Below are 71,901 nucleotides of genomic sequence, written 5' to 3' on the forward strand. Positions count from 1 at the left end.
ATTAAAGCTATATGCACGTCATTAACAAAATAAATAGAATAGTAAATATGAACAAGCAAAATAAATAGATTAATAAATCTGTACAAACATATTCAAGTGCTGTGCGAAGGGGAAGGAGGTAGGGAGGGGGGATGAGGAGGAGGAGAGGAAAAAGGGGGCTCAGTCTGGGAAGGCCTCCTGGAGGAGATGAGCTCTCAGTAGGGCTTTCAATGGAAGAAAAGAGCTAGGTTAGTGGATGTGTGGAGGGAGAGCATTCCAGGCCCAGGGAAGGACATGGGCCAGGGGTCAACGACGGGACAGGAAAAAATGAGACACAGTGCAGTGGTTAGCGTCAGAGAAGTAGAGGGTGCGGGCTGGGCTGTAGAAGAAGAGAAGGGAGGTGAGGTAGGAGGGGGCGAGGTGATCGAGAGCCTTGAAGCCGAGAGTGAGGAGTTTTTGCTTTATGTGTAGGCTGACAGGCAGCCACTGGAGATTTTTGAGGAGGGGAGCAACATGTCCAGAGCGTTTCAATACAAAGATAATCCGGGCAGCAGAGTGCAGTACAGACTAATGTGGGGAGAGACAGGAGGATGGGAGATCAGACAGGAGGTTGATGCAGTAATCCAGTCAGGATAGGATGAGGGATTCAACCAACAAGGTAGCAGTTTGGATGGAGAGGAAAGGGCAGATCTTTGTTGCGATGTTGTGGAGGTGAGACTGGCAGGTTTTGGTGACGGATTGAATGTGTGGGGTGAACAAGAGAGCGGCGTCGAGGATGACACCAGGGTTGCAAGCTTGTGAGACGGGAAGGATGGCAATGCCATCTATAGTGACGGGAAAGTCAGGGGTAGGGCCGGGTTTGGGAAGGAAGATAAGAAGTTCAGTTATACTGTATAGCTATACTCAGTTATACTGTACTCTCCCAAGTGCCTAGTACAGTGCTCTGTATGTGGAAAGTGCTCAATAAATACCATTGATTGAGTGACCGATTGATTAATGTCTCTATCCCCCTCTAGCCTGTAAGCTCAATGTGGACAGAAAATCTACCAGCTCTGTATTACTTTAAAGTTCCAGGATCTTAATACAGTGTTCTGCACACAGTAATCGCTCAATAATGACCATGGATTGATTGACTGATCATTTGATGAGCTGGGTGAGTGGGGACAGAGAAGGGGGTATAGAAGCGGGTACCAATACCCAAGAGACACAGTTGCCTTTTCCCCAATTCCTGGAAGTATGACCCAAGCAATTCACAACAGTTCAACTGTATCAGATGAACAGTCACTCTTCATCCCGATGTATGCTCTTACAGTCCCAATTCTTACCTATACATACATTACCAATTGTAGATTCGGTTAGTAATGGATCGACTTCATTCTGGCATTGGTACCCCTCCCTGTAAAATCCTTACATTCTCTGATGAGAATCACTGGTGTCTACTCTTTTCACTATTTTGTGATCTCCCTGAGGATATAATGTGCATGTCTTCCCTTTTTTGGAATTTGTTAAATGGTTAGTATGTGCCAGACGTAGTACTAAGTGCTAGAGTAGATACAAGTTAATCACTCACTCAATTGGTCAGTTGTGTTTATTGAGTGTTTATTGTGTGAAGAACACTGTACTAGGTGCTTAGGGGAGTACAATAATACAAAATAAAAGATGCATTCCCAGTCCACAACGAGTTTACAGGGTAGCGGGGAAGACAGACGTTAATGTAAATAATAATGGATATGCATATAAGTGCTATGGGGCTGGATGAAAGAAGGGAGCAAATCAGGATGACACAGAAGGGAGCGGGAGAAAAGGAAATCAGGGCTTATTCAGGGAATGCGTTTTGGAGGAGCTGTGCCTTAAATGAGGCTTTGAAGGTGGGGAGAGTGATCATCCATCAGATATGAAGACGGAAGGCACCCCAGCTCAGAGAAAGGATGTAGGTGACGGGTCGAAAGTGAGATAGACTAAATCGCCGTACAGTGAGTAGGTTAGCACTAGAATAGTGCGGTGTGCCGGCTGGGTTGCAACAGTGAGGTGAAGTAGGAAGGGGCAAGATGATTGAGTGCTTTAAAATCAATGATAAGGAGTTCTGCTTGATGCGGAAGTGGATCGGAAACCACTGGAGGTTCCTGAGAAGTGGGAAAACATGGGCTGAACGTTTTTATAGTAAAGTGATCCGGGCAACAGAGTGAAGTATGTACTGGAATGGATAGAGACAGGATACAGGGAGTTCAGCACGGAGGGTGATTCAGTCACCAAGATAGGACAGGATAAATGATTGGATTAATGTGGTAGCAGTTTGGATGGCAAGGAAAGGAAATTGTTTTATGTACTTCAATATTTAAGTACTAAGTCAATCGAATTTAAGTACAATCAATCAATCAATCAATCAATCGTATTAATTGAGCGCTTACTGTGTGCAGAGCACTGTACAAAGCGCTTGGGAAGTACAAGTTGGCAACATATAGTTGCCAACTATATGCCAACTATAGTTGCCACCTATAAGTACAACATAAAGACAAGATATATTCTTTGCAAATAAGGAGGTCACACTTAACCAAAGTTTTACAGGTGCTTGTGAACGCCTGAGTTCTAAAATGACAGATGGGAAAACGAAATTTAATTCGAAAATACTCCTTGATGAGGTGGGCTTCCAAGAGGGCTTGAAAATGGGGAGAAATGAGGCTTGGCAGGTTTGAAGAAGGAAGGGCGCACCCGAAGGAGGAAGATACAATCCAAGGGTTGTAGGCAGGGAAGTTCAGAACGAGACACGGTAAGAAAGTCTAGGGGGATTGGAAACTGTGAGCTGGGGTGTAGTGGGAGAAAAGTGGGAGCTGGGGTGTAGGGGGAGTAGGTAAAAGAGAGAGTGCTGATTTAGTATGGTCCACGGTCATGACCTTATATATCGCCAATCTCCAGAGTTGAAACAGGGATCAATTATTAATCACGAAAACGGAATGATGATAAGTCCATTGTTGTTATTCTAGGAAGGAGTCCCAGAGTGGGAACCACGTGGGACTGGGCAATTATTTATGTTGTAAGGCCTGAGACCACAGGGAGCCTTCTGAGATTCCCGGACAGTAAACTGCCTCAGCTGAACTCCGGGCCCGTCCTCCCATGGGGAATCCCCCAGGAAATAACCCGGCTGTCGTCTGAGGGGACAGCACAGACATCCGGAGAGCCGAGAGGGGGCAGAACATTGTACTAAGCATTTGTGAGAGTACAATACAACACAGTTGGGAGTTATGGTCCTTGCCCTCAAGGGGTTTACAGCCTAGAGGGGAAGGCAGACATTAAAATAAATTGTGGAAATATATCCATAAGTGTATATGACAATGAGGGTGTATAGCAAGTTTTTAAATGATACAGAGCTAGGTTCATAGGCAATCCAAAAGGGAAAATAGGATAAATGAGGACGTAATCGAAAAGGCCTCTTAGAGATAATAATAATAATAATGTTGGCATTTGTTAAGCGCTTACTATGTGCAAAGCACTGTTCTAAGCACTGGGGGGGCTACAGAGAGATAAGGTTGTCCCCCGTGGGACTCACAGTCTTGATCCCCGTTTTACAGATGAGGGAACTGAGGCTCAGAGAAGTTAAGTGACTTGCCCAAGGTCACACAGCAGACAATTGGCAGAGCCGGAATTCGAACCCATGACCTCTGAATCCAACGCCCGGGCTCTTTCCACTGAGCCACGCTGCTTCTCTACATTGAGGGTGGGGAGAGAGTGTGTGTGTGGGGGGGGACTATCTGTCAGATATGAAGGAGGAGGGAATTTCAGATGGAGGGAAGAAGGACATAAGCAAGGGGTCAGTGGAAAGATGGATGAGATCGAGATACAGTGAGTAGGTTGGCATCAGAGGAGCGAAGTGTATTAGGCTGGGATTTGTAGTAGGTCAGTGCCGAAACGTAGGAGGGGGAGAGCTTGTTGAGTGCTTTAAAGATAATGGTATGGAGCTTCTGTTAGAAGCAGAGGTGGCTGGGCAACCACTGGAGGTTCTTGAGGAGTGGGGAGACATGGACTGAACGGTTGGAACTGGCGTCTATTGCTTTACTCCTGAGTTAGGCTGCCTTCCTAGAGCACTGGCTGCTGCAGCTCCACACCTCAGGAGACCCCTGTCGCGGGTGCACACCATAGACAGAGTGTTTCTCTAGTGAGGCTGGGCCATAAAGTTTTCTGGGGAGTAGTCACAAGCCCCAGTACTGGGAAGTGCCAAACAGCGATTTGAGGTTGGTCCAGCTTTCACTCTGCCCCTTGATGTCCTCCGACCTTTCAGCACTTACCTTACCTGCTCACCCCGTGGCTTCTTCCTCTAGACCCCTAGATGAGTCAATAACCAGCCTTCTTCCATTCCTCAGTGCAGTGGAAGCCTGAGGGGGCTGGAGTGGAGGAGGAGAATGGCTGGCTCAGTTTAGTTCTGGATCCCTAGGCTGTCTGGGCAGGACAGAGTAAGAGCCCCTGGATCCCTCTGGGGAGCCAGGCCAAGCCAGGCCAGGCCAGGCAGAGGCCCAGGATACTCCTCTAGTAGATAAGACAAGGGGGCATTAACTGTGATAAAGAAAGGCCTCCCTGACCTGAGTTTAGAAGGGGCCAGTAATTCAGGAATCTTGTGGGAAGGGAAAATATCTACCAATTGTTTTATTGCACCCTCCCAAGAATTTGGTATGTTGCTCTGCACACAGTAAACACCATTGATTGATTGACTGATTGAATGTCACAGAACGCGGTTGTCAGCAGGGGCGGCGGGGGAGGATCGGATGGAAAATAGTGTGTGTCCAGCAGAAAGAGGCCCTCGCTGAAGAACAGCAGCTCACACTGCTAGAGGAGGGGCTCTCACAGCTGGGATTAGCACCACCTTCAGGAACAGTCACTACCATCACTGTAGGTGGCTGCTGCGACCATCGGGTTCAGAACTTTCAGCAGGCACAGAGCAGCTCTTTATTTCTGACCAGATTTGGTGGGGAACTGGAGACTCCATTACCCTCGATGGATATATGCTGTGAGGTCTTTATCTGGGAGGCTGGGGAGGAACGACTTGGCAGCCCTATTAATACAGCTCCCTTCATCTCTCGCTGCAGTGAGCATGTCTGTTGGGGTCTCCCTTGTACCAAACAGGGTCCAGGCTTGGGTGCGGTGCTGGAACTGGAGCTGTGTGCTGGAAGTACACTAAGGGAAAGGACTCAGCTCAGCCATCACAGTGGGGCTGTCATGAGGGTCCTGCTGACTGACAGAGCTCCAGGGATAGTCATAATCCAGGTCAGACAGGACCAGTGTGTTTTCCTTCTGAGACCAGCAATCCAGCAATTTGAGGCTCAGCTGGAGGAGCTAATATCCAGAGGCATTTTAAGGAGCCCAGAGAGGGGTTCAATGAGGAATCTGTTCCGGATGGGCGGCTGAAGCCTCAAATCCTGGGATTATTGAACAATCCCAGGCCCCAAAGTATGAAAAACCGTAATGGCGAGGGCAGGCGCTCTGATCTGGCAAGGAAACAGGACTAGGAATGTCATCGATGCTCTCACCCCAAGGCCCAGTCTGTCCCAGAATATTCTCCCAGCCAGTGAGCTGTGGGGGTATATTGATCATGTCTGTAAAATGGGCAGGGACATCAGTTCTTCTGCCACACAGAAAACTCTGCAGACAACCCCACACCCATCCTGGTATTTCTGCTGGGAAAGAGAGTTGGAGGTCCATGTAAATCCCAGGGGAGGAGAGCCAGGCTGGATAAGGGGTGTGGGGGGTGTTCCTCTACAGGGTGAGTCACTCCTAAGGCGGGGGGCCAAAGCCTGGGCCTTCAACCTCTTGCATGGTCTCCACCAGCCCCCAGAGCACCTGGGACATGGGATCAGGTCATCACAGCTTCCGCAGACATTCCCATCTGCATTTGATGTTTACTGCATGTAACCAACGTTGTTGAGAGGCTGGGAGTAATGCCCTGGCGTAGTGAAACAGGTACGTGAGAGCTACAGAATGCTTGAGGGGATGCCCAAATATCATTTCTTAGAGACAAAAAAAAAGCAGAGCCAGACTACATAGAAAACATGATATTTGTTAATCCCATGGACAGCTGGCCATGGGGAAGAGTTAGCACAGACAAGGGAATAAATGATCAGAAGAAATAAGTGTGTGTTTTGGGGGGAGTGGCCGCGGCAGGAGGGGTGTTGCCAGGAAACAAGAAAAAAGGTCTAAATGGTAAGGAGATAGTGGAAATCTTAGGAGCGCAGAAGGAATGTCTGAGTTCCCCCAAGTCCTTGGGCCACAGACCTAAGAAGGGGTTGAAGATCTTTGAAGGGAAGTAAAGGATGGGCCTTTTTGGCTTAGGAGGAGAGGGGACGTTGCCGCCTAGCTCAGGGATCACTTACAGGATGACTCAACTGCTGTATTTGACCTTGCCTGTTTAGGTAGGAAATGTCACCTCATTAAATGTTTGTGTTCAATTAAACCCTCTTTTATCTAGTTATCTTGCAGTGTCTTTTATGCGGGGGAGGGAGGAGGAAGATGATCTAGGGAAATTTGTGTTCTCAGAAAGGGAGAATCCCCTATCAGTCATCTCTCCCCTCCACCCCTCACCCCCCAACACTCCTGGATCAGGTGCTGTGTGGAACAGGGGTGGCTGTGACTGGAGGAGTGAAAAGATAACTTGGAGGTTTCTATGGGAGGTGCCCTTCAGGTAGCCTCATCTCAAAAACGGAAAATCCATGGAGGATCTGAAACCCTGGGCTTGCCATGGCTCCCAAACATTAACAGGGACCACATGTGCTCACAACTGGGGCCTCTGGCCCGTGGCTTAGTGGATAGAGCACAGGCCTGGCAGTCTGATTACTTGGGTTTTAATCCCGGCTCCGTCATTTTCTTCCTGTGGCTTTGGGCAAGTCACTTCACTCCACTATTCTTCAGATCCCTCATCTGTACGATGGGGATTAAAACTGTGAGCCCCATGTGGTACAGGGACTGTGTCCAGCCTGGTTAACTTGTATCTACCCCAGTGCTTAGAACAGTGTTTGGCTTGTGGTAAGCACTTAAAAAAGCACTTAACAAATGCCATCATTAGGGGCGGTAAGGGAGGGAGGAGGCTCCGGTTGAGATCAGACTCTGAAGCTGGTGGCGGCCACGAGGTGCAGAGCCCAGCCACTGGGAGAGGCTCCGCGGAGTTTCCACCTCGCTTTTGAGGACTTGGGTGGATCCTTAGGAGACGAAGTTCAGGGGCTCCTGGCATGCTGCACGTCTCATGGCTGGAGCAGCAGCGTGGCTCAATAGAAAGAGCTGGGCTTTGGAGTCAGAGGTCATGGGTTCCAATCCCAGCTCTGCCAACTATCAGATGGGGGACCTTGTTCAAGTCACTTAGCTTCTCTGTGCCTTCGTTACCTCATCTGTAAAATGGGGCTTGAGACTGTGAGCCCCGCTTGGGACACTCTGATCACCTCGTATCCCTCCCCAGCGCTTAGAACAGTGCTTCGCACATAGTAAGCACATAACAAATGTCATTATTATTATTATTATTATCTATCCTCCTCGTGCCTCGCAAATCCCCAGGACCACCGATAATGGAGAGAATCTACTAAAACAAATGAAGTTACAAATAAGCACAAGGAAGCCACTATGCAAAAATGAGATGGTCACCTCCACCTCTTCATTTGGGTCTTCTTAGAAGTAAGTTCAGTTTTCGGGAGTTACCGTCCAATGTGCACAGCTGACCCTGCTGACCCTTGGGCAGGCTGAACCTGCCAACAGGAATCCATGTCTGGTTCTCCCACTGATGTAGCTTCTTTCAGCCGTCCAAGGTCCCTCACCGCAGCACCTGGTTCAAAACACTGTTCTGTCTTAGAGCCTGAAGCCTGGAAACATCCTCACTGATCACTGATGCCTCCATACCGGTGTCTTGAGTGGCTTGGTCCCCTTCCCCATCAGGCAGAGTGCACAGAAGGCTGTCGTTTACATAGGTTGGGAAGTAGTACCTGGAACACAAGCATACAGGGGCTGGGCTTGGCCGCCAGGTGTCCCAAGTGCTTCAGACCTGTGTGATAAGCTAAGCCCTGGTCCGCAGAATCTGCAGAATCTTGCATCAGTCAATCAATGGTGTTTATGGAGCATTTACTTTCTGCAGAGCACTGTACTAAGGACTTGGGAGAGTACAACAGAATTAGCAGAAACATTTTCTGCCAATAACGAGTTTACAGTCTAAAGAGGGAGACGGGCATCAATATAAATAATACATAATTTAAGATATGTACACGAGTGTTACGGGGTTGGGGTGGGGCAAATATCAAATGCCCAAATCCAAGTGCATAAACGATGCCGAAGAGAGAGCAAGCCAGATAAAAGAGGGCTAAGTCGGAAAAGGCCACTTGGTGGAGATGTGACTTTTCTAAGGAGATGATTCAGTCTGCCTCATCCCTGATGCTTTTTCCTCCTCAATTTCCCAGATCTGCCCATCTTCTTTCCCTTAATGGCCACCACCTGGTTCAAGCTCTCAGCGCTTTCTGACTACTGTCTCAGCTACTTCCTGATCTCCCTGTCCCCGACCTCCCCTATTCAGTTGATCCTGTCGTCTGTTGCCCAGATCATCTTCCTAAAATCTATTTAGAATCCACTATTCATCCTCAAAATCCTGAAATTGTTACCCATCTCCCTTCACATCAAACAGAAACTTCTTACAGTTGCTTTCAAAGCTCTCCACCAGTGTTCTCCATCTTACATATCTGATTTCTTCACTTACTACACCCCAGACCCCACTCTTTGCTCCTCTCGATGTGACCACCTAGCTGTATGTCGCTCTTGACTCTCTCATCTCTGACTTCTTGCTCATGCCTTTCTCCTAACCCAGAACATCTTCCCCTTAAAAACCGTAATTTTACTGGTTTATTTTACTGTCTGTCTCCCCCTCTAGACTGTAAGCTTGTTGTGGACACGGAATGTGTCTTTTATATTTTTATATTGTACTCTCCCAAGCGATTAGTACAGTCTCTGCACGCGGTAGGCACTCAATAAATATAATTGACTGACTGACTAACTGCTGGGGTTTTCAACTGCCTGAAGGGCTAAAGGGAGGGCTGAGAATCAATTTCTCTGCCTTGGTCCCCGGCACAAAGTATCATACTGTCTCTGAGAAAAGGGTGCTGGGGACTGAGACAGAGCTGCCCCAGCCAATGGAGATTAGACTGTGAGCCCACTGTTGGGTAGGGACCGTATCTATATGTTGCCAACTTGTACTTTCCTTGCGCTTAGTACAGTGCTCTGTACACAGTAAGCGCTCAATAAATACGATTGATTGATTGGAGGAACTAATGACCAGTCAATTGAGGAGTCCAGTGAAGGGTCTAGTGAAGGGCTCAGAGAGGAACCCAGTGAGGTGTCCAACGGGTTACCCAGCAAGGAGCCCGGTCCAGAAGGGTGGTTGTAACCTCAAACTCTGGGACTACTGAACTCTCCCAGCCCAGAAAGTATGAAAAAACTTGGTGGCAAGGGTGAGTCCTCCTATCTGGCAGGGAAACAGGACCAGAATACTGCACAGGTTTGGTGCTGGGAGGGGATGGTTCAAAGGGCAGAATCCTGCTCTGTAAATCCCGTCTGGATCCTGAAGCCCTGCTCAGGCTCTCCCGAGACATTCAGGCCTCCCAAAATGTGGTGGAGGCAGAGTCTCCAGGATGGCTGGTTTACTGGGGAGCCTAACCCAACCGGGCCCAGTCTGTAACCCTGAACTGGGTTAGCTCCTGGGTCAGACCAGACTGGGCCCCCTAAAATCTAGGTGGGTGTGGAGCCCATGTTAGTCCCATGAGTCTCCTGTGTAGCTCTCGGATGGTGGCACAACTGGAGGGAAAGGCCTTGCTCCCCTCAGACTCCTCCTAGTGCTACACGGTACCTGGAATGATTAGAAACAGAGGTGGAGTGGGGTCTCCCAGGGCAGGAAAGCATAAATGGGAGAACAAGCACTCACTGAGGCTGATCCCAGGTGTGCTGCTCTGACAGCGACAACAGGTGTCCGGCCTCCTCCATGTGGCCCCTCAGGTTGGACTTGGAGCCGAAACTCTTCTGGCAGCTGTAGCATCGCCCCTGGTGTGCCGCCCGCCGGATAAAGTTGACCGTCTTCACTTGTTCGTAGATGGGTTTTTTATGGCATTTATTAAGCGCTTACTATGTGCAAATCACTGTTCTAAACGCTGGGGAGGTTACAAGGTGATCAGGTTGTCCCACGGGGGGCTCACAGTCTTCATTCCCATTTTACAGATGAGATAATTGAGGCCCAGAGAAGTTAAGTGCTTGTCCAAAGTCACACAGCTGACAATTGCCGGAGCAGGGATTTGAACCCATGACCTCTGACTCCAAAGCCCGGGCTCTTTCCACTGAGCCACGCTGCTTCTCTAGGATGTTTAGACCTATGACCTAGTGGCAGAGGACAGAGTGGACAGGTGGCCACGGGGCTATCAGCAATGTCCAGGTGCTTAGCAGGAATGTTTGTCTGACCTGACTCACCTGTGTTGGAAGGCTCTGCTTGAGCCCTCCTGGGCTCACCCCATCTTCACCCCATCCCTCCCTGCAGCACTACTGGGGTCATGTTGTCAGGTCAGGGTTGCTGCCCATTGCCTCCGATTACATACCTGATGGCTTGAGCAGTGCAGGTGCTGGGCACCTTCCTGTCCAGTGTCTCTGTCCCACCAAGTGGAATGCCCTGTCCTCATCCTGCCTAGGCTATGAGCGGATAGTCTCTGGGTGGCTATGAGGCCTGGGGGACCGCGTTGGGAGGCCCGATGGCTCCTTCCAACACACCCAGGCCCAGCACGAAGCTGGAAGGTCTGGGTGGATGCCCCCTCACCGCCCCCCACCCCGCCACCCCGAGCACAGAGCTGTGCTTCCAGCCCCTTTCACACTTGACGTAGCTGTGGGACATGGAGCTGGTGACTGCTGGTCACGCCTGAGGTTCAGGGCCTGTCACCCCCTGGTCCTGGCAGCTGTCACCAAACCCCGCTGGTCTCAGCTCAGCCACATTACCAAGATCCACCCTTTTCTCTCCATCCAAACCGCTACCCTGCTCGTTCAAGCTCTCGTGGTATCCCGTCTGGACTACTGCATCAGCCTTCTCTCTGATCTCCCATCCTCATGTCTCTCCCCACTTCAATCCATACTTCATGCTGCTGCTCAGATTGTCTTTGTCCAGTAACGCTCTGGGCATGTTACTCCCCTTCTCAAAAATCTCCAGTGGCTACCAATCAATCTGCGCATCAGGCAGAAACTCCTCACCCTCGGCTTCAAGGCTCTCCATCACCTCTCCCCCTCCGACCTCACCTCCCTTCTCTCCCTCTACAGCCCATCCAGCACCCTCCGCTCCTCTGCCGCTAATATCCTCACAGTGCCTCGTTCTCACCTGTCCCGCCATCGACCCCCGGCCCACGTCATACCCGGACCTGGAATGCCCTCCCTCTGTCCATCCGCCAAGATAGCTCTCTTCCTCCCTTAAAGGCCCTACTGAGAGCTCACCTCCTCCATAAGGCCTTCCCAGACTGAGCCCCTTCCTTCCTCTCCCCCTCGTCCCCCTCTCCATCCCCCCATCTTACCTCCTTCCCTTCCACACAGCACCTGTATATATGTATATATGTTTGTACATATTTGTTTCTCCATTTATTTATTTATCTTACTTGTACATACCTATTCTATTTATTTTATTTTGTTAGCATGTTTGGTTTTGTTCTCTGTCTCCCCCTTCTAGACTGTGAGCCCACTGTTGGGTAGGGACTGTCTCTATATGTTGCCAACTTGTACTTCCCAAGCGCTTAGTACAGTGCTCTGCACACAGTAAGCGCTCAATAAATGCGATTGATTGATTGATACTTATAAACAGCCAAACCGTCCTCTGAGCCCTCTCAGAAAGAGCTCCAGAAGATCCCAAAAGCCAGCCTTCTGGCACTCTGTGAGACAGGCAGTCCCTCCATGAGCATTGTCCCCGAGGATGAACTCACCAAGCTTAGACTTGATTTTTTGGAGGTCGAATGTATGGATATCCTGCAAAATAACACTTCAGGATCAGGAGGACCATCTCCTTCCTCTGGCAGAAATTGAGGAGTGGATTCTGACCAGGCAGCTGAAGTCTGTGGAAACTCAGCTTTATTTTCCCCTTTTCCTTTACTCAGTTCCTGCACCTCTTGGATCAGGTTGGCTGTTTGACTGAAGCAGTTCCTGTTAACCAGCACACATTCTCACTTGTCAGCCCCTTGCCTGCATTTCTGTGAGCCAGCCAAAGGGATCCATAGTCACTAACTGGAGTCCCCAGTTCTGTCCTAAGAAGTCTTCACAGGCAAGTCTCCATCTTATGGTTTAGTTTTCTCTCAAACAAGTCTAACAGGGACCACCTAGCCCTCAGCCCCCAACAGCAACCCTGAATGAAACCTTCCTTTTGCTGCCGTTTCTGTTCCATGCATGCCCAGCTGATCAGTTGATGTGAAAACTCTTCACGCCTATTCTTTGGGGCCATGCATCCCACCTTATTCCTCATGAAACCCTTACTGTCTAATGACTCTCTAGAATCTCCCCCAACCCTAGCACCCTCACTAACACCCAAGCACATGCTTACATATGCACAAATGCATTTACACACACACACGCACACATGCACACACACCTGCCACCACCAGCAGACAGCTTTATTATCCAACAACTTCAAATTAACATTATTCTGGGATTTAAGTTGAGAATTGTTCCCCAGACTCAATCCTTCCCAGATCAGCTTCCACACAAAGAGCCGATCCAAGAAACCAGTAAAAACTGTTTGGATGGCTTCTCTTCCTTTTAGTGAGTACCACAAGGCTGAGATTGACAGATGGTCACTACCCAAACGTATCCACAGCTCTCCATTGGCGGGTCTTCCCTCTTGTGCAGGGAATGGAGAGAGTGTTGTGTTGTGTCAGTTTGAAAAGAACTGACAGAAGCAACACCCGAAGCCCCTAGCTGCAGGCCAGGTTACAGGCTCGCCTGCTTTGAAGAAGGAAGGGGATTCTGGTGAATGTGACAGACAGGTACTGAGGGTCGTCTAGGCCCAAACAGCTCCAGAGAGTTCACTGGTTTAGAAGAAGTGGAATGGGTCACCACAACTCTGGAATGTAGTGGCCCGCCTTACCTATGTCAGCACTGATGTCAACTCCGAGGACCCTCTGCTCCAGTCAATCCACCAGCATCTAATTTGGGAACTGCTGACCTAGACCATCGAGACCCTAAACCCAACCACATGTGCAAAGGTACTTCACAAACACACATGATGATGAAGGAAGAGACCATGGCAGGTCAACTGTTGGACCTTGGCCAAGTAATGTAACTTCTCTGTGCCTCAGTTTCATAACCTGTTAAATAGGGAGAAAATACCTGTTTTTCCTCCCTCTTAGGGAATTCCTAGACCAAGAGCCTCACATGGAACGGCACTGTGGCTGATCCGATTATCCTACATCTGTTCCAGTGCTTAGCATAAGACTTTGCACCTCATAGACACTCAGAAAATATCATTATTATTATTTTTGCCATTATCATTATTATTATAACTGTTATTAACTCAGGAAGCGCTACTTCTCTGGAAATGTTAGGGAATAATAGGGCAGGCGGCACAGACAGGCAACATCCTGGGCAGAGAAGCCAGGAGAATAGGCTCTAGCCGGGCAGACATCATCCCCTTTCCCTGCCCACATGCTTGCTCATAGGGGTGGACACCCGAAATGCCCTGTTGGGGGAAGGGATTACACTGAATTGGCCCTGATGAGGGAGGTTCCCCCTTTCTAGGGCCACAGCTCCCCAGGATACTAGCAGTAAAGTGGAATGTGCTTAAAGCATTAAGAAGACCTTGAAATAATGCAGAGAGGAACATGTTGTGTCAACTGGGCATTGACTAGGAGCCCAGAGAGATATGGGCATGGCTGGCCACTGGGAACTGTCCTGAGGATTCTCTGAAAGTGACCTTAAATGTGCAGTGGCAAAACGGAAGGGTTTTACATAGGGAGAGTCTTATTCTCCTCACTCTCGACTTCAAGGCTTTTCATCACCTCGCCCCCTCCTACCTCACCTCCTTTCTCTCCTTCTACAGCCCAGCCTGCACCCTCCACTCCTCTGCCTCTAACGTCTTCACTGTGCTTCGTTCTCGCCAGTCTGGCCATCGACCCCCGGCCCACGTACTTCCCCTGGCCTGGAAAGCCTTCCCTCCACACATCTGCCAAGGTAGCTCTCTTTCTCCCATCAAAGCCCTACTGAGAGCTCACTTCCTCCAGGAGGCAATTCCCAGACTGAGCCCCCTTTTTCCTCTCCTCCTCCCAATGCCCCCCCGCCCTACCTCCTTCCCCTCCCCACATCACTTGTATATATTTGTACAGATTTATTACTCTAGTTTACTTATACATATTTACTATTCTATTTATTTTGTTAATGAAGTCCATACAGCTTTAATTCAATTTTTCTGCCGATTTTGACACCTGTCTACATGTTTTCTTTTGTTGTCTGTCTCCCCCTTCTAGACTCTGAGCCCATTGTTGGGTAGGGACCATCTCTACATGTTGCCGACTTGTACTTCCTAAGTGCTTGGTACAGTGCTGTACACACAGTGAGTGCTCAATAAATACGATTGAATGAATTCGAGTAATTATGCCACACATATGGAACATGCAAATGTTTACTAAACCTGTGTGAATGACGGTGTGAGTGGAGAAGGAAATGACCAACAACGCTCTGCCCTCTGAGTGGTGCTCATGCGAATCTCGGGGGATAAAAATTAGTCCTGGCAAACCCCCCTACCACGGGTTTTCTACAAAGATTTTTTTTGCAGCATCATTTTTCGGGTCATTCTGCTGGGGGCGGACAAGGGTCCTCTTTGCACCAAGGCAATAATCTCAGCTCTATTCTCCTAAAGGGCTTGATTGCTGTTGGATACCTTAGAGCTGCCCTGGGACAGTAGCCGAACACTACTGGTGTTGCCTGAAGTTGCGGGTTGGGGAGGAGTCTTTTGGGGTCCTAGCTAGCACGCCCCTACCCCGGGGCAGTTCTCTTGTGGGGAGGGGAAATGGGGGAAAAAGAGAAGTGTTCTTGGCCACTCTTGTGAACAGGTGCCAAATTCATCCTTGGTTGATCCAGGCTGTCCTTCCTGTCTCATGGTCACATAGGACCCACAGCGGGCTGGGGCTTAGGGCATAGAAGGATTCAGAGGGGGCATGTTTCACTTGCCTCTGGCCGTGTAGCTTTTCAGCGGTGTCGGCTTCCTCCTGACAGAACAGACAAATAACATAAACAGAACGCTCCTCCCAGTCAGACCAGTCCTTGTGGGAGAGACGGTGGAGGGCATGGTCAGCCACCTCCAGGGAAAGACTGGGCTGAGGTCATGGTCAGCACCAGGTCTGGAGCATCTCCTCCTAGGAACACCCATCCGCCCTCACCAGGTGCAGAGACGATTTTGTAATAACTCGTTGTGAACCGGAGAAGTTCTACTGTATTACGGGCAGGGCTAGGGCAGTGAGTGGAGCTGAGTCTCTATTTGCGGCTGGTAACGATTTCTGTCTTAGCTGCAGGAAAGTTCTTCCACTGCAGGACACCCAGAACAGAGGGTTCTAGAAGGAAACTTTCACTTTTTACTCTTCCTGCTGTTACAGCAGCTCCCGATCATCTTCTGACTGCACTTCTTCCCAGGAGTTCCCAGGTTCCTGAGAAAAGTGGACATTAGAGGCAGAAGGTGATGTTAGGAGGCCAGAGAAGCCTACACAAACAAAGTGCCAAGATGGCGGAAGCGGAGAGGGAAGGGGAGGCCAGGAGGTAGCAGCAAGAGAGCCCCTCATTATCCCAGCAATCACTAATAGGGTTTGGGTATTGTGGGGTCTAGCCCAGAGGTCTGGTCAGCTAAGCAAATCAGTGTCCGTTCTCACACCATCCATTCAAAGTGGCTGCAATAATAATAATGGTGGCTTTAATTAAACACTCTACTAAGCATTGGGACAATCAATCAATCAATCATATTTATTGAGCCCCTACTGCGTGCAGGGCACTGTACTACGTGCTTGGGAGAGAACAACACAACAATATAATGGACACAATGCCAGCCTACAACAATCTTATAGTCTAAAAGGGGGGCAGACATTAATATAAATAAATGAAATTACAGATATGTGCAGAGGTTCTGTGGGGGTGGGAGAGGGAATGGTGAATGAATAAGTCAGGGAGATGCAGAAGGGAGTGGGAAAAGAGGAAATGAGGGCTCTGTCAGGGAAGGCCTCTTGGAGAAGATGGAAATGAAAAGGGAGTGCATTCCAGACCAGAGGCAGGACGAGGGATAGAGGTCAGTGACACGTTAGAGGATATCAAGGTACAGTGAAAAAGTTAGCTTTTGGGGGCAGAGTGTGCAGGCTGGGTTGTGGTAGAAGAGCAACAAGGTGAGGTAGGAGGGGCAAGGTGATTGAATGCTTTAAAGCCGATTGTAAGGAGTTTCTGCTTGATGCCGAGGTAGATGGGCAACCACTGGCGTGCCAGAGGAGTGTGAAAAAGTGTCCTGAACATTTCTGTAGAAATATGATCCAGGCAGCAGGGTAAATATTAGACTGGAAAGGGGAGATGCAGGAAGCAGGGAGGTCAGCAAGGAGACTGATACAGTAATCAAGATGGGATAGAATAAGTTCTTGGATTAATGTGGTTAGCAGTTTGGATGGTAAGTAACAGGCTGATTTTAGTGATGTTGTGAAGTTAGAACCGACAGGATTTAGTGATGGATTGAATATGTGGGTTGAATGAGAAAGCGAAGTGACGGATAACACCAAGACTATGGGCTTATGAGACAGGAAGGATGTTGCCCTCTACAGTGTTGGAAAAGTCATGGGAAGGACACGGTTTGGTGGGAAGATAGGGAGTTCTGTTTTGGACGTATTAAGCTTGAGGTGACGGTGGGACGTCCAAGTACATACATCCTGAAGGCAACCACGTCCTCTGATTCCTAAATCCATGCTTTTGCCACTAAGCCATGCCGCTTCTCTAAGATAAACAAATAGTTGCAAGACTGCAAAATAAACAAAGCAGCATGGTCTAATGGGTAGGGTACGGGCCTAGAAGTCAAAAGGACCTGGGTTCTAATCCCAGCTCTGCCACGTGTTTGCTGTGGGATCTCGGGCAAGTCTCATAGCTTCTCTGTGCCTCATTTTCCTCATCTGTAAAATGGGTATCAATACTTTGAACCCCATGTGGTACAGGGACTGTGTCCAACCTGATTAGCTTGTATCTATCCCAGCTCTTAGTACAGCGCCTGGCACATAGTAAGCGCTTAAAAACACCATTAAAAAAACTCAGACACAGACGCTGACCTATACGGGCTCACAGTTTAAGTGGAAGAGGGTAGAACAGGTATTGAATACTCATTTTACAGATGAGGAAACAGGGGTACAGAAGAATTGACCTGCTGAGATCACAGAGCAGACAAGTGGCAGAACCACATAGAACCCAGGTCCTCTGATCTGCAGACTCAGTCTATTTCCACTAAGCCGTGCTGTTTCTCATCCAGTACTCACGGAATACGGATGAAAAAATGAATAAAAAGGATGAGCAATGCTAATCCATCTGTGGAATGTAGAAGAGGCTACTTGGAGTAAGGAGAGGCAGGGAAAGCAAGAACCAAATTAGGCAAGTTGCCTTTCTGTATGTGACACAGGGAATAGGGGCTGCACTCTCTTTCCCAGAGGGAGCAGTTCTGCCACTCAAAAATCCCTGAGGACCCCAGGCACAGCCTAGGACCAGCAGCTCCGGGTTGGGTTTACAGAACGTAACTGATCTTTCATGAGAGAGGATGGGGGGATAGGAAAAGTCTGTGCCTCAGTTTCCTCCTCAGTAAAATAAAAATAACATCAGCTTCCTACCTCATAGAGATTTCATGAAAATAAAACAAGATCAATCAATCAGTAAATCGTATTTATTGAGCGCTTACTTTGTGCAGAGCACTGTACTAAGCACTTGGTAAGTACAAGTCGGCAACACATAGAGACAGTCCCTACCCAACAGCGGGCTCACAGTCTAGAAGGGGGAGACAGAGTAGAAAACCAAACATACTAACAAAATAAAATAAATAGAATAGATATGTACAAGTAAGATAAATAAATAAATAAATAAATAGAGTAATAAATATGTACAAACATATATACATATATTCAGGTGATGTGGGGAAGGGAAGGAGGTAAAATGGGGGGATGGAGAGGAGGACGAGGGGGAGAGGAAGGAAGGGGCTCAGTCTGGGAAGGCCTCCTGGAGGAGGTGAGCTCTCAGTAGGGCCTTGAAGGGAGGAAGAGAGCTAGCTTGGCGGATGGGCAGAGGGAGGGCATTCCAGGCGCAGGGGATGACGTGGGCCGGGGGTCGATGGCGGGACAAGAGAGAACGAGGCACGGTGAGGAGATTAGCGGCAGAGGAGCGGAGGGTGCGGGGTGGGCTGTAGAAGGAGAGAAGGGAGGTGAGGTAGGAGGGGGCGAGGTGATGGAGAGCCTTGAAGCCGAGGATGAGGAGTTTCTGCCTGATGCGCAGATTGATTGGTAGCCACTGGAGATTTTTGAGGAGGGGATTAACATGCCCAGAGCGTTTCTGGACAAAGACAATCCAGGCAGCAGCATGAAGTATGGATTGAAGTGGGGAGAGACACGAGAATGGGAGATCAGAGAGAAGGCTGATGCAGTAGTCCAGACGGGATAGGATGAGAGCTTGAACAAGCAGGGTAGCGATTTGGATGGAGAGGAAAGGGCGGATCTTGGCAATGTGGCAAGATCTTGGCAAGATCTAGCTGTGGAAATGCTTTGGGAAGAAACGAAAACAAAAACCTTTATTAATTTGAGGTCTTATCACTAATTACTGTGTCTCTATTGCTGAACTGTACTTTCCAAGCACTTAGTACAGTGCTTTGCACACAGTAAGCGCTCAATAAATACAATTGAAAGAATGAACCCTTCCTCACCTCTTCAGAGTGGGTTATTTTCCTGACACATTGGAGGTACCGGGAACGTTGTGGGCAGGCAAGGGGAATATCCTCTGAAACTAGGGAATACTCTACGCTGGGTGACGATCTGCTTTACCTGAATTCAATAATGAACGCAAATATCTGCTTTGAAACCACTAGTACTGCCAAAGATCTAATCCCGGCTAGGTCCTTGACTCAGGTTTGGGTGGAGGGAGGGCCTGGTATGTAGAACCAGAGATGGATAGGCTGAGATTTCAATCAATCAATGGTATTTATTGAGTGTTTACTGGGTTCAGAGACCTGGTTTAGTGCTTGAGAAAGTACAAGAGATAAAGAGTTGGTAGGCATATTTCCTGTCCACGAGGAGCTTACAGTCTAGGAGGGGAACGGATATGCAAATAGATTACAGATGGATATGTGTACAAAAGTGCTGTGGGGCTTGATTTTGGGGGATGGTGAATATCAAAATGCTTAAGGGGAACAGAAGATCCATTTTCAGAGCTCTTTGATCAGTCCCCCACGTTGGGAGAGCAAGTCTTACCAAATAATTGATAACATAAAATCGGGCATAGTCCCTGTTCTTCACGTTTATCTGGCGGGGAGGCTCTTTCGCATGTGATCTTTCAGGGTATTTTTGTCTCAGGGATTTTTTATGGTATTTCTTAAACACTTAGCATGAGCCAGGCACTGTAATAAGCGCTGGGTAGATAAAAGCTAATCAGGTTGGACAACGTCCATATCCCAGTGGAGCTCATAATCACCATTTTACAAATGATCTACCTGAAGCACAGAGAACTCTGTTACTTGCTCAAGGTCACACAACAGATTGGCCGATCTGGGTAGGACACAGTTCCTTCTGACACCCAGGTCCGAACTCTACTAACTCTGCCTTACTCTCATGAAAGGTCGGAGTCGTGTTCTGCATCAATCAAGTGCAGATTCTATGGCTTGATTTGTTGACTATTTAAGAGTAGGTTCTAAATTAGTGATATTGATTAATTGATTTAATGTTTGGCTTATGAGTGTACCGACGGAACATTGAGATCTATTACCTACAGAACGGCAGCTGGAGGAAAGGGAAAATCTTTTTCGTCAAACAAAGACCACACAATCTTCCCACTCTCTCTGATGGCTCTCTAGGGACTCTGACTCGGCATGCAGATATAGAAGAAAATTTTGTGTTTCCATCTAGTTCCACCTCTTGGACACACGGTAGCAGCCTCTACCTCACCCAAGTAAAATTTCAGTGTGGTGGTGGTCGGGGTGGGGAAAATCCCTCCCAGGCACTTCCAGGGGAGAACTCTCCCTGGATTTTTCCAGAACTCATCCATGACCCTCGGAATCTCTTCCGGCTGTTGCTTTCGGGGCCATATCCCCGCTGTCGTGATCATCCGAGTGGACCGTGGTTTGTCCAGATGAAAGAGCCCTACTCACTGAGCAGGGAATCGAGAGATTCTGAAGGCCCAGAGTTAGACTGCCTTTATCTGCTCTGTTCGCGATGGGCTCTGGGGAAACGGAGGCCAGGAGCCACAGCTGAGCTGTGGCAAGCCGTGCTCAGGAGTACTAATGAATCTACACTGTTAACCACAATGGAAGGCGACAGAGACTGGAGCCCTTGGGAAACAAAGAACGGTGAGCAGAAACAGGTGCTCAGAGCATAGAGGAGAGGCGAGGGCTGCTGGGACTCAGCCTGGAGATCCGTGGCTAGGTTGTTCCCCTGGGAGAGGCAGAGACACAGGGTTTAACCTGGGGTAGGGGGCGGGGAGGGGAGTGTTTCCAAGAGCTCAAGTTAGCCCCAGAAATTTTTCCAGGAAAATGTGCATGTTTTCTCTCCTTTCCCTTCCCTTCAATTTTCTCCTAAGTTAATCAGTGATAGGAAGCTCCAAAGTAACAGTCTGATTTGGGTCAGAATTTTAGGCTACACCTAGCACTTCCCTTCCGTGATACTATCTAGAGTATCACGAGAACGTCGTCATGTCGCTACCTAGAATAATACCAGAGTATTTCTGTCCCTCTGATTCCACAGTATCCAGTACTGGATCCAGAATCAGGGGGAGTGGGAATGTTCCAAAGTGCAGAGATATCTGGCCTGAGAGTCAGAAGACACAGATGTCCACCTCTATCGAATAATCATTTCTATTGAGCACTTACAGTGAGCAGAGTACTGTACTAAGGGCTTGGAAGAGTACAACACAACACTATAACAAACACATTTCTTGCCCACAACGATCTTACAGTCTATAGGGGGAGATGGACATTAATATAGATAAATTCCAGGTACATACATAGTGCTGTGCTGTGATACTTGATGGGCCATGATAAATCAAAGGAGCAAATCGTAGTTGGGGCGGGGGGGGGGCGTGGTAAATAAAAGGAGCAAGTCATGGTAACGCAGAAGGTAGGGGGAAAAGAGGAAATGAGGGTTTAGACAGGGAAGGCCCCTTTGAGGATATGTGTCTTCAATAAGGCTTTGAAGGTGGGGAGAATAATTTTCTGTCGATTATGAAAAGGGTGGGCGTTCCAGGCCAGAGGCAGGATGTAGACGAGAGGTCAGCGGCGGGATAGGGGAGATCGAAGCACAGTGAGTACTTTGGCATTAAAGGAGCAAACTGTGTGGGCTGCGTTGTGGTAATAGAGTTATGAAGTGAGACACACGTTCATAAATACATACAGAGACATATATTCTTTTATTTCCCTTCCTCACTCCCTACTGCTTTTTCCATGGTCTCTTGAGTGACTAGAGATTCCTTGCTGCCACGGATCATTCATTACAATGCATCAGCTCTGATCATTCCCGGCAGCCCTCAAGTTTGAAGACAGAAAGGAGAAATTTAAATCATATACAGTAATTGCACTGGGTTTTTTTCAAAGTTAAGTTCACTTTTCCTGTGAAGAGCAGTGATATCATCATTCTCTTCGCAGAACATTTACTCTTTCCTGTTACAGAAACGAAGAAGGCAATACTGTTCCACCAAGGCAGAATCGCGAATTTTGGGAACATCATCTGCGATCATCACTAGGCAATGACCAGGATTAACCTCTTCTCTGCAATTTAGACTGTGAGTACAATGTGGGACAGGGACCTGATAGACTTGTATCTGCCCCAGTGTTTAAACAGTGCTTTTTAAATTTATTGGATGACTCTCTCCCCCTCCAGACTGTAAGCTTATAGTGGCCAGGGAATGTGTCTGTTTTCTTGTTGTATTGTACTCTCCCAAGCGCTTATACACTGCTCTGCACACAGTAAGTGTTCAATAAATTCGATTAATTGACTGACTGACTACTTCACTCGTAGTAAGTGCTTATCAAATGCCATAAGAAAAGAAGTAGATTACACTCCGAGGGCCCTAGAGGTTCCTTAACCCGTTTTATCTTTATCTGGGTCCATCATGATGCAGGTGGGGATTGAAAAATTATTTGGAGGAAAAGGAGTTATCTTGGCTGACATGGATGGAGAAGATGGTCGATTATCCAGGTTTATTTTTTCCCAGCTCTGTCACAGGTCTTTTGATCATCTCGAGCAAGTCATTCAAATACGAATCACGGTCGCACTCACAAAATTTACAAGTACACGACTAAAAGAGAAGAAATACATAAGGTAGTGAAAGTGGCTAATGGAACATCCCAACTAGGAAGGGAGCTATCAATCAAGGAAGGCTTCCTGGAGGAAGTAGCTTTTCACCCTGAAGGAGGGTTCTGATGTTTTCTGGCTGAGGGAAGAGAGCAGGGTGTTTCCTGGAGCGGAAAGGAAGTAGGATATGGAATAATGCAGGATTGTCAGCGAGGTACATTTGCAAGGTATGCTTGGGAAGAGGAAAGGCCACAGTCTGAGTAGGAGGCTTGGGAGAAGAGATTCGATTGGTATCGGGAATCAGTATGACAACCCTAAAACCAACAGAGAGGAGTTCTCATTTGATGTGAGAAATGTTTTGGTGAGAAAAATGTAACACATTCTCAGCCCACGAGGAGATTCCACTCGAATGGGAAAGAAAGAAATATAAAGATTTATTAATGGAGTGATCCGAACAAGTTATTCAGTGTTCATTGAGATTCCCCGCTCCACCACTTGCCTGCTGTGTGACCTTGGGCAAGGCACTTCACTGCTCGGTGCCTCGGTTTCCCCATCTGTAAAAGGGGATTAGAACTATGAGCCCTATGTAGGACAGGGACTGTGTCCAACCCGACTATCTTGTATCTACCCCAGCTCTTAGAACTATGCCTGGCACACAGTAAGCACCTAAGAAATACCATAATATAATTCATTAATAATCATTCATTCATTCATTCTACTACTTCTGGAATTACTTCTGATGTTACCCAGCGCTTAGGACAGTGCTTCACAGAGTAAGTGCTTAACAAATGCCATCACGATTACTATTATTACTACATCATTATTACTTATCTACTATGACTACTTCTATTAGTGTTACTACTTCTGCTACTACTACTGCTGCTTTTCTGCAACTATCAATCAATCACTCATTTATTGAACACTTGCTATGTTCTAGGCACTGAACAGTACGTTTGGGAGAATACAATATAGTAGAGTAGGTAGTCATGATCCTTGCCTATAAGAAGCTTACAATCTAAAGAGGGAGACAGACGCTAAGATAAATTCCAGACGGTTATGTACATGAGTGCTGTGACACTGAAAGAGGGATGAATATCAAAGTGCTTATAGTATACAGATTCAAGTCGGTACGTGGCACAGAAGGGAGGGTTTAGTCAGGGAAGGGTTTCTGGAGGAGGTATGATTTAGTAGGGCTTTGAAGACACAAATCCTCCAAGAGGCCTTCCCTGACTAAGCCCTCCTTTCCTCTTCCCCCAGCCCTTTCTGCTTCGCCCTGACTTGCTCCCTTTATTCATCCCAATCCCAGCCCCAAAGCATTCATGTACAGATCAGTAATTTATTTATTTATATCAAAATCTGCTTCTCCCTCTAGAATGTAAACTCTTTGTGGTCAGGGAATGTGTCTGTTTATTTTTATATTGTACTTTCCCAAGAGATTAATACAGGGCTCTGCACACAGTAAGCTCTCATTAAATACGATTGAATGAATGAATGAATGAATGAATGAAGTGGATGTATTGGTGGCCTGTCAGATATGAAGAGGGAGGGAATTCCAAGCCAGAGGGAGGATGTGGGCAACAGGTCTGTAGTGAGAAAGAAGGAATTGAGGTACGACGAGTAGGCTGGTATTAACGAAGCTAAGTGTGTGGGTTGGGTTGCAGCAGGAGATGAGGGAGGTAAGGTAGAAGGGGGAGAGCTCATTAAGTACCTTACAGCCTATAGATAGGTTTTTCTATTTGATTCACAGATAGATGGCCAACAATTGGAGGTTTTTGAGGAGAGGGGAGATATGGACTGAACCTATTTTTAAGAAAAATGATCCCTGCGGCAGAGTGAAGTATGGACTGAAGATGGGAGAGACAGAGAATCACTATTACTACTACACTTTTTATTTATTTATTAAATCTTTCTTTCAATCGTATTTAATGAGCGCTTACTGTACAAACCATTTGGGAAAAGACAATACAACAATAAAGAGTGACAGACCCTGCCCACAGTGAGCTCACAATCTGGGATAGGGGGAGACCAAAATACAATTCAATACAAATAAACGGAAACCAGTACAAAAAATAAAATAGATATATACATAACTGCTGTGGGGCTGGAAGAGGGGAGAAGAGCCAAGGGAACGAGTCATGGCAACGTAGAAGGTAATGGAAGATGAGAAAAAGTGGGACTTAGTCTGGGAAGGTCTCTTGGAGGAGATGTGCCTTCAGTAAGATTTTGAAGAAGTGGGTGGAGAGTAATTGTCTGGCGGATTTGAGGAGTGAGGGCGTTCCAAGCCAGAAGCAGGATGTGAGCTACGGATCGGTAGCGAGGCAGGCGAGAAGGCACAGTGCGAAGGTTAGCACTGGGGAAGCGAAGTGTGTGGGCTGGATTATAGAAGGAGAGAAGTGAGATGAGGCAGGAGGGGGCAAGTTGATGGAGTGCTTTAAAGCCAATGGAGAGGAATTTTTGTTTGTTACGGAGGTGGACGATGAGCCATTGGAGTTTTTTGAGGAGAGGGGTGACGTGTCCAGAACATTTTGGTAGAAAAATGATCCGGGCAGCAGTGTGAAATATGGACTGCAGTGGGGAAAGATAGGAGGCTGGAGGTCAGCATGGAGAGACTGATGCATAATCCAGGCGGGATAGGATGAGTGATTTTATTAGCGTGGTAGCAGTAAGGATAGAGAAGAAAGGGTGGGTTTTAGCGATGTTGTGAAATCCGTCAGGATTTCATGATGGATTGAATTTGTGGGTTGAATGAGAGAGAAGAATCAAGGATAAGGCCAAGGTAAAGGGCTTGTGAGACAGTAAGGATGGTGGTGCTGTCTACAGTGATGGGAAAGTGCTACTACTACTACTGCTACTACTACTACTACTACTACTACTACTACTACTACTACTACCACTATTACTACTATTCTGAACCCCATGCAGGACAGACATTCTGTCCAACCGGATTTCCTTTTATCCACCCCAGCGCTTAGTACAGTACCTGACACATAGTAAGCACTTAACAAATACCATAATTATTATTCTACTGATGATACGATCACAACTAGTTTTAACGCCTTTCAGAAAAGGATGGGGTAGGTCTATTGGACAAAGTGGTGGGTGGCTCAGACTTGGGAGTGGAAACAGAAAAAGAGGATGAGGAAGGAAGACCTGAGGGAGGAGCTGTAAATCCGTCCTCACTAACGAAAGCTTTGGCCATTCAATTTCATTTTATGTTACAGAATCACAAGCAAGGCTCCAAAGCCTATTATTTCTTCTGTACACAACACTCTCATAGGTTCTTAGGGAAGCAGTATCAATCAATCAGTGTTATCTATTGAGTGCTTACTGCATACAGAGCACAACAATGGACTACAGATTCTGCCTGTGGGGATTTTACAATCTAATGGGAGAGATCAGCAGTAAAAAGTAGCTATTGAGGAATTCACCCTGATGTTCTAACCCAGAGGTAAGGGAGATTATCAGTCTCGTCAGCCATCTCCAGGCAGAGCTGGGATTAAAACCCTAGATATCCCAGAGCTGAGAACCATCAAATGGACCCGTAGCAGGGTTCCAGACCAGGATCTCCCTGGTGAAAAGGAGACAATCCTAACCCCTCAGAGATCGATCCAGCCAGCAAAAATACCAAACCAGCAGATTTCTTTCCAATTGTCGCTATCTCCTTCCGTGCCCAAATCAGAAAGGTCAGATATGGGACAGGAAAAACCAGTAGAGATCAGATTTCAGTAGAACCTAGATACTTAAGGAGGAACATGTACTTACTTTTCTGACATTCTCGATGGTTTTGGTAGGAGTTTTCACCATGAATATTCAGTTTGTTCGTTTGAAAATCTGAATCGACCCTCCTCCTGTTTTCAGGAAGAATTCCATGCCATTTAGGTAGCACAAATCTCTCCCCAGTTTCGTGGTGCCCTGCCAGGCAGGACGGAATCTCTCATCCTCCTCCATTTTCCCCAACATGGTATAGTTTGGTGTAGTTTGAGGAGGGGAGAGGAGTTGGGGTCCTGGGCGACACCCTTTCTGCCAGCCTACCTGTGGGATGTAGAAAACTCTGTTCTAAGGGAAGGAAAGCCAGGATAGCTGAGACTGGAGAAAGCAAGCTGCTTCCTAAGAGTCACAGAAAGGAGATTTGGCATTATTCAAAGCAGAGAAGCAGCGTAGCTCAGTGGAAAGAGCACTGGCTTGAGTGTCAGAGGTCATGGGTTCAAATCCCGGCTCTACCACTTGGCAGCTGTGTGACAGGGCAAGTCACTTCATTTTTTCTGTGCCTCAGTTACCTCATCTGTAAAATGGGGATTAAGACTGTGAGCCCTACGTGGGGCAACCTGATCACTTTGCATCCTCCCCAGTGCTTAGAACAGTGCTTTGCACATAGTAAGCACTTAACAATTACGATCATCATTATTATTATTATTCCTCTCTCCCCCAGCCCTTATTTTACAGGGACAAAGTTCAGCCCCTTTTTTGAGTTCTTCTCAATGCAGATGGGGAGGGCTGTTTTGATAATAAAAGAGACATTCCCTGGAGATGCCTATTGCAAGGCACTAAGGAACCCGGCTCTCAATCCCACCTGAAGAAAGAATTTTAAATTGGGTGGGAAAGAGGCAGTGCCAGGAAAGACCCGGAAGGAAGAATGATGGAGATCTTGAAGGGTTCTTTGCTGGAGCTGGGGCTGGCTTCACCAATCCACTCATCACCCAGTGGCCCCTGTTCCCTGGGACCCGTGGGGGAAAAGTACTGGAGCGCTGCTGTATCAGCTGCTGCTGTTGCTCTTTTGTTTTTCTTCTGCTGTTCTCAAGAAAGTGGAAAATATCCTTCCGGTCCTTAGTCCCACTTCATTCATTCAATCGTATTTCATTCGATCGTATTTATTGAATACGGAGCACTGTACAAATCCCTTGGAAGAGTGCAATATAACAATACGCAGACATATTCTCTGCCCACAGCGAGCTTACAGTCAGTCTAGAGGGAGAGAAAGACATTAATATAAATAAATAAAATTACAGCTATATACATAAGTGCTGTGGGGCTGGGAGGGGTCAGTGAATAAAGAAAACAAGTCAGGGCGATGTAAAAGGGAATGGGAGAAGTACCGCGTGACGTACTCAGCAGTGCCTGACCACATCGGGAACGCTCAGGAATTTCTGCAGATGACGACATCTTGGACATTTCTAATTTACTGAGCAACATATCTGTAATGTAGTTATTTATATTAATGTATGTCACCCCTTCTAGACTATAGGGCCGTTGTGGTCAGGCAATGTGCCTAAAGTAATATTGTATTCTCCCAAGCTCTTAGTACATGTTCTGCACACAGTAAGTGCTCAATAAATATGGTTTACTGGAGATGTTCTGTTCTGTGACTACAAGTGGCAACCGCTCTCCCTGCTAGCTCTCTGGCAATGCGGGATGTGGGGCCATAGGTGCTAGGGGTTGAGGTCGGGGGAAGAGGCGAGAAACTGTGAAGGTTCAGTGCCTTGCAATCACCACTGTTACACACAGTAGCTGCTCAAACGTCCGTGATCTATATCAGGAACTGTCTCCTCTGCTGGACTATTGTTATTATTATTATTATCAATTAGAATTATTGTTTTCGTTGAGCACTTACTATGTGCCTGGCACTATACTAAGCGCTAGGGTGGATACCATCAAATTGGGTTGGACACAGTCCCTGGCCCACATGGGGCTCACAGTCTCTGTCCCATTTTCAAGATGAAGGAACTGAGGCCCAGAGCAGTGAAGTGACCTGCCCAAGGTAACACAGAAAACAAGTAGTGGAGCTGGGATTAAAACCCATGACTTTCTGACACCCAGGTGCCCTATTCCCTACGCCATGGTGCTTCTCGAGAAAAGTGAGATCGTTGAGGGCAGGGAACTGCCACATCATCATTTTCATACTTGTCACCCTCACTTATGTCAATACTTTAATACTTAGGGGTAGTCCGCTACATGAAATTTATTTTACTGTCTGTCTCCCCTGTTAGATTGTAAGCTCTTTGAGGACACGGTTCATCTTCCCCAACATGGTGTAGTTTATAGAGTATGGGCCTGGGAGTCAGAAGGTTCTAATCACGACTTTGCCTGTTGTCTGCTGTATGGCCTTGGTCAAGTCATTTCACTTCTCTGTGTCTCAGTCCCTTCATCTATAAAATGGCGATTAAGGCTGTGAGCCACATGCAGGACAGAAACTGTGACCGACCCGATTTGCTTTCATCCACCCCAGCATTTACTACAGTGCCTGGCACATAGTAAGTGCTTAACAAATACCACAATTATCATTATTATTATATCTCTACTGTTCTCTTCAAAGCACTTAATGAAGTACTTTAAATATAGTAAATATTCAATAAATACAATTGATTGTTTGACTAATAATTCTTGAATATTCTCCCAACTGTTTAGGAGTGTTCAATAAATAATAATAATTTGTTAGACTGTGAGCTCCTTAAGGGTAGGGATCATGTCTACTAACTCTACTGTACTCTCCCAAGAACTAATTCATAGCCCTGCATACAGTAAGTACTCAGTGAATTATATTGGTTGACGATTTATTAGTGGATCTATTATTCGGATTCTAGGGGATCTACGGAGGTTTCTTGTTTCACTGTCACACTTAGATGTGAGAGCGTGGCTGAGATCACTGCTCTCACCTTCAAAGTATGGAACTTGAAGTATTGGGGGCAAACGTGCTACAAACGTTTGGTAGGTACTAGCACTTGGTAGGTGCTCTATCATTCAATACTATTGACGGGAAATTCTGGACATGGCGACCAGGAGGAATAACTCGGTCTCCTCCGACAGGATAAAGAACAGCTGTGTTGCACAACTGTTGTAAGAAATGGTCCTGCCCCAGTGATTTTTGCAGCTAGGAAACTGGGAATGCAGCTGGACATGAAGAAGATTTCCAGGAAGGAGAAAATGTGCAGGAAGAAGTACATAGGAGGGAAGAGACAGGAGTCAAGAAGACAGAGGCTGATGATGGTCAGGTTTCTGGTGAAGTTCAGCACATACGTAAAGAGGAGAAAGGGGGACGATCAGAATACATTACTGAGGGTCATGATCTGTTCCAAAAGAATCAACTACGGCTTCTCATGACCACCACCCAACTTCTACTAGAGCTGCAAATCGAAATTCAAAAAAGTCTGCCTCAACCAAGAAAACAACCCAAGAACATAGCTTTGGAAGAGAGGCAGAGATATCTATGAAGGTAATGAAAATATTTCATAAGCCCTCTTTTCCGAACAAATGTCCACTGAATTATAACACCATCCCCTGCTCCTCTGGAAGATTGACCAACCAACCAACCAACTAACCAACCAACCAATTAATTGAGGATCTATAATGTATAGAGCATAAAGCACTGTGCTTGGAAAGAGAGAGTTAGTAGAATGAGAAGATGTGATCTCTGCCCTTAAGGAGCTTAGTATGGGAGAACAGGAACTTTTATCAATTAGATAGGGGGCAGAAGGAAAGAGGATTTGTACATGAGGTACATATACTTAATAGACTGCATGAGATATGGACGGAGAAGCAGCATAGCTTAATGGAAAAAGCCTGGGATTCAGAGGGTCATACGTTCTAGTCCCGGCTCTGCTACATATCTTCTGTGTGACTTTGGGCAAGTCACTTCACATCTCTGTGCCTCAACTACCTCACCTGCAAAACGGGGAGTAAGACTGTGAGCCCCACTTGAGACAGGGACTGTGTCCAGCCCAGTTTGTTTGTCTACTCCCCAGCACTTACTACAGTGCCTGGCACATAATATGCGCTTAACAAATATTATTATTAGCATTATTAGTATTATTATTACCGATGGTGAGTACCCAAAGGCTTAGGTGCTGAAATGGCGGTTGTGAGGGATATAAAGCGAGGATATCAGTGGTCAATCAGGAAAGACTTCCTGGCAGAGATGTGATTTCAGAAGGGTTTTGATGATGGGGAGAGTAGTGGTGTGCCAGATGTGGAAAGGGAGAGTTCCAGGATGAAGGAGATTTGTTGGCAATGGGCGAGATGGGGACCAGGGTGAAAGGGTGAAATATGATCTGGATAAAAGCTGTAAAAATCACAATCCTTGTCGTACAAGGAACAGGGATATACTGATGGTTAAACAAAGGGTTCTGAACTGTGGTTTCTCAGTAGATCTGTGTTGTATTCTCTCAGAAAAGCCTTATCCAGACAAAGGAATCTCCCAAGGCCTGATGCTCCCCAGTTTCAATTTACAACAGAAAATACGAATTAAGATTGGTGGAAGCTCTTGTTCTCTGGGTAGCTGTGGGGCTGGCTCGAGGGTAGCTCTGTCTCCAGGCTCTGAGGAACCTCCTCCCCACCGCACCCCTACAGAGACCTATGTTCCAAGATTACTAATCATTCTCTTAGTGCCTCATTAGTCACTTCTCAAAGTTTATGTCTCAGGAAAGGACTCGATTTGCCTACCTCTGACACAACAATGGAATGATGAGCTGTTCCTGAGTGGGTTTGATCACTCCAGAGGGATTGCTTTCGAGACGCAGCAAGCCCTAGATCAAAGAGCATGAGCTTCAGAGTCAGAGGACCTGGGTTTTAATCTTTTGTCTACTGGGTGACCTTGGACTAGTCACTTAACTTCTTTATGCCTTAGTCTCTCATCTGCAAAATGGGTATCAATAACTATTCTTCCCCTTATTTCGACTGTAAGCCCCATACATTGATTAACTTGTATCTATCTCTGCACTTATTACAGTACTTGGCACACAGTAATGGCTTAACAATAATAATAATAATTGTATTCATTAAGCAGTTACTATGCGGCAGGCACTGTACTGAGCGCTGGAGGTTATACAAGCAAATGGAGTTGGACACAGTCCTTGTCCCACGTGGGGCTCACAGTCTTAATCCCCATTTTACATATGAGGTAAGTGAGGACCAGAGAAGTGAAGTGACTTGCACAAGGCCACATAGCAAGCAAGTGGTGGTTCGAGGTTTAGAACCCAGGTCCTTCTGACTCCCAGGCCCCTGTGTCCTGCTGTTTATCAATACCAAATACCAAATACCACTATTTTAATTGTTATTATTGTTATTATTGTTATCAATAATATTTCGCTGTTAGAGAGTTGTGAAGAATCTGGTGCCGGGTCACTCAGAACTCTTTTACATCCAATCTCCCCACAGGGTAGAAACAATTTGCAATTAGCCAATCACTGTAATATACTGAACACTTACTGTGTACAGAAAGCTGTAGTGAGCACTTGGAGCAGTGCAATAGATGTAAAAGACATGACCACCCCCACCCTCAAATAGATTACAGTCATTCGGAGTATTGAATGAGTGTTTATTGTGTTTGAAGCACTCTACTGAATGTTTGAGAGCATATAATAGAAAAAAACACAATTCTCGCCCCCAAGGAACTTACAGTCTAGCAGGGGAGATGGGCACTAAAGTCATTTACAAATGAAAGAAGTGTTCTTATAGTAGACTAGGTAATATTATATGCACTAAAGTATAATGAGAAGAGGTGAGTGCAAAAATGCTGAAATTTTTGTGCGATGATGTGACCTAGGAAAAAGAAAATTAATTGGTATAGGCATCATGGAATTAAAATAATAATAATAGCAGTATTTTTAAGCGCTTACTATACACCAGCTACTCTACCAAACACAGAGGTGGATGCAGGCAAATCGGGTTGGACACAGTCCCTGTCCCATGTGGGGTTCACAGTCTTAATCCCCATTTTACAGACGAGGTAACTGAGGCACAGAGAATTTAAGTGACTTGCCCAACGGCACAAAGCAGACAAGTGACACATTAGAACCAATGACCTGTCTCTCAGGCCTGTGCCCTAGCCACTATGCCATGTTGCTTCCCTATAACTGGCCATCTAAGACACTGTTCTTGTTCTCTGCATGACTTCCCTGATTAATTTCGAACACCGTAGTCGTCGTCCTGTGCATCTCTGTACTCTTTGTCATACTCCGACCCAAAGCACTTTAGCACAGATGGATGTATTAATTCGCCGACCTCTTCTCAACGTCCTGCTTCTGGTGTGGAACACCCTTCGTCTGCATATCCGACAGATCATCACTTTCCCCACCTTTAAAGTTTTACTGAAGGCACGTCTCCTCCAAGAAGGTTTCCCTAACTAATCACTTAATTCCTCTTCTCCCTCTCCCTTCTGCGTCAACCTTGAGCTTGTATTTGCACCCGTTCTTCACCTATCCATCTCCATTTGGAAACATTTCCGGGAATGACAAGGACGGCAGACCAGGTGGTAATAATGGTATTTGTTTAGCACTTACAATGTGTCAGGCACTGTACTGACCGCTGGGGTGGATACAAGCAAATCAGGCTGGACACAGTCCCTGTTCCACATGGGTCTCACAGCCTCAATCCCCATTTTCCAGATGAGGTAACTGAGGCCCAGAGAAGTTAAGTGGCTTGCCCAAAGACACACAGCAGACAAGTGGCAGAACAGGTATTAGAATCCACGACCTTTGACTCCAAAGCCTGGGCTCTTTCCACTAAACCACATATGAATAAATGCTGAGGATAGATGTGAGGGGGGGGGGGAGCGAGCAGATGGGAATGAGTTAGGGAGTGAGAGAGGAAAGTGAGAAAATGGGAGTAAAAGATGGTGAGCCTTTGACTTCCTCCCCCGTAATGACCAATGACGTCACTCTTTCAGCTGGAGGGCCTCATTTAGCTCGGATATAGAAGGAAATGTGCAAAAAATCCATTACATGTAGGGATTTCTATTGGCTTCAGCACAGATGTGTTGAGTAAATCTCGAAAAGTCTCTATTATGGAGAGGGAAAACCCTTAGTTCTCCAATGCGTGAAGCAGCAAGGCTCAGTGGAAAGAGCCCGGGCTTTGGAGTCAGAGGTCATGGGTTCACATCCCAGCTATGCAACTTGTCAGCACTTGTGCTTGATAGCACTTGTCAACTATGTGACTTTGGGCAAGTCACTTAACCACTCTGGGCCTCAGTTACCTCATCTGTAAAATGGGGATTAAGTGTGTGAGCCCCACGTGGGACAACTTGATTACCTTGTATCTACTCCAGCGCTTAGAACAGTGCTTTGTACATAGTAAGAGCTTAATAAATGCTATTATTATTATTATTATTATTATTATTATTATTATTATGCGTGATCGAGGGCAGAAGGAATTTAGAAGCAGGGAGACCCGTCCAGGGGAAAAATTTTCAGAAAGGCCAGTGCACGGGTGTAAAGAGGGACGGATAACCGTCAGATCAGGCTTTTTGGGTGGCAGATGAGGCTTTAGGCTAATATACAAGCACCGAGTCTCTGTGGTCGAGACTTTGCATCTCCTGTACATTTTCCTAGATGTATTTCGTCGCCGAGGAGCCTTAACCTCCTGGATGAAAATCCAACGCGGTGCACAAGGTCCCTGATTCATTCATTCCTTCATTCATTCATTCGTATTTATTGAGCGCTTACTGTGTGCAGAGCACTGTACTAAGTGCTTGGGAAGTACATGTTGGCAACATGCAGAGACGGTTCCTACCCAAGAACGGGCTCACGGTGTAGAAGGGGGAGACAGACAAAAAAACAAAACATGTGGACAGCTGTCAAGTCGTCAGAACAAAGAGAATTAAAGCTAAATGCACATCATTAACAAGATAAATAGAATAGTAAATGTGTACAAGTAAAATAGAGTAATAAATCTGTACAAATATATGCAAGTGCTGTGAGGAGGGGAAGGAGGTAGGGCGGGGGGATGGGAAAGAGGAGAGGAAAAGGGGGGCTCAGTCTGGGAAGGGTTCCTGAAGTAGGTGAGCTCTCAGAAGGGAGGAGGAGAGCTAGCTTGGCAGATTTGTGGAGGTAGGGCATTCCAGGACAAGGGGAGGACATGGGTGGATGGCGGGACAGGCGAGAACGAGCTACAGTGAGGAGGTTAGCGGCAGAGGAGCGGAGGGTGCGGCTGGGCTGTAGAAGGAGAGAAGGGAGGTGAGGTACGCGGGACGAGGTGATGGAGAGCCTTGAAGCCGAGAGTGAGGAGTTTTTGCTTAATGCGTAGGTTGACTGGCAGCCACTGGAGATTTTTAAGGAGGGGAGTAACATGCCCTGAACGTTTCTGCACAAAGAATATCCTGAAGCAGCGTGATCAGAGAGGAGGCTGATGCAGTAATCCAGTCGGGATAGGATGAGATTTTGAACCAGCAAGGTAGCGCTTTGGATGGAGAGGAAACGGCGGATCTTGGCGATGTTGCGGAGGTGAGACCAACAGGATTTGGTAACGTAGTGGACGTGAGGTGTGAACGAGAGAGCGGAGTCGAGGATGACACCAAGGTTATCGGCTTGTGAGACGGGAAGGATGGTAGTGCCGTCTACAGTGATGGGAAAATCAGGGAGTGGGCAGGGTTTGGGAGGGAAGATAAGGAGTTCAGTCTTGGTCATATTGAGTTTTAGTTGGCGGGAAGACATCCAGATGGAGATGTCCTGAAGGCAGGAGGGGACCAGAGCCTGAAAGGAGGGAGAGACAGCAGAGGCAGAGTTGTAGATTTGGGTGCCATCAGCGTAGAGGTAATAGTTGAAGCCGTGGGAGTGAATGAGTTCATGAAGGGAGTGAGTGTAGATAGAGAACAGAAGGGGACCAAGAACTGACCCCTGAAGAACCCCTACAGTAAGGGGATGGGAGGGGGATGAGGAGCCCGCAAAGGATACTGAGAATGAACGGCCAGAGAGATGAGGAGAACAAGTAGAAGACGGAGTCTGTGAAGCCAAGGTTGGATAGCATGTTGAGGGGAAGTGGGTGGTCCACAGTGTCGAAGGCAGCTGAGAGGTCGAGAAGGATTAGGACGGAGTAGGAGCCGTTGGATCTGGCAAAAAGGAGGTTATTTGTGACCTTTGAGAGGGCGGTTTCGGTGGAGTGTAGGGGACAGAAACCAGATTGGAGGGTTGTCAAGGAGAACACTGGCGTTGACGAATTTGAGGCAGCGGGTGTAGACGACTCGTTCAAGGAGTTTGGAAAAGAATGGTAGGAGGGAGATAGGGCGATAACTAGAAGGGGATGTGGGGGCAAGAGAGGGTTTTATTAGGATGGGGGAGATGTGGGCATGTTTTAAGGCAGAGGGGAACGAACCAGTGGAGAGTGAGCGGTTGAAGATGGACCCTAAGGAGGGGAGGAGGGAAGGGGAGAGAGATTTCATACAATGAGAGGAAATGGGGTCTGAAGCACAGGTGGATTAAGTAGCACTTGAGAGGAGGGAGAAGATCTCATCTGAAGATACTGATGGGAAGGGTGGGAGAGTAGCGGAGAGTGTTGAGAGCCGGGGGGTTGGAGAAGGGGGAGGAGTGACTTTGGGGAGCTCAGACCTAATGGAGTAAATTTTACTGATGAAGTAGGAGGCCAGATCGTTGGGGGTGAGGGAAGGAGTAGGGGGAGGAACCGGGGGCCTGAGAAGGAAGTTAAATGTACGGAAGAGCTAAGGGAGAGGATGGGCATGGGTGTCAATAAGGGAGGAAAAATAGTTTTTCCTGGCAGAGGAGAGGGCAGAGGTAAGGCAGGAAAGGATAAACTTGAAGTGAACCAGTTTGGCTTGTTATATAGACTTTCGCCAGCAGCGTTCAGCAGCTCGAGCATAAGACCGAAGGAAGTGGACAGTAGCAGTGATCCAGGACTGTGGGTTAGTTGTACGAGAGCGGCGAAGGGAAAGGGGAGCGAGCGAGTTGAATTGTGTAGAGAGGATAGAGTTGAGAGCGGTAATCTAGTCATCAAGATTGGGTAGAGAGGAAAGGGAGGCGAGGTGGGGTGTGAAGTGCTCAGAATGACGTATGGGGTCGAGTGAGCGGAGGTCTCTGTGAAGTAGTAATATAGATTTAAAGGGGAGAGGAGTGTGAGTGAGGAGGCAGGTGAGAAGGTTATGATCAGAGAGGGATTTCAGAGTTGGTGGGGGTGGAGAGAGTGTAGCGGTAGGAGATGATGAGGTCGAGGGTGTGACCAAGTTGGGGAGTGTGAGAGGTGAGATGGAGCAGGAGGTTGACAGCGTCAAGGACAGATAGAAGGAGGGAGGCAGAGGAGTCACCAGGGACATCCATGTGGCTGTTGAAGTCTCCGAGGATCAGAGTAGGCATGGAAAATGTGAGAAGGAAAGTGTGAAAGCGGTCAAATTCTTTAAGGAAGTTGGAGATGGGGCCGGGGAGGGGCAGTAGATGACGGCTACAAGAATCTGGAGGGGGTGGTAGAAGCGAATAATGTGGGCTTCAAAGGAGGGGAAGGAAAGGGAGGGGGAGGGGTAGTGCGAAAGCGACATTAGTGAGCGAGAATGAAACCGACCCCTCCTCCTTTTCCGGTGAGTCTTGGGGAGTGGGAGAAGAAGAGGCCTTCACTGGAGAGAACAGCAGAAGAGACCGTGTCATCCGGAGAAAGCCAAGTTTCAGTCAGAGCGAGGAGGAGTAGAGAGCTGAAAAGGAATAGGTCCAGGATGAAAGGGAGCTTACCTATAATGGCCTTCTTGACCTGCTAGTTCCCCAGGGTGTAGATGAAAAGGTTCAACATGAGGGCCACGGAAGTGTTCAGCACGGTCACCCCCTTGGTCAGGTTCACCCTGTCATTGGCGGACGGTTTGATGTGCATTAAGATGCAGCTGTCATATGTGATGAAGACCACGACCGTGTGGGAGGAACAGGTGGAAAAGGCTTTTGTCTTTTGCTGAGCAGAGGGAAGTCTCAGGATGGTGCGGGCAATGGCTGTGTAGGACACGACCACTAACATCAAGGTGACCAGTTGTGTCCTCAAGGACAAGATGAAAGCCATCAGCTCCAGGAACGCGGTGTCCGAGCAGGAGAACAGGAGCATAGGGGAGACGTCACAGAAGAAGTGGTCAATGTCTATCGAGCCACAGAAGTCCAGTTGGAGGCCGAGGATAATGAGGAAATATGACCAGGAACCCGGTTAGCCAAGAGCAGAGGACCGGTAGGGTACAGACATTCTGACTCGTGACTGTCGTGTAGTGCAGCGGCTGGCAGATGGCGACGTAGCGGTCATAGGATATGGTGGCCAGGAGGAAGAATTTGGTCGCCGCCAGCAGGACGAAGAATAGCTGTGTTACACAACAGTTGTAGGAAATGGTCCTGTCCCCCGTGCTGATGGTGGCCAGGAATCTGGGAATGCAGATAGACGTGAAGCCTATCTCCAGGAAGAAGCAGCGCAGGAAGAAATACATAGGGGTGTGGAGGTGGGAGTCCAGCAGGGTGAGGGTGATGATGGTCAGGTTGCCGGTGATGTTCAGTATGCAGGTGACAGACATGCAGAGGAGAATCACGGTCTGCAAGTCTGGATCGTCCGTGAGCCCCAGGAGGATGAACTCATTCACTTGCGTGTGATTCCTCATTCCCGACCTGTGACTCCTTTTAAATAACCCCAGAGAACCATCGGTTTGACTTATTGGAGGGGGACAGAGGACGGTGTCGTCTCTTGGTTCAGATTAGGTGGGCAGAGACAGCTCCGCATTGCTTAGAATTCTCCACTCCGGGCCAAGTGTCCGAGACCTGGGGCATGGCAGGGTCAGGACCCAATCCTCGAGATGACTTCATGGATTTATGGGGGACACCTCCCCGCCTGAAAACGGACGTCTGATATAGTCCCAGCAGCGATCCTTAGGTTCAGCACGGAGGACCTCTCTGACAAAGGAGTAGAGATAATATTTACTGAGAACTCTGGAGGAATAATAAAAGTGTTTTTGCCAAGTCCTTACTATGTGCCAAGCACAGTACTAAGCGACGTGGTGTATATAGAATATTTAGGCTCCACTTGGAACTCACAATCACAGTGGTAGACCAAAAATTGAATCCCCATTTTGCAGATGAGGGAACTGTTGCACAGACAATGTAAGAGACTGGGTTAAGGTCGCACAGCAGGTAGGTGTCGGAGCAGGGAATACAACACCTGTCTTCTGACTCTCAGGCCATTCTTTTTCCACCAGGCGAAACTACCTCGGAAGATCAGAAGATTTAGATAAAGGTAGAGGTGGGGTGCCCAGAGATTTAGCAACCATCAGGATCAAAGGGGATAGAGCAAGAGCATGACAGTTCAGAAAGGCCTGGATTCTAATCCCAGCTGGGCCACTTGTCTGTTGTGTGACCTTGAGCAAGTTACTTAACTTCTTAGAGTTTCAGTTACCTCAACTTTAAAATGGGGATTAAAATTATGAGCTCTACGTGGGACTGGGACTGTGCCCAAACGGATTGATTGCCTTGTGATTTCTCAAGCGCTTAGTGCCTGGAACAAATTACATGCTTAGCAAGAACCATAATTATTACTATTATCATTATTATTATTATTTAAAATAGTTTTTATTATTGGGACCCTGCTGCAGAAAGTAAGGGTGATAAAGTGAAATGGGGATAGAGTTCTGGTGTGTGTGTGTGTGTGTGTGTGTGTGTGTGTGTTCCTCCCCCTCCTCCGTCCCTCACCCCCAACGATCTGGCCTCCTACTTCATCAGTAAAATTAACTCCATTAGGTCTGAGCTCCCCAAAGTCACTCCTCCCCCTTCTCCAACCCCCACACTCTCAACCCTCTCTGCTATTCACCCATCCTTCCCAGCAGTATCTTCAGATGAGATCTCCTCCCTCCTCTGAAGTGCTACTCCATCCACCTGTGCTTCAGATCCCATTCCCTCTTATCTTATGAAATCTCTCGCCCCTTCCCTCCTCCCCTCCTTAACTTCCATCTTCAACCGCTCGCTCTCCACTGGTTCCTTCCCCTCTGCCTTCAAACATGCCCACGTCTCCCCCATCCTAAAAAAGCCCTGTCTTGACCCCTCCTCCCTTTCTAGTTATAGCCCTAACTCCCTCCTACCATTCCTTTTCAAACTACTAGAACGAGTCGTCTACACCCGCTGGCTCGAATTCCTCAATGCCAACTCTATCCTTGACCCTTTCCAATCTGGCTTCCGTCCCCTACACTCCACCCTCTCAAAGGTCACCAATAACCTCCTTCTTGCCAAATCCAACGGCTCCTACTCTATCCTAATTTTCCTCGACCTCTCAGCTGTCTTCAATACTGTGGACCACCCACCTCTCCTCAACACGCTATCCAACATTGGATTCACAGACTCCGTCCTCTTCTGGTTCTCCTCTTATCTCTCTGGCCCTTCATTCTCAACAATCATATTTCCTGAGCTCCCACTCGGGCCCAAAACTGTGTTGAGAGCTTGAGAGAGGACAATGGAATCAGGAGCTGGGAAGCATCGTGGCCTAATGGAAAGGAACAGGGACCTGGGAGTCATAGAACCTGTAACACTAATCTTAGCTCTGCCAATTACCTGCTGCGTGAACATGGACATGTCAGTTCACTTCTCTGTGCCTTGGCTCTCCTATACTCCCTCCTACTTAGACTGTGACTCCCTGGCGAGAAAGGGACTCTGTCCTACCTGAGTAATATTTATCCACTCCCAATCTTAGAACAGTTTGACACACAGTAAAGCGCTTAACAAATACCATAAAAATGTGGATTCATTCATTCAATCGAATTTACTGAGCGCTTACTGTGTGCAGAGTACTGTACTAGGTGCTTGGAAAGTACAATTCGGCAGCAGATAGAGACAATCCCTACCCAACAACGGGGTCACAGCCTAGAAGGGGGAGACAGACAGCAAAATAAAACAAGTAGACAGGCATCAATAGAGCATCAAAATAGACAGATAGAAATGTAGATACATACAAATCATTAATAAAATGGAATAATAAATATGTACAAATATACACAAGTGCTGTGGGACGGGGAAGGGGTAGAGCAGAGGGAAATAGTAGGGGTGATGGGTAGGGGAGGGGGAGCAGAGGAAAAGGGGGCTCAGCCAGGAAAGCCCTCCTGGGGGAGGTGAGCTCTCAGTAGAGCTTTGAGGGGGAAAGAGAGCTAGTTTGGCAGATGTGAGGAGGGAGGGCATTCCAGGACAGAGGTTTGGATCCTTCACCCTCCTGCTTACATTGTGTTCACCAACTGAGGCAGGGAAGTTGTCCATCCTGATTATCTTTTATGTACATCAACGCTTAGTACAGTGCTTGTCACATAGTAAGCAAGTACCTTAAAAAAGAGACATGATACCTGTCTTCAAAGAGTTTACCGTCCTTAGGGGGATTTCCTGCTTTGGACCGCAGGGTCCTGCCTCTCTTCCCGCCCTAGTGGAGCTCATCACTAGCACTGCCTTCCCTAGGAGAAGTGGGAGAACATCATTAGCTTTTCCTGGAGCCCCTATCAGCGTCCTTACCTGTTACCAAGGAGAAGATGTGCCTTCAATAATGTTTCGAAGGTGATTAGGGGGCCGGAGCGGGGGCGGGGGTAGTGGACTGTCGGATATGAAGAGGGAGGGCATTCCAAGCCAGAGGCAGGACGCAGGCAAGAGGTCAGTGGCGATTGATCTCCAGCTCGTGGCCCGATCCGCCATGATAGAGCTCCAAATACCAAGGCCTTTCCCTAACCAAGGCTTTAGGGAAACACAGGACGATAAGGTCAGTCCCAAAGTGCGATGGGGATGGAGATGGAGTTATCCTGCAGCTGCAGCGGCTCCAGGAGGCACTGCAGGCTCCATTCCAAAGCAGAGACTGGGGGACCAGCCAGAGCGCCAAGGATCAAGGTGTGTTTGCGTGTGAAGGGGGCTGCGGGTCTCGGCTGTTGGAAGGGGTCCGACAGTGAAGCCTGGACCTGAGACAGGTTTGGGTGTTGCGGGGGAGCCGTGGTAGGGCACCAAGCCTCCTGCAGACGGGGGTGAGGCTCCAAAGCAGCGGCAACTCAGACTCTCTAGGTGTGCAGCAGGGGAGAAGGGAAAGCAGGATGGGAGGGGCGGTGATATCAATCAATCAATCAATCAATCAATCGTATTTATTGAGCGCTTACTGTGTGCAGAGCACTGTACTAAGCGCTTGGGAAGTACAAGTTGGCAACACATAGAGACAGTCCCTACCCAACAGTGGGCTCACAGTCTAAAAGGGGGAGACAGAGAACAAAACCAAACATACTAACAAAATAAAATTAATAGAATAGATATGTACAAGTAAAATAAATAAATAAATAGAGTAATAAATATGTACAAACATATATACATATATACAGGTGCTGTGGGGAAGGGAAGGAGGTAAGATGGGGGTATGGAGAGGAGGACGAGGGGGAGAGGAAGGAAGGGGCTCAGTCTGGGAAGGCCTCCTGGAGGAGGTGAGCTCTCACTAGGGCCTTGAAGGGAGAAAGAGAGCTAACTTGGCGGATGGGCAGAGGGAGGGCATTCCAGGCCCGGGGGATGACGTGGGCCGGGGGTCGATGGCGGGACAGGCGAGAACGAGATACGGTGAGGAGATTAGCTGGAGAGGAGCGGAGGGTGCGGGGTGGGCTGTAGACGGAGAGAAAGGAGGTGAGGTAGGAGGGGGCGAGGTGATGGAGAGCCTTGAAGCCCAGGGTGAGGAGTTTCTGCCTGATGCGCAGATTGATTGGTAGCCACTGGAGATTTTTGAGGAGGGGAGTAACATGCCCAGAGCGTTTCTGGACAAAGACAATCCGGGCAGCAGCATGAAGTATGGATTGAAGTGGGGAGAGACAGGAGGATGGGAAATCAGAGAGAAGGCTGATACAGTAGTCCAGACGGGATAGGATGAGAGCTTGAACGAGCGGGGTAGCGGTTTGGATGGAGAGGAAAGGGCGGATCTTGGCAATGCTGCGGAGCTGAGACCGGCAGGTTTTGGTGACGGCTTGGATGTGAGGGGTGAATGAGAGAGCGGAGTCGAGGATGATATCAAGGTTGCGGGCTTGTGAGACGGGAAGGATGGTAGTGCCGTCAACAGAGATGGGAAAGTCAGGGAGAGGGCAGGGTTTGGGAGGGAAGACAAGGAGTTCAGTCTTGGAGGTGGCATCTTGAAGCCCCCTCTCCGCGCTACGTGTCCTCAGGCGGCAGAGGTGACGACAAAACTCAGAATTCCCTCCCCACACGGTGGACCACAACTCAGGTCACGATTTGGAGCAGGAAAAAGAGACCATGGCAGCCCGGAGACGTCCCCCAGCAGTAAGAGCTCCGCGCCTGGGGCTTCCTTGTGGAAGCACCCCGGGGTTCACCTCCCTGACACCGAGCCAGAGCCTGATGAAGGCGACAAAACGAAGGGAAGGAGACACCACCTACCAGTCAGTCAATCAAGGGTATTTACTGAAAGCCACCCAGAGCAGTACAGTGTACTGAGTACTTCCGAGTGCCCAATATAAATAGTAGATACAATCTGTCATCTTTATCATTCTCTATCTCCCTGCCTCTCTCTCTTCATGGTTACGTATACAGAATCCGTTGACTTCGTGGGTGAGGAAGACCCAGTGAAATAAATAAAGTGACAGTGGGAGGAAGGGTTAGGACGACGGGTGAGGGCTCTGATAGGCTCCTGGAAAGGGGAATGACTTTCTTCCACCTTATAAGGGATGTCAGTGTCTCCACTGAGACAGGCGAAGAGGCAGGACCGTGGGGATCAGCCTGGGTGAGATAGACGAGGTGGAGGCACAGTGAGAAGGTTGGCATTAGTGGAGCCAAGTGTGCGGGCTAGGTTGTAGTTGGAGACTAGTATGGTGAAGGGGGCGGGCAAGGAGATTGAGAGCTTTAAGGCCAACAATGGTATGTTTTTGTTGGATGCGGAGGTAGATGGACAACCACTGGAGTTTTCTGAAGATTGGGGAGACATGTCTTGAATGTGTTCTAGAAAAATGATCCAGGCAGCAGAGTGATATATGGACTAGAGTGGGGAAAGCCAGAGGCTGGGAGGAAGGCTGATGCAGTAATCTAGGCGGGATAGGATGAGTGATTGGATTAACGTGGTAACAGTCTGGAGGAAGAGGAACGGGTGGATTTCAGCGATGTTGTGAAGGTGGGACTGACAGGATTTAGTGATGTGTTAAAACCCCACCCCTGTCAACAGCTCACGCTCAATACCTGGACAGGCGGCCATGGGCTGAGACCTCCTGGGAAGGTGTGGGATTAAGGTTCCTGACTAGGAGCTAATGGTTGACTCTGTGTTCTGTATGTATGCCTCTATGGGGGAAGTAGCATCCGTCAGTTCCCCTCTCCTTCCCTTCCTCCTTTCCGTTCCCCTTGGGTCTTCCCTTGTCTACCGCACGTACAGGAGGAAAGTTCTTCCTTCCCCAGCTCTTGGGGTGTTCTCCTTCCTCAGCTCTCCCTTCCCCACCTTCTTGTTTGAGAAGGAAACGGGAAGAGGCCAGTGTATTTCTGTCCACCACGGGGAAAAGAAGTGAGGTACCTTTACCCTCTGCTCTGTGCAAGACGGGACACAGGAGACACCCGTGACTCTAATGCTAGCTGGGGTGTCCTGGCCCGAAATGGGGAAGACTTTATCCCAGAGCAGCTCTAGCTATGATTATCCCACTTGCCAGGGAAGCCGCCGCCTGACAGAACGTGGAAGAGTTTCCAGACAGAATCCCAGAACTTCGGCCTCTCTGGCACTCTGCTCCCCATATCCTTCTCTCCGGGGTGTCGTAGGTCCCTGTGCTATCAGGTCATGGCTGAGACAGGGCGACCCAGACACACCCCGCTCCTGTCATCGGGACTCTCCCAGGGGCACGTCTCCATGTCCACTCCCTCCAAGAATGCCTAATCAGTGGTTGTGGACTGGAGATTATGACAGACCCATTTATTCAGCCTTCCAGAATCTCAGAATGACCAGAGCCCCTTCGGAGAGTCGCCTTGGAGGTTACTAATGTTCTACCCACCGCTGCAGCTCATGTGACAATATGTGTCCCCGTAGGGACACACATACTGACATTCGGTCCAGTGTCTAGCTGAATCCCCGCGGGCACTCTGAGTTGGCTTTTCCTACGGGAGTACACTGTCATGGGCTGAACCGGCAGTTAATCAATCAATACATTAGTCAAACTAGCGCCTCCCTGTAGGACCTCCCGGAACTGATGACCGTATGTCCCGAGGTGACCCTTGGGTACCGGCCATCTCAAGGTCAAAAGCTATCTCGTGACCACCTGAGCCAGCAGGTGGAACTCGGAAGTGAGGGTGGGATACCGCCCCCACGAACAAATCTGCTAGATTGACAGCCCACACTGGGAATACAGAAGGTGTCCCTCCCCCCCATGCCAATCAAATTAGGTATGGAGGAGGGGGGGAGGGCACAGATTGGATAGACTGAGGCCGGAAACTGGAATGGCCTAGGGGCACAGGCAATAAATACCTGTCGCCTCTGACCTTCGGGGTCAGAACACCAGGATACGCAGCAGCAGGAGCAGCCCACGTGTCTCTCCCTGCCCAGAAGGCCAGATGCCGGCTCTACAACCAGAACCAACACACTGAGGCAAGGGCCGCGGGATGGGTGAGTGTCTCTTGGGTGGGACCCAGGTATCCCGCTGCTGATGGGAATTATGAGTGTATTCCTCCCATGTAGGGAGAGCACATTGTGAGAGCTAGCCGCCCACCACGTGCGCGGGTAATGTAATGAATTCTTCCCATGTGGGAAAGTAAGTGGATTCTTCCCGAGTGGGAAGTGCACATGGGTGAGAGTTAACCAACTCACCCACGCGCGATTAACGGATGATTGTGTTCCTCCCGTGTAGGGAAGCTCTAATATTGCTAACTGATTATATTCCTACCGAAAGGGAAGCTCAATCCATTGCGCCTAAACAATTACATAAATTCAATTCACCTCGCGGAATGAATTTTATATAAAACTTAGGCTTTCCGTCCCCGGCCTCTCTCTCTCTCGCCTCGCCGATCACTGAACGAACCCGTCCCCGGACTGCGGGTGACACCGTACTACCTTGACCAGGCCTCAGGTGAGCAGGGAGAGAAAGGGCTGGGATCAGTCTCTGCACTTGGTAACATTTCTGGGAAAACAACAAGGATGCCAGACCAGGTGCTAACCAGCTTCCCCCATCCTGTAGTCCGGTGCTGTTTCCCTGATCCTAAAGCTTCCTGTGGTTTTCCCCGAAATCTTAGCCCTCTTCTAGGATTTCTGGTTTCATATTAGTATGCCCTTCCCGTAACGCTCACCTCGCCTCATATGAACTGAGATTGCGGGCATATAAATTAATCAAATTAGTCAGTCAATACATCACTCCTTTAGTCCATCTCTGGTATTTTATGAGCATCTACTGAGTGCAAATCAATTCATCAGTTGATCTCACGGTACCTTTTCAGAGCCTATTGAGTGCAAAGCAGTCCATTAATCAATGAAATGACATTTGTTGATTACTTGTGGAGTGCTGATAGCATATATTGAAGGCGTGCCGACTATTACGCAATCCATCCATCAATCAAGTGGAATCTATTGGCTGCCTAGTATGTTTTAGGCACTATACTACTACTTTCCAGTGAGGAGAAGGTGGAGATGAGTTTCAAAGAGTGGAAGCCAGAGTGAAAACCCTTGTTAGCCAGGGAGCGGAACAAATAGGACAGATTGGAATGCCCACCCAAATCAGATGAAATCAGTGCAATACAGTATACCCGAAACATTTGCATATATGCCGAGGATATATGTGAGAGGGGGAGTGAGAGGGTTGGAGTGAGCTGGAGAGTGGGACGATGGGAGAGGGAGAGAAAAGAGTGAGGGTGAGAGTGAGAGAGGGGAGTGAGAGGATGGGAGTAAAAGGTGGTGACCTTTTGGCTTCCCTTCCCTGGAATGACCAATGAGGTCTCTCCTCATTCATTTATTCATTCATTCAATCTTATTTATTGAGCATTTACTTGTGTACAGAGCATTATACTAAGTGCTTGTGAAAGTGTAATACAGCAATAAAGAGAGACAATCCCCACCCACAACGAGCTCACAGTCTACAGTGGGGGAGAGATACATCAATACAAGTAAACGGACATCAATACAAATAAATAAAATTAACGTTCTATACCTAAGTGCCAAGGGGCGAGGAGAGGGGGGAAGAGCAAATGGAAGTAGTCAGTGTTAAAGGGTCTCTTGCTAAAAGGCCTCATTTAGCTCGGATAAAGACTGAGAATAATCAGCGTGGCTTAGTGGAAAGAACACGGGCTTGGAAGGCAGAGGTCATGGGTTCAAATCTCGGCTCCATTGCTTGTCAGCTGTGTGACTTGGGGCAAGTCACTTAACTTCTCTGTGCCTCAGTTACCTCATCAGCAAAATGGGGATTAATCAATCAATCAATCAGTCGTATTTATTGAGCGCTTACTGTGTGCAGAGCACTGTACTAAGAGCTTGGGAAGTACAAGTTGGCAACATATAGAGGCAGTCCCTACCCAACAGTGGGCTCACAGTCTAGAAGGGGGAGACAGAGAACAAAACCAAACATATTAACAAAATAAAATAAATAGAATAGATATGTACAAGTAAAATAAATAAATAAATTAATGGAGTAATAAATATGTACAAACATATATACATATAGACATGTGCTGTGGGGAAGGGAATGAGGTTAGATGGGGGGATGGAGAGGGGGACGAGGGAGAGAGGAAGGAGGGGGCTCAGTCTGGGAAGGCCTCCTGGAGGATGTGAGCTCTCAGTAGGACCTTGAAGGGAGGAAGAGAGCTAGCTTGGCAGACGGACAGAGGGAGGGCATTCCAGGCCAGGGGGATGACGTTGGCCGGGGGTCGACGGTGGGACAGGCGAGAACGAGTTACGGTGAGAAGATTAGCGGCAGAGGAGCGGAGGGTGCAGGCTGGGCCTGAAACTCATCTTGCCTTATGCCGTCCAGTCTTCTCCGACCCATAGCGACGCCACGGACAGATCTCTCCGAGAACGCCCCACCTCCATCAGCAGTCCTCCTGGTAGCATTTCTGTAGAGGTTTCGTCCTGTCTGCACCCCGATGTCTTTGGGGAAGCAGGGAAGGATGAGGGAGCCAGGTCTCCCATGACACATCGGGGGCTCAGGTGCCTTCCTTAGTCCTTTGAGCGGGCTGATCTGGAAAGCTTCTCCAGGGAGGCAGAAAGAAGCTGGACTTCTGCCTTTTCTCCTCATGCAGCCAAGGCCCTGACATTACTGACAAACCGCCTACAGTAACCAAACTAAGATTGTGAACTCCAAATGGGACACCCTGATCATCTTGTATCCTCCCTAGCACTTGGGAACAGTGCTTTGCACATAGTAAGCACTTAACAAATGCCATCATCATCATTATATAATATTATTATTATTATTATTATTTGCAAAAAAACACATTGACCCTGGAGATTTCTATTGGCTTCGGTACAGACGCGCGAAAAAACCTCGGAACGTCTCTCACGTGGAGTGAAAAGACTTGACTCTCTTCTGAGTGGATGAGGACAAAGGGCTGAGGTAGCAGAGAGACTTGGGTAAGGGAGGGATTTCCAAAAGGGCAGTGCGGGGCGCATAGGGGATGGAGAACCATCAGGTCCTGGTTATTAGACAGCATATGAATAATTAGGCATCGGTACAAGTACCGAATCTCCCTGGTTGACCCTCTGCGTCTTCTGCATATTTTCCTGTTGGATTTCACCGCTGAAGAATCTTCACCCCTCGGTGGAAAATTGAACTCGGTTCTCCAGGTCCCTGATGGCCTGCTTGACCTGCTGGTTCCGTAGGGTGTAGATGAAAGGGTTCAGCATGGGGACCACGGAAGTGTCAAGCACGGCCACCCCCTTAGTCAGGTCCACCCTGTCCTTTGCGGACGGTTTGATATACATAAAGATGCAGCTGCCATATGTGATGGAGACCACGATCATGTAGGAGGAGCAGGTGGAAAAGGCTTTTCTCTTCTGCTGAGCAGAGGGCAGTCCCAGGATTGTGCAAGCGATAGCTGTGTAGGACACGGCCACTAACACCAAGGTGACCAGTAGTGTCCCCAAGGCCAAGGTGAAATCCATCAGCTACAGGAACCCGGTGTCCGAACAGGAGAGCAGGAACAGAGGAGAGACTTCACAGAAGAAGTGATCAATGGCTATGGAGCCACAGAAGTCCAGTTGGAGGCAAAGGGTAATTGGAGGAAATATGTAGCAGGGGAGTCAGTCTGGAATCTTTGAGCAGCAGATGGGCCACTCTACGTAATGCAGGAGAAAGAGTGAGGGTTTTCTTCTCTTTGGTTTCTGATGGGCACAAGGGGACCAATTGTGAGAATAATGAAAGTCTTCCCAGGGGTTAGTCGGAGACACTAATGAATGGTAGATGCTTTGGTGACTTTGGCTGTGAAAGTTTAATACCCGGATTGGGGTGGGGCCTAGATGCAGCCATTCCAAGCCATTAATTCCTAATCCAGGTGATCAATTCCGTCAGTCAGCCAATCGTTTTATTGAGTCCTTACTGAGTGCAGAGCATTCAGTATTAGCGCTTGGGTGAGATCAGTATAACAATATAACAGACACATTCCCTGACCACAACGAGCTTACAAGTCTGAAGAGGGAGACAGGCATTAATATAAATAAATAAAATTATAGATATGTACATAAATGCTGTGGGGGATAAATAAAGGGAATAAATCAAGGTAACACAGAAGAGAGAGGGAGAAGAGTAAAGGAGTGAGACCAAGAGAAGAGTAAGCAAGATGGAGCACCGGGGATCTTCCTTCTACCAATAGTGGCTAGGCCTAGGGGTGGTTGACATATAGGGCTATTTGGGAATGGACCCTACTCTCAATTAATCCATCAATAATATTTTCTGAGCTTCCACCCGGGGCCCAGGACTGTACTGAAAGCTTGGGAGACGACAGTGGAAACAATAGCTGGGAAGCAGCATGGCCTAGTGGAAAAGATCTCGAGTCTGGGTGTCAAGGAACCTGGGCCTTGGCTCTGCCACGTGCCTGCTGTGTGACCATGGGCAAGCCAGTTAACGTCTCTGTGCCTCAGTTCTCCTGTAATCCCTCCTGATTAGTCTGAGCCCCAGGCGGTACGGAGATTGTGTCCAGACTAACGAATTTGTATCTACTACAGCACTCACAAGTGTTTGACACATAGTAAGTGCTTAACAAATACCATAAAAATGTGGAATGAATCTTACACCCTCCTACTTAGATTATGTTCTCCAGGTGGGACAGGGACTATGACCATCCTGCTTATTTTGTATCTGACCCAACGGTTAGTACAGTGCTTGGCACATAGTAGCCAATTGCCACAAAAAATAGCCATGTCCTTGCCTTGAAAGAGCTTTAGCATCTATAGGGGGATATCCTGCTTTTATCCCCAGGGTCCTGCCTCTCCTCCTGTCTTAGTGGAATTCATCAGTAGCACTGTCCTCCCTTAGAAGGTAGGAGAAAGTTATTCCCCTTTACAGGAGTCCCTATCCGTCGTCCTGTCCCTTCCTCCCACTGCCAATCTTTTCATTCCATCGGGTCCTCCACACCACGAGGTCAACCGAGTGCGCCTACTTTAACCATGAGAAGAGAGAGGAGGGAGACAGAGAATGATAAAGATGACTGATAGATAGTTTCTCCTAAATCTACTGGGCTCTTCGAAGCACTCGGTATGTTGTTCTGCACACCGTAGGAGTTCAATAAATGCCATTGATTGACAGACTGGTACGCCGTGGCTCTTTCTTCCCTTCAATTTGTCACCTTCCTCAGGCTCTAGCTCAGTGTCATAGAGGCCAACCCCAGGGTGCTTCCACAATGGAGTCCCGCGAGATGAGCCTCTCTTGCCGTGGGGCATCTCAGGGCTGTTGTGGCCATTTTTCCCCGCTCCAAACCGTGGCCTGGGTTGAATTCCGCCATGTGGGGAGGGAGAACCGAGCCACGTTGTCGCCCCTGCAGTATGGGTTGTTGGTGTGGGGTGACGAATGCAAAGAAATCCATCTCTCAATCCGGAAGTATTTATTGAGGGCTTACTGAGCAATCCATCAATCAATCAAATCAAATCAATCAAACGGCATCTAATGACTGCCTACTTAGTCCTAGGCACTATACCAAGAGCTTGAAAGAGCACATCTGATGAAAGTGACTTGGTTCCTGCCATCTAATAGTTTCCATTCGAATGGAGGAGGTACATAGTGATGATTTCCAAAGAGTGGGAGCCAGAGTCAAAAAGGGATCAGCTAGGGAGCAGAACAAATAGGACAGATGGGAATGTCTGCCCAACGCAGAATAAATCAGTGAAATTACAGTATAACAGAAACATATGCAAATACGCTGAGGATAGTTCTGAGAGCGGGAAAGAGAGGTTGGGGGTGAGTTGTGGATTGGGAGGTTGGGACTAAGAGAGGGGACTGAGAGGGTGGGACTAAGAGAGGGGAGTTAGAGGATGTGAGTAAAAAGTGTGAACCTTTGGCTTCCCCTCCCCGTAATGACCAATGACGTCACTCCTCCAGCTGCAGGGCCTCACTTAGGTGGATACGGAAAGAGATTTGCAAAAGACACCGTGAACCTGGTCACTTCTATTGGCTTTGGCACGGACCTGCTTAGCAAATCTCGGAATGTCTCTCTCGTGCAAAATGAAAAGGCTTGACTCCCCCCTGAGTGGATGAGGACAAAGGACTGAGGTAACAGGGACACCTGGCCAGGGGAGGGATTTCCAGAAGGGCGGGTGCGGGGACACACAGAGTGATGGAGAACCAATGCAGATGAAGCATTAGGCTAATGTCCAGGTACCGAGTCTCCGTGGTCGAGCCTTTGCATCCCCTGCACATTTTCCCGGTGGATTTCGTTACCAAGGAGCCCTCACCTCCTGGAGGAAAATCCAAGGCGGTGCACCAGGTCCTTAATTGCCTGCTTGACCTGCTGGTTCTGCTGTGAGTAGATGAAAGGGTTCAATATGGGGGTCACGGAAGTGTTCAGCACGACCACCCTCTTGGTCAGGCCCACCCTGTCCTTGGCAGACAGTTTTATGAACATAGAAGATGCAGCTGCCGTATGTGATGGATACCACGATCATGTGGGAGGAGCAGGTGGTAAAGGCTTTTCTCTTCTGTTGAGCAGACGGAAGTCTCAGGATGGTGCTGGCGATGGCTGTGTAGAACATGTCCACTAACATCAAGGTGACCAGTTGTGTCCCCAAGACCAAGATGAAAGCCATCAGCTCCAGGAACCCGATGTGTGAGCAGTAATGCAGGAGCAGAGGGGAGACGTCACGGAAGTGGTCAATGGCTAAGGAGCCACAGAAGTCCTGTTGGAGGCCAGGGATGATAGGAGGAAAGATGACCAGAAACCAGGTCAGACAGGAGCAGAGGACTAGCAGGCTGCAGACTTTGGGGCTCATCATCGTCGTGGAATGCAGAGGCCGGAAGATGGCGACGTAGCTGTCGTAGGACATGGCGGCCAGGAGGAAGAACTAAGTCACTACCAAGAGGATGACAAAAAATAACTGAGTTGCACTGCAGTTGTAGGAAATGATCTTATCCCCGGTGACAGTGGTAGTCGGTAATCTAGTAATGCAGGCGGAGCTGAAGCAGATCTCCAGGAAGGAGAAGCAGCGCAGGAAGAAGTACATGGGTGTGTGGAGGCGGGAGTCCTCACTGTACCTCGTTCTCGCTTGTCCCGCCGTCGACCCCCGGCCCACGTCATCCCCCGGGCCTGGAATGCCCTCCCTCTGCCCCTCCGCCAAGTTAGCTCTCTTCCTCCCTTCAAGGCCGTGCTGAGAGCTCACCTCCTCCAGGAGGCCTTCCCAGACTGAGCCCCTTCCCTCCTCTCCCCCTCGTCCCCCTCTCCATCCCCCCATCTTACCTCCTTCCCTTCCCCACAGCACCTGTATATATGTATATATGGTTGTACATATTTATTACTCTATTTATTTATTTATTTATTTATTTATTTTACTTGCACATTTCTATTCTATTTATTTTATTTTGTTGGTATGTTTGGTTCTGTTCTCTGTCTCCCCCTTTTAGACTGTGAGCCCACTGTTGGGTAGGGACTGTCTCTATGTGTTGCCAATTTGTACTTCCCAAGCGCTTAGTACAGTGCTCTGCACATAGTAAGCGCTCAATAAATACGATTGATTGATTGATTGATTGAGTCCAGCAAAGTGAAGATGACAATGGTCAAGTTGCCGGTGACATTCAGTACATTGGAGGGAGACATGTAGAGGAGAATCACAGCCTCTAAATCCGGGTCGTCCATGAGTCCTAGGAGGATGAACTCAGTCACTTGCGTGTGGTTCCTCATGGCTGACCTGTATAGTACAGGAAGATAATACCTTTTGCAAAGTACCAGAGGATCGTCAGTTGTACCTACTGGAGGGGTATGGAGGGCAGTGTCTCCTTTCCTTCAATACTAGGTGGGCAGGGACAGCTTTACTTGTGCCCAGGATCGTCCTCTCCGGGCCGGAATCACGAGGCTGTGGACATGGCAGTCCTTGAGATGACTTCCTGGGTTGATGGCTGACACTTGCTCACGAGACAATGAAAGCCTGATGTTCCCGCCCCGATCCTTGGGCTTTATCACCGAGAATCTTCGTGATGGTTGGAGTAGAAATTACATTTACTAAGAGCCCTGAGTGAATAATTAATGTGTTTTGTTCAAGCCCTTAGTATGTACCAAGAACTCGACTGAGCTATCAGGTGGATTAGAGTTCAGGTGTCTCTTGGCGCTCACAATTTAAATAGGAGTTGGACCAAGAATTGAATCCCCATTTGTAGACAAGGTCACAAAGCAGGTAGTTGTCGAAGCAGGGATTAGAACTCGTGCCCTCTGACTCTCAGGCTACACTTTTCCCATTACACGAAAATATCTCTGAAGATTATAGGATTTGGATGCAGGGGGAAGTGAGAGAGGTGCTCAGAGACTAAGCAGACATCAGGGAGCCTCCTTAGATCGAATAGGATAGAACACGAGGCTGAGAGTCAGAAATCCCCGCTCGGCCATTTGTATGCTGTGTGACATCGGGCAAGTCACTTAACTTCTCAGGGCTTGTCTTGTCATCTGTAAAATGGGGATTAAGACTGTGAGGCCCACCTGGGACAACCTGATCACCTTGTATTCCCCCCCAGCGCTTAGAACAGTGCCTTGCACATAGTAAGCGCTTAACAAATGCTATCATTATTATTATTGTTATTCTCTTTCTTTCCGACCAACTGACCAATTGTGAGAAAAATGCATGTCTCCCCAAGGATGAGTCGAGAGACCCTAATGAATGGAAGACACTTTGGTGGCTCTAGCTGTGAACGTTTAAATATCGAATTTGGGACATGTCCAGAGTGTCAGGGGATGGGGCACAACCGCAGCCATTCCAAACCATCAATCGACAGTCCAGTTGACAAAGAGAAGAGCAAAGGATATGGAGCAATAGAGATCATCCTTAAACAAAGGGTGTCTTGGCCCAGAGGTGGTTGAGGTACTGGGCTCTTTGGCGATGAAACCTACTTTCAGTTAATCCATCAATCGTATTTCCTGAGTGCCTACAGGGGTCTCAGCACTCTGCTGAGAGTTTGAGAGAGGACAGTGGAACAAATAGCTGAGAAGCAGCGTGGCCTAGTGGAAAAGTTCATGGGCTGGGAGTCAGAGAACCCGTATACTAATCTTGGCTCTGCCATTTGCCTGTTGCATGACCATGGACAAGTCACTTAACTTCTCTGTGCCCCAGTTCTCCTGCACTACCTCCTACTTAGACTGTGAGCCCCAGGCAGGGCAGAGACTGTGTCCAACCTGATTATCCTGTATCCACCCCAGCACTTAGAACAGTGTTTGAGACATACAAGTGCTTAACATATACCATAAAAAAATGTGGATTGAATCATACACCCTCCTACTTAGATTATGCTCTCCATGTGGGAAAGGGACTGTGTTCATCCTGATCATTTTGTTTCTGCCCCAAAGCTTAGTACAGTTCTTGGCACATGGTAGGGAAGTACCATAAAAAATAGCCATTAACCCTGCCTTCAGAGAGATTTTCATCTATCGGGAGATTTCCTGCTTTGGTCCCCAAAGTCCTGCCTCTCCTCCTGTTCCAATGGAACACTTCCCTCAGAAGGTGGGAGAAAGTTATTCGCCTTTCCAGGAGCCCCTATCAGTGCCTTTACCTGTCGTTCTAATCCTTCCTCCCACTGCCAGTCTCGCCATTCCACCAAGTTCTTGTCACCCACTAAATCACCCGAGTCCGACTATATAACCATGAGGAGAAAGAGGTGCGGAGACAAAGAGCGATAAATATGACCGCTAGATCATATATCCACAGCACCTGTATATATGTATATATGTTTGTACATTTGTTACTCTTTTTATTTATTTATTTTACTTGTACATATCTATTCTATTTATTTTATTTTGTTAGTATGTTTGGTTTTGTTCTCTGTCTCCCCCTTTTAGACTGTGAGCCCACTGTTGGTTAGGGACCGTCTCTATATGTTTCCAACTTGTACTTCCCAAGCGCTTAGTACAGCGCTCTGCACACAGTAAGCGCTCAATAAATACGATTGATGATGATGATGAAGTGCAAGTTGGCGCACATAGTAAGCGCTTCACAAATACCATCATTATTATTATTTCCACTGAGCCACGCTGCTTGTCCAGTACAGTGTCCGGCACCTAGTAAGCGCTTCACCAAGAGTGGGAAAAGGGAGGGGAGGCGAGGAGCAGGGGCCAGGGTCTATGCTATCTACGTATATTCCGGTATTTTCCTAAACGCTTAGTCCAGTGTTGTCGTAGGGACCGTCTCTAGATGTTGCCAACTTGTACTTCCCAAGCGCTTAGTACAGTGCTCTGCACACAGTAAGCGCTCAATAAATACGATTGAATGAATGAATGAATATCCTAGATCTAATGGGCTGTACGAAGCACTCAGTACATTGGTAGGTGGCGTGTCCTTATTCCTTTCATTTTGTCTGTACTGTGCTGTACTTGGGCGAGGACAATAGAATCAATAGCTGGGAAACAGCTTGGCCTAGTGGAAAGAACGCAGACCTGGGAATCAGGAAATCTGGGTACAAATCTTGGCCCAGTCCTTTACCTGTTGCATGTCACTTAACTTTTCTGTTCCTCAGTTCTCCTGCACTCCCTCCTCCTTAGACAGAGCCCCAAGCGGGACAGGCACTTTGTTCAACCTGATTGTCTTATATCTACCCCAGGACTTAGAACAATGTCTGACACATATTAAGTGCTTTACAAATATCATAGAAAAACGGGAATTGAATCTTTCATCCTTCTACTTAGATTGTGTTCTCTATGAATCCATCTTGATTATCTTGTATCTACTCCAACACTAAGTACAGTGCTTGGCACACTGTGACAAGTACCGTATAAAAGAGACGTGATCCCTGCCTTCAAAGGGCTTACCATCTAAAGGTGAACTTTGGTCCCCAGGGTCCAGCCTCTCCTCTCGTCCCGGTGGAACTCATCATTAGCAGTGTCTTCCCTCAGAGGTAGAAGAAAGTTATTCGCCTTTCCAGGAGCCACTATCAGCGTCCTCAATCATCATCATTTCCCTTCCTCCTACTGTGAGTCCCTTCATTCCACCAGTTCTTCGTTAACCAAGAGACCACCCGATTCAGTCTACATAATCATGAGGAGGCAGGGAAATAGACAGTGATAAAGATTATCAATATATCGTAACTCCTCGACCTACCGTGTTCACCGAATCACTCAGTGATTCTGCACATATCAGACTTTCAGTAAATACCCTTGATTGACTGATTGGTAGGAGTCGTCTCCTTCTTCCCTTTGTTTTGTTTCCTTCCTCTGTCTCTGGCTCCGTGGCAGACAAGTCAACCCCGGGGTGCTTCCACAGTGGAGTCCCATGAGCCATCCACTTGCCATGGGCTACGTTTTCCCCACTCCAAATCGTGGCGTGGGTTGAGCTCCCCCTTGTAGGGAGAGAGATCCGAAGCGCGTTGTCGTGCCTTCGCTCTGGGGTGTGCGCCCCGCAGCGCGGAGAGGGGGCTCAGAGATGTCACCACAGTGGATCTCTAAAGCACTGTTCCTCCCCTCACTTTCTCGCATCTCTCCTGTGGTACACCCAGAGGGCCCGCAGTTGACTCAGTGGCCACAAGTGGCTTGTTCCCCTCCCACCCCTAATTCGCCTCCCCCATGTCCCAATTCTAGACTCCGTTGTCGAACCCGCTTCGACAGCCCAGAACAGCAGCCTCCTTCATACATACACACACACCGACACCTAGGCGACATGACGTGTCCTCCAGTCCCTACCCCAGGGCGCAGCCTGCAACGTCTCCTGGAACCACTGCCGCTGGAAAATAACTCTAATTCCCGCCCCATTGCACCTTGGGATTGACTCTAGCGTCCTGTGTTTCCCTAACGCCTTGGGATTTTGGGCTCTAACATGGCTTATTTGGCCACTAAAAGGAGATTAACTGCCGCCAAACTTTTGTCCACGTCCTGCCTCTGGCTTGGAAGGCCCTCCCTATTCATACCCAACAGACTATCACCTCCGTCCCTGCTCCGGGCCGCCAACCACCTTGAAAATCTTATTGAAGGCACATCTCCTCCAAGTGGCCTTCCCTGACTGATCCTCATTTCCTGTTCCGCTCCTATCTACCACTTTGCACTGTTATTTGCACCCGTTTACAACCCTCCTCAGCCCCACAGCACTGATGGACAGATTCATAATTTCTCCATTTATATGAATGTCTTTCTTCCCTTCTAAACTCTAAACTCATTTCGGGCAGGGATATGTCTAATAACTCTCCAAACGTTTAGTACGGAGATCTACACACATTAAGTGCTTAATAAATACTATAGATTGATTAATTGTTTGACCATTGGATAAGGGACTAACATGGTGAAAGTGTATCACAGGAGACCGAGGCATGCCAGGTAATTGCTCTATCGTCAATGAGAAGCCATGGAATCCGACTGACCTCATGGGGGACTAATGACAGTTGGCGACAGGAGGACCATTTTCAGGAGGGCCAAAGGGAAATGACCGTGTCAGTTTGGAACGGTCTTCTGAAAATGAAAGAATGTTTTAAAACTCTACCCTTGTAAGCGGCCCAGGATCAGTACCTTGACTGGTGGCCATATGCTGAGATCTCCTGGGAAGGTGTTGGATTAAAAATCCCTGAATAGGAGCTAATGGTTGATTCTATGTTCTTACGCTACTCCCCTCTGGGAGAGGTAGCATCCTTCATTTACTCTTTCCTTCCCTCCCTCCCTTCCCCCGAGGTCCCTCCATTACCTACCACCTGAACAGGAGCGAATATTTCCCTTCCCAAACACCTCTGACTTTCTCATGGTACTTTTTGAGAGCCTATTAAGTGCAAAGCAATCCATCAATCAATGAAATGGCATTTGTTGAACACCTGCTGAGTGTAAAGTAATCCATCAATCAAACAGATAGTATTTAGTGATGACTTATTGAGTATTAAGCAATCCATCAATCAGTCAAATGGAAACTATTGACTGTCTACTGAGACCTAGGCACTCCATTCAGTGCTTGCGCGAACACACCTGATGAAACTCATGAGTTTCTTGCCACCCAGTATTTTCCAAACAAATGAATCTATGGAATTGATTTCCAAAGAGTGGGAGCCAGAATAAAAACAGGGATCAGGTAGGGTGCAGACAAATAGAACAGATTGGAATGTCTGCCCAAATCCGATTAATTCAGATTAAATCGCGGGCCTGAGAGTCAGAAGGACTTGGTTTCTAATCCAGGCTCCACCACGTGTTTGCTGTGTAACCTTGGACAAGTCATTTAAACACTCTGTGCCTCAGTTACCACATCTCTAAAAAATGGATATACAGAGTGTGAGTTCAATGCAGGCCAGGGACTGTGTCCAACATGATTAATTTTTATGTACCCCAGCGCTTAGAACTGTGCTTGGCATAGCGTGAGCGCTTGGAAGGTACTATTATAATTATTATTATGAGGGCAAAGAACTGAGGTAACAGGGGGACATGGCCAGGGGAGAAATGTTCTGGAGGGCGGGTAACGGGGTGCACAAAAGGATGGATAACAGTTAGAACCTGTTAGTTGGGCAGAGGAAGAAGTATTCGACTAATATACAGGCACTGAGCCTCTGCGGACCAACTTCCACGTCTTCTGCAGATTTTCCTGCTGAATTTGTACACCGAAGAGCCCTCATCCCCTGAAGAAAAATCGAACCCGATGCACCAGGTCCCTGATGACCTGCTTGACCTGCTGATTCCTCAGGGTGTACATGAAAGAGTTCAGCATGGGGGCCACGGAAGTGTAGTGCAAGGATACCCCATTGGTCAGGTCCACCCTGCCCTTGGTCGATGGTTTTTTGTACATAAAGATGCAGCTGCCGTATGTGATGGAGAACATGACACGTGGGAGGAGCGGGTGGAAAAGGCCTTTATCCTCTGCTGAGTGGAGGGCATGATGATCTCATGATGGTGCGGGCGATTGCTGTGTAGGACATGGCCACTAACACCAAGGTGACCAGTATTGTCCCCAAGGTCAAGATGAAAATTATCAGCTCCAGGAATCCTGTGTCCGAGCAGGAGAGCAGGAGCAGAAGGGTGACATCACAGAAGAAGTGGTCAGTGGCTACGGAGCCGCAGAAGTCCAGGTGGAGGCCAAGGATGACAGGAGGAAAGCTGACCAGGAACCTGGTGAGACAGGAGCAGTTCACCAGGAGAGTGCAGACTTTCTGGCTCATCACGGTCGCATATTGTAGCAGTCAGCAGATGGCGACGTAGCTGTCATAGGACATGGCAGCCAGGACAAAGAACTCGGTCGCCCCCAGCATAAAAATGAAGAATAGCTGAGTTGCACAACAGTTGTAGGAAATGGTCCTGTTCCGAGTCCAGGGAGGAGAAACAGCATAGGAAGAAGTACATGGGAGTGCGGAGGTAGTACTCCAGCAGAGTGAGGGGCACAATGGACAGGTTGCCGGTGATCCTCATCACGTAGGTGACAGACATGTAGAGGATAATTACCGTTTGTAAATTCGGGTTGTCTGTAAGGCCCAGGAGGATGAACTCAGTCAGTGGCGTGTAGTTACTCATAGTTGATCAGTGACTCCTATTGGATAACACCACAGCACCATCATTCTGGCTGACTGGAAGAGGATGGGGGAAGTGCTTCCTCTTCAACCAGACTAGGTGGGCAGGGACAGCTCCGGAGAAGCAGCGTTGCTCAGTGGAAAGATCAAGGGCTTGGGAGTCAGAAGTCATGGGTTCGAATCCAGGCTCTGCCACTTGTCAGCTGTGTGACCTTGGGCAAGCCACTTAACTTCTCTGTGACTCGGTTGCCTCATCTGTAAAATGGGAATTAAGACCGTGAGCCCCAGGAGGGACAACCTGATCACCTTGTATCTCCCCCAGCGCTTAGAACAGTGCTTCGCACATAGTAAGCACTTTACAGATACCATTATTATTATTATTGATATTATTATTATTATTATTATGTGTTTACGAAGGTGCACGAGACTTTGGGCAAGGAGGGTCAGGACCCAGTCCTTGAGGTGCCTTCATGGGTTGATGGCTGCCACCTCCCCGTGGGGCAAAGGGAGTCTGGTGGTCCCAGCCATTATCCTTAGGCTTCATTACCGGAAACCTGCGTGAAGGAGTAGAGATTGCATTTACAGAGCATATATTGTAAATGATGCATTTCTCTAATCGCTAGGGAATGTACACAACAAACAGGTGACTGACACATTTCCTACTCACATGGACCTTCCATTCTCATGGGGAGGCAAACGTAAATTACTTACTAATAACGTAGTCAAAATAGGAACTTGAATAGCATATATACATGATTATTGAGTATGGGTTCAGATTGCCCGCCCCCCGGAGCATGGGTCTGCGAATGCCTTATGTACTAATAATAATCATAATAATGACTGTGTCATTTGCCAAGCGCTTACTATGTGTCAGGAACTGTACCAAACGCTAGGGTGGATACAAGCAAATTGGGCTGGACACAGTCCCTGTCCTACGTGGGGCTCAGATTCTCCATTCCCATTTTATAGATGGAGTAACTGAGGTAAGAGAGAAGTGAAGACACTTGACCAAGGCCACACAGCAGATAAGTGGTCGAGCCGGGATTGTAACCCAAGAGCCTCGGACTCCAAGGCCCATTCTGTACCTATTAAACCAGAGAGGGGGAAAGCTGCCAAGGTTTCACCTGAATTCATGCCCCCAACCCATCAACTGTCAATGCCTGGATAACTGAGGTTACCAGGTGCCTTGAGGGAGAAAGAGTGTTTGGGAACATAAGCACAGAATGCAGTGAGTATTAAGGAGCTCATGTTCCCGTCATTCCCTGGAGATGCTGCCAGAAAAGGGAGAAGGCCCTCCGAAGAAAAGTCCAGGGTGTCTGCCCTGAGTGCATAATAAAAGTTATTTCATCGTTCCTTTGCTATGTACCAAGCACTGTAGTTAGCACTGGGGTGGATCAAAGGTAATCAGGTCTCACTTGGGTATCCTTATCTAAATAGGAGGGAGAACCAGAATTGAATCCCCATTTTGCAGATGAGGGACCTGAAGCACGGGGAAATTAAGTGACTAGCCCAAGGTCAGACAGCAAGTAAATTGAGGAACAGGGGCTAGAACTCAGGTCTTCTGACCCCTAAATCCTGCTTTTCCCACTAGGCGACATAGCTACTGAAGATTAGAGGAACTGGATACGTGTTGCAGATACTAACCAGCCATCAGAAAGCCGCCTTGGATCAAAGGGACCCTGCTTGGGACAGTAAGGATTACAAAAATCAGACTGGGGATTGTGTTCTGGGGGGGGGGGCGGGGATGGCGGGGTGTGTGTGTGTGTGTGTGTGTGTGTGTGTGTGTTTGTGTGTGTGTATCTGGGTCTCTCTTGGGTCTTTCCGAATGAAGCCCTCTGTCCCCTACTCCCTCCCCTTTTTCTGAGTGGCGTATATACTTGGATGCTTACGTTTTAAGCAGTTGCGATTGATCCCAGCTTCGGTACTACAGCACTAACGTATATATTCGTTCAATTCTGGATTTATGCGTATTTCTGCCTCTCTGTCTAAGCTGTAAGCTTCCTGTGGTCAGGGAACATCTCTACCAACTCCGTTGAAGTATCCCAAGAGCTTACGAGAAGCAACATGGCTTAGTGGAAAGAACACGGGCTTGGGAATCAGAGTTCATGTGTTTTAATCCTGACTCCGCCACTTGTCAGCCATGTGACTTTGGTCAAGTCATAACTTCTCTGTACCTCAGTTACCTCATCTGTAAAATGGGGATTAAGACTGTGAGCCCCACGTGGAACAAGCTTGTATCTACCCCAGCGTTTAGACCAATGCATGGCACATAGTAAGCGCTTAACAAATACCATCATTAATTAATTAATTCCTAAAGTTCTCTGAGCATAACAAGCCCTCAGTAAATACCACTGATTGATTTATTGACTGAAAATTACCAGTTCTGAACGGGGGACTCCAGGATGCGATCACAGGCTCTGGGAAGCCGGTGCTCTGGAAAGGAAGGAAGGTGGATGCAGTCGTCAATGAACCGAGGATCTGAAATCCACAACGGGAAGGAGACAGACCAAGGTGGCCCTGAAAGAGCCTCACTTCCCTAGCACTCGTAGAATTTCCCACCTCTTACACTGTTCCAGGCTTTCATGCACCTCCCCAAACCATGCTCATTTCCTCGCTTTCTCATCGCCATTGGAAAAGCGACCCCATCTACTAGCCACGAGGTCAAAATTTTGGTGTCCTCTGGAAATGGGGATGGAACGAAGGCAACAGGAGTTTTCTGTGCTCAAAGCAGGAGTCATTCTGTACTCTTTGGGAAGGAGATGGGCTTCTGTAAAAACTGCAGGAGCAAGAGTTGGAGTTTCATTCTCTTTGGTTCCTGATGTCCACATGTGGACTAATTGTGAGAACAATGAATGTCTCCCCAGGGGTGAATCGGGAGATACTAATGAATGATAGATGCTTGGTGGCTCTGGCTGTGAACGTTTAATACCCGGATTGGGGCCCCGTTCAGAGGGCCATTCGAAAGCATTAATCCCCAATCCAAGTAACCAAATCCTGAAGTTAATTAATCGTATTAATTGAGTGCTTACTATGTGCAGAACACTGTACTGAGAGCTTGGGAGAGAACAATATAACGGACACATTCCCTGCACACAGTGAGTTTGTATGTGTAGAGGGGAAGACAGACAGCAATATAAATAAATAAAATTATACACTGTAGCGTGGCTTTGGATCCAGGGTTCTGCCTCTCCTCCTATCTCAAAAGAACCCATCACTAGCACTGTACTCCCTCAGAAGGTGGGAGAGAACCATTCGCCTTTCCCGGAGCTTTTATCAGCACCCTCACCCATCGTCCTATCCCTTCCTCCCACTGTCAGTCTCTTCTTTCCACCAGGTTCTCCTTACCCAAAAGATCACCCAAATCTATCTACTTAACAATGAAGAACGAGAGGAAGGGAGATAGAGAATAATAAAAATGACTGATAGATCGTATCACCTAGATCTACTGGACTGTCTGAAGCACTCAGTACGCTGTTCTGCACAGACCAGGCGTTGAGTAAATGGCATTGATTGACCTATTGGTAGGAGATGTCTTCTCCTTCCCTTCGTTTTCTCGCCTTCCTCAGGCTATGGCTCCGTCGCAGAGAGGTGAGGCCCGGGGTGCCTCCACAGTGGAGTCCCGAGCGCGGAGCTCTGTTGTCAAAGGGGCGGCCTCCGGGCTGCTGTGGCCTCCTTTTCCCCACTCCAAAGGGTGTCCTAGGTTGAGCTCCGCTGTGTGGAGAGGGTGTTCCAAGCCGAGTTGTCGTCCTTGAGGTCCGGGGTCTTCGTAAGCCCTCCCCTCCCAATTAATAAATCAATAATTGCTAAATTATCAATAAACTATTTATTCATTAAGACAATAAATTACTGAATTAATAAATTGAGAAGCAGCGCGGATCAGTGGAAAGAGCACGGGCTTTGGAGTCAGACGTCATGGGTTCAAATCCCGGCTCCACCAATTGTCAGCCGTGTGATTTTGGGCAAGTCACTTCACTTCTCTGTGCCTCAATTACCTCATCTGTAAAATGGGGATTAAGACTGTGAGCGCCACGTGGGACAACCTGATCACCTTGTAACCTCCCCAGCGCTTAGAACAGTGCTTTGCACATAGTAAGCGCTTAATAAATGCCATTATTATTATTAAATTAATTTAATGCTTCCTTCTAGGACCTCCCGGGGCTGCTGGCCACGCTCCCTTGCCCTGTCCTCAGATGACCAGGGAGGGAAAGGGCTGGGATCTGCCTCTCTACTTGGTAACGTTTCCGGGAATAACGGCAAGGATAGCAGATAAGGTTTTAGAGAGCTTCCCTCAGCCGGTTGTTTGTTGTTGTTTGCCCAATCCCAATGCTCCCTCGAAAGCGCAGCCCCCTTTTAGGACCTGTGGTCTTTTATCAACATACTCCCCACCATACGAACTGGGATTCCAGGCCTATAATCCATCAATCAAGTCAATCAATCAGTTAGTCAATCCGTCACTCCTTTAGTCGATCAGTGGTATTTATTGAGCACCTGCCGAGGGCAAATCCATCCATCAGTTCTGAGAGTCTATTGGGCCAATGCAATCCATCAATTAATGAAATGGTATTTATTGAGCACTTGCTTGAGTGCAAAGAAATCCATCAATTTCACTCTCGGCTTCAAGGCTCTCCATCACCTCGCCCCCTCCTACCTCACCTCCCTTCTTTCCTTTTACAGCCCAACCCGCACCTTCCGCTCCTCTGCCGCTACCCTCCTGAATATGCCTCGTTCTCGCCTGTCCCGCCGTCGACCCCCGGCCCACGTCCCCCCTCTGGCCTGGAATGCCCTCCCTCCGCACATCCGCCAAGCTAGCTCTCTTCCTCCCTTCAAAGCCCTACTGAGAGCTCACCTCCTCCAGGAGGCCTTCCCAGACTGAGCCCCCTCCTTCCTCTCCCCCTCCCCATCCCCCCGCCCTACCTCCTTCCCCTCCCCACAGCAACTGTATATATGTTTTTACAGATTTATTACTCTATTTATATGTACATATTTACTATTCTGTTTATTTTATTTTGTTAATATGTTTTGTTTTGCTGTCGGTCTCCCCCTTCTGGAATGTGAGCCCGCTATTGGGTAGGGACCGTCTCTATTTGTTGCCAACTTGTGCTTCCCAAGTGCTTAGTACAGTGCTCTGCACACAGTAAGCGTTCAATAAATACGATTGAATGAATGAATGAATCAATCAATCAATCCAGTAACATCTATTGAGGGCTAACTGAGTGGTAAGTAATCCATCCATCCCTCAAATGGAATCTATTGACGACCTACTGAGTCCTAGGCACTATACTAAATGATTGGGAGAGCACAACTGATGAGAGTCAATTGGTTCCTGCTTTCTAATACTTTCGAATGGAATAGAGGACATAGACAAAGTTGATTTTCAAAGAGTGAGAGCCAGAATAAAAACAGAGATCATCTTGAGAGCAGACCAAATAGGACAGATTGGAATGTCTATCCCAATCTGATTCGATCAGTGCAATTACAGTACAACAAAACGTGTGCAAATATAATAATCATGGTATATGTTAAGCGCTTACTACGTGCCGAGCACTGGTCTAAACGCTGCGGGGGATACAAGGTTATCAGGTTGTTCCACGTGGGGCTCACAGTCTTCATCCCTATTTTACAGATTAGGGAACTGAGGCCCAGAGAAGCGAAGTGACTTGCCCAAAGTCACATAGCTGACAAGTGGCGGAACTGGGATTAGAACCCATGACCTCTGACTCCCAAACCCGAGCTCTTTCCACTAAACCACGCTGCTTCTCTGAGGATAGATGAGAGAGGGGAATTGAGAGTGTGGGAGTGGGTTGGAGACTGTGAAGGTGGGAGTGAGAGAGGAGACTAAAAATGTGTTGAGCTTTGGCTTCCCCTCCACATATTGACCAAAGCTGTCACTCCTCCAGCAGCTGGACCTCGGTTAGCTCAGCTATGGAAGGATATTTGCAACAAACACATTACACCTTGGGATTTCTATTGGTTTTGGCATAGACCCGCTGAGCAAACGTCGGAACATCTTTATCTTGCGGAGTGGAAAGGCTTGATTCACCCCGGGTGGATGAGGGCAAAGGGCTGAAGTAACAGGGAGACCTGGCCAGGGGAGGGACTTCCAGGAGGGCAAGTGTGGGGGGCGCACAGAGGGATGGAGAACCATCAGGTCCTGCTTGTTGGGCAGCAGATGAAGCATTAGCCTAATTTACAGTCACCAAATTTCTTCAGTCGATCTTCCTCGTCTCCTGCAGATTTTCCCGCTGTATTTGGTCACCAAAGAGCCCTTACCTCCTGGAGGAAAATCCAACGCGGTGCACCAGGTCCCTGTTGCTCTGCTTGACCTGCTCGTTCTGCAGGGTGTAAATGAAAGGGTTCAGAATGAGGGCCACGGAAGTGTTCAGCACGGCCACTCCCTTTTGCAGGTCCACCATGTCCTTGGCAGACGGTTTGATGTACATAAAGTTGCAGCTCCCATATGTGATGGAGACCACGACCATGTGAGAGAAGCTGGTGGAAAAGGCTGTTCTCTTCTGTTGAGAGGAGGGCAGTCTCAAGATGGCGCGGGCGAGGGTAGTGTAGGATATGACCACTAACACCAAAGTGATTAGTACTGTCCCCACGGCCAAGACGAGAGCCATAATTTCCAGTAACCACGTGTCCGAGCAGGAGAGCAGGAGCATAGTGGAGACGTCACAGAAGAAATGGTCAGTGGCTACAGATCCAGAGAAGTGTATTTGGAGGCCAAGGATGATAGGAGGAAAGATGACCAGGAATCCGGCCAGTAAGGACCAGAGCACCAGCACAGTGCAAACTCTCTGGTACATCACGGTCGTGTAGCGCTTAGTACAGTGTTCTGCACACAATAAGCGCTCAATAAATAAGATTGAATGAATGAATGCAGCGGCCGGCATAGGAGTCATAGGAGACGTAGAAGTCATAGGACTTGGTGGACAGGAGGAAGAACTCGGTCGCCTCCAGCAGGAAGAAGAAAAATAACTGTGTTATACAACAGTTGTAGGAAATGGTCCTGTCCTTGGTGGCGATAGTGGCCAGGAATCTGGGAATGCTGGCGAACGTGAAGCAGATCTCCAGCAAGAGAAAGCTGTGCAGGAAGAAGTACATCGGTGTGTGGAGGCGGGACTCCAGCAAGTTGAGGGTAATGATGGTCAGATTGCCGGTGACACTCATTGTGTAGGTGACAGACGTGTGGAGGAGAATCACCACTAGTAAGTGCGAATTGTCCATAAGGCCCAGGAGGATAAACCCAGTGTGGTTTCTCATGACTGATCTGTGATTCCTGTTGGGATAACACCAAGAGGACTGTCAGTCCAACTGACTGGAGGGAAATGGAGGGCAGTGTCTCCTGTCCTTCCAGACTAGGTGGTCATGGGAAGCTCCGGATATGCCTAGAGTCCTCCACTCCGGGACGACTGTATGGGAACACGGGCTTGGTAGTGTTAGGACCAATCTTCATGGGTTAATGGCTGACATTTTCCCGCGGAATCATGGAAATGTGGTGGTCCCCGCCGCGATTCTTAGACTTTCATTACCGAGAAACTGCATGACTGTTGGAGTAGGGATTACACTTATTGAGCACCCATTGGGAGAGGGCACAGCTCTAGTCACTCCGAAAAGTATTCTACAAGCAAGGGACAAACTCCCTGCCCACATGGAATTTCCATTCTCGTTCAAACGTAAACATACTTACCAATAGCGTGGTCAAAATGAGAAATTGACAGGCACATATTTATGATTGTCGAGAATGAGTACGGAGTGCCTCCGTGGATCATGAGTACATGACTACTCTGTGTACATGGGGGAGGTGGGAGGGAGTGCCTTTTTTCCAAGCCCATGAACGTCAATATTTCACCGGAATACATGCCCCCAAACCATCAAATGTCAACACCTGGATAATTGAGATTGCCTGCAGCCTTGAGGGAGGAAGAGTGTTTGGGACCATGAGCATAGGACCCAGTGAGTGTTAAGGAGCTCATAGCCCTGTCATTTCCTGGAAATACTGCCAGAAAAGGGAGAAGGAGACAAATTCGGAATGGCTGCCTGGCTGAATAATAAAGGTGTTTTCCTCCATTCATTACTATCTACTAAGGAGTGTACTAAGGGCTTGCGTGGATACAAAGTTAACCAGTTCTCACTTGGGGCTCAAAATCGTAGTAGGACGGAAACCAATAATTGAATCCCCATTTTTCTGATGAGGGAACTGAAGTACAGAGAAGTTAAGTGATTAGTCCAAACTCACACACCAGGTAAGTGTGGGAGCAGCGATTTGAGTGCAAGTGCTCTAACTCCCAAGACATTTTCCATTAGACAACCCTGCTTCTGAAGATTAGATTATCTGTATACATGGTACAGGTGAGGAGGTAAGTGACTAGCCAGCCATCAGGGAGCCTCCCTGGATCAAAGGGACCCTGCTTGAAAATGTAAGGATTACAAAGTGCAGACTAGGGATTGAGTTCTGGTGTGTGTGTGTTATATTTGTCTCTCCCAGAGGTCTTTACAGATGAAATCCCACTTTTCCCTACTCCGTTTCCCTTCTACGTAGCTTATTCAGTTGGATCTTTATTAATTCATTCAATCGCGGTGTGTTGGCAATGTAAGTCTCCCAGGGGTGAGTCGCGTGACACTAACGAATGGAAGATGTTTTGGAGGCTCTTTCTGCTAATGTTTAATAACAGGAATGAGGATTCATTCATTCATTCAATCATATTTATTGAGCGCTTACTGTGTGCAGAGCACTGTACTAAGCGCTTGGGAAGTACAAGTCGGCAACATATAGAAACGGTTACTACCCAACAATGGGCTCACAGTCCAGAAGGGGTAGCAGACAACAAAACAAAACATGTAGACAGGTGTGAAAACCGTCAGAATAAATAGAATTATAGCTATATGCACATCATTAATAAAATTAATAGAGTAGTAAATATGTACAAGTAAAATAGAGTAATTAATCTGTACAAATATATACAAATGCTGTTGGGAGGGGAAGGAGGTAGGGCGGGAGGGGCGATGGGGAGGAGAGGAAAAAGGGGACTCAGTCTGAGAAGGCCTCCTGGAAGAGGTGAGCTTTGAAGGCTTTGAAGGGAGGAAGAGAGCTAATTTGGCGGATGTGTGAAGGGAGGGCATTCCAGGCCAGGGGAAGGACATGGGCCAGAGGTCGACGGCAGGACAGGCGAGAATGAGGCACAGTGAGGAGGTTAGCTGCAAAGGAGCGGAGGGTGCGACCTGGGCTGGAGAAGGAAAATAGGGATGTGAGGTAGGACGGGGCGAGCTGATGGAGAGCCTTGAAGCCGAGAGTGAGGAGCTTTTGCTTGATTTGTGGGTTGACAGGCAGCCACTGGAGAATTTTGAGGAGGGGAGTGACATGCCGAGAGCGTTTCTGTATAAAGATAACCTGGGCAGCGGAGTGAAGTATAGACTGAAGCGAGGAGAGACAGGAAGATAGGATCAGAGAGAAGGCTGATGCAGTCGGGATACTATGAGGGATTGAACCAACAAGGTAGCGGTTTGGATGGAGAGGAAAGGGTAGATCTTGACGATGTTGCGGAGGTGAGACCGGCAGGTTTTGGTGACAGATTGGATGTGTGGCGTGAATGAGAGAGCGGAGTCGATGATGACACCAAAGTTACAGGTCTGTGAGATGGGAAGGCTGGTAGTGCCGTCTACAGTGACAGGAAAGTCAGGGATACGACAGGGTTTGGGAGGGAAGATAAGGAGTTCAGTCTTGGACATATTGAGTTTTAGATGAAGGGGAAGACATTCATATGGAGATGTCCTGAAGGCAGGAGGAGACATGATCCTGAAGGAGGGAGAGAGAGCAGGGGTGGAGATTGAGATTTGGGTGTCATCAGCGTAGAGACGATAGTTGAAGCCGTGGGAGCGAATGAGTTCACAAAGGGAGTGAGTATAGATAGAGAACAGAAGGGGACCAAGAACTAAACCTTGAGGAACCCCTACAGTAAGTAGATGGGAGGGGGAGGAGGATCCCGCGAAGGAGACTGAGAAGGAATGGCCGGAGAGATAAGAGGAGAACCATGAGAGGACGAAGTCTGTTAAGCCAAGGTTGGATTGCGTATTGAGGTGAAGAAGGTGGTTCGCACTGTTGAAGGCAGTTGAGATGTGGAGGAAGATTAGGATAGAGTAGGAGCCATTGGATTCAGCAAGAAGGAGGTCATTGGTGACCTTTGAGAGGGCAGTTTCGGTGGAGGGTATGGGACGGAAGACAGATTGGAAGGGGTCTAAGAGGGAGTTGGAGTTGAGGAATTCGAGGCAGCGAGTGTAGGAGACTCGTTGTAGGAGTTTGGAAAGGAAGGGTAGGAGGGATATAGGGTAATAACTAGAAGGGGCAGTGGGGTCAAGAGACGTTTTTTAGGATTGGGGAGACGTGGGAATGTTTGAAGGCAGAGGGGAAGGAACTAGTGGAGAGTGAACTTTTGAAGATGGAAGTTAAGGAGGGGAGGATGGAACGGGCGAGAGTTTCCATAGGATGAGAGGGACTGGGTTACGAAGCGCAGGTGGAAGGAGTAGCACTTGAGAGGAGGGAGAAAATATCATCTGAAGGTACTGCTTGGAATGATGGGAGAGTAGCCATGAGGGTTGAGAGCGGGGGGATGGAGAAGGTGGAGGGTTGACATTGGGGAGCTCAGACCTGATGGAGTTAATTTTACTAATGAAATGGAGGTCAGATCGTTGGGGGTGAGGCATGGAGGAGGGGGAGTAACGGGGGGTCTGAGAAGGGAATTAAATGTCAGGAACATCTGACGGGGGTGATGGGCATGGGTGTCAAAAAGGGAGGAAATATAGTTTTGCCTTACAGAGGAGAGGGCAGAGCTAAGGCAAGAAAGGATCAATTTAAAGTGAACAATATTGGCTTGGTGTTCAGACTTTCTCCAGCAGAGTTCAGCAGCTCGAGCATAAGAGCGAAGGAGGCGGACAGTGGCAGTGAGCCTTAGCTGTGGGTTAGTGGTGCATTGGGAGTCACTGGACATGAGTTATAATCCTGGCTTCACCACCTGTCTGTTGTGGGACCTTGGGCAAGCTATTTAACTTCTCTGTGACTTAGTTACCTGATCTGTAAAATGGGGATTAAGACTGTGACCCCCACGTAGGAAATTCTGCTTACCTTGTATCTATACCACCACTTAAAACAGTGCTTGTCACACAGTAAGCATTTTACAAATACCATAATTATTTTTATTTTACAGGCACCGAGTTTCTGTGGTAGAGCCTCTGCGTCTCCTGAACATTTTCCTGCTGGATTTTGTTGCCAAGGGAGCCTCACCTCCTGGAGGAAAATTCAACCTGGTGCACCATGCCCTGGAAGGCCTGACTGACCTGCTGGTTCCACAAGGTGTAGATGAAGGGGTTCAGCATGGGGGCCAAGGACATGCTAAGCACTGCCACACCCGTGGTCAGTTCCACCCTTTTCCCGGCAGATGGTTTGATATACATAACGATACAGCTGCCGTATATGTTGGAGATCACGACTATGTGGGAGGAGTAGGTGGAAAGGGCCATTCTCCTTTGCTGGGTGGAGGGCAGTCTCAGGATGACACGGGCGATGGCCATGTAGGACGGGGTCACTAATATCAGGGTGAACAGGAGAGTTCCCACGGCCAAGACAAGAGCCATCAGCTACAGGAACCAGGTGTCCAAGCACGAGAGCAGGAGCGGAGGGGAGATGTCACAGAAGAAGTGGTCAATGGTTACGGAGCCACAGAAGTCCAGTTGGAGACCAAGGATGACCAGAGGAAAGATGACCATAAACCCGGTCAGACAGGACTGAAGGACCAGCAGGGTGCAGACTCTTTGTCTCATAACAGTTGTGTAGTGCTGCGGCCGGCAGATGGACACAAAGCGGTCATAGGACATGGAGGCAAGGAGGAAGAACTCGGTCGCCCTCAGCAGGATGAAGAAGAATAGCTGAGTTGCACAACAGTTGTAAGAAATGGTCCTGTCCACGGTGACAGTGTGGCCAGGAAGCTGGGAATGCAGGTGGACGTGAAGCAGATCTCCACGAAGGAGAAGCAGTGCAGGAAGAAGTACATGGGGGTATGGAGGCGGGAATCCATTAGGGTGAATTTGACGATGGTCAGGTTGCCAGTGATGCTCAATAAGTAGGTGACAGACATATAGGAGAATCACCGCCTGTAAATTCAGGTCGGCCGTGAGCTCCAGGAGGATGAAGTCAGTGACTTGGCGTGGTTCCTCAAGGTTGACCGGTGACTCCTGTTGGATAACGCCAAGAGGACCGTCAGTCTGATCTAGTGGAGGGGGATGGAGGGTTGTTTCTCCTTTCCCTCTGGACTACGTGAGTGGGGACAGCTCCAGCTATGCCCAGGGTCCTCCACCCCAGGCCGGGTGCATGTGATCTTGGGCATGGCTGGATCAGGACCCATTCCTTGAGGCGACTTCATGGGTTGATGGCTGACACCTCCCCGCGGGACAGCAGAAGAATGATGGTCTCAGCAGCGATCCTTAGGTGTCAGCACCCGGAACCTGTGTGAATGTCGAAATAGAGATAATACTTGGAATGGAGATTATATTTACTAAGTACCCATTTGGAGCAGGACACTGTTCTAATCTCTCACCAAAGTACACATAAGAATATGACAAATACCCTGTCCACATAGAGCTTTCGTTCTCATGGGTAGACAAACGTAAACGTATTTCAAGGTAGTAGGGTCAAAA

General features: G+C 48.1%; 1 protein-coding gene and 1 pseudogene across 1 annotated transcript; both read right to left on the minus strand.

Moving 5' to 3' along the window:
- Positions 1-7,759: 7,759 nt before the first annotated feature.
- LOC119925321 lies at positions 7,760-37,800 on the minus strand (annotated as a pseudogene).
- Positions 37,801-65,162: 27,362 nt separating this feature from the next.
- On the minus strand, positions 65,163-70,842 carry LOC119925322 (olfactory receptor 6C3-like). Its single transcript, XM_038743425.1, has 4 exons — positions 70,493-70,842; positions 66,204-66,493; positions 65,485-65,806; positions 65,163-65,295 (listed from the first exon to the last, which is right to left on the minus strand). The coding sequence occupies exons 1-4, from the start codon at positions 70,840-70,842 to the stop codon at positions 65,163-65,165; spliced, it is 1,095 nt and encodes a 364-aa protein (XP_038599353.1).
- Between the last annotated feature and the right edge of the window lie 1,059 nt (positions 70,843-71,901).

Source organism: Tachyglossus aculeatus, chromosome 3 (genome assembly GCF_015852505.1).
Source record: "Tachyglossus aculeatus isolate mTacAcu1 chromosome 3, mTacAcu1.pri, whole genome shotgun sequence".
NCBI lineage: Eukaryota > Metazoa > Chordata > Mammalia > Monotremata > Tachyglossidae > Tachyglossus > Tachyglossus aculeatus.

Bases quoted from the DNA above. Each gene is read 5' to 3' on its own strand.
- LOC119925322 (XM_038743425.1), bottom strand. From the start codon at position 70,842: ATGGCTCTTGTCTTGGCCGTGGGAACTCTCCTGTTCACCCTGATATTA. The intron at 66,494-70,492 runs GTGAGGCTCCCT...TTATCCCAACAG, and splicing joins GTTGAATTTTCCTCCAGGAG to GAATCACAGATCAGTCATGA. The intron at 65,807-66,203 runs GTATAACACAGT...CCGTGGGGACAG, and splicing joins GACCATTTCCTACAACTGTT to TACTAATCACTTTGGTGTTA.